The following is a 72089-nucleotide window of genomic DNA, read 5'->3' on the forward strand; positions in this document are numbered from 1 at the left end:
AACACAAAATAATAAAGTTTTTAATAATATGATGATACGGGAGCTAATGCTTGAATAAATTTTGATAGATGACTATGACCAAAAATTATTCTATATATATATATCTGTGGTTCCGGGGCCTGAATTATTAATAAATTAATACAGATACGTAAACTTTTTTTCCGATATGGCAATAGCTATTATGATTACGTTATGTATTAATACATATGATCACTGTGCAGTAGTTAACAAACTTTATACAAATACACATTTATTTTAGCATGTGCAAGAAATAATATCCGCTTGGTCGGAAGACCTGATTGGCTGTTCACTAGTGCTATACCGCGCGGTCGGCTCGACCAATCAGGCGGCGTTATTTGGCAAGAACTCTCCGCTCAATAGAGATGACTTTAGAGTTAGAGCTTTACCATTCCCTACGAGAAAACCTACGTATAAGGAAGTGAAACGGGTGCATGATACATTGGCTAGCATAGAGGTTTATGGTAAGTCTAAATTATAACTAGTCAAATCAAAATCAAATCAAAATAGCCTTTATTACTGATAACATCATTACATTACAATACATTATTCTATCTCTCTTGTAATAAATAATTTTCAATATATTACAATGCCTTTCATATTTATTTTAATACAATCAGTTTCATGCACATTTAGCAATTTCATTTTTAATTTCAATTATGATAAGATTACATGCACTTTTAATCATTAATAACAATATTTAATTGAATTATATAAATATAAATTAGATTCATTTTACATCGGTCATACATCGGTAACTTAATTATCAGTTTGCCTTTTGGCATAGGCCTCCCCTAGGCTTTTCCATCTATCTCTATTTGTGGCTGTGTGTATAAATTATAACTAGTACTATTTCTTTAATTTACTAATTATTGTGTCATGCAACGATAAGCTTATACGGGAAATAAATGGTTTTTTTAATTGATGATTTCTGAATTTTTGTTTTTTGTAGTCTCATGCTTAATCATAACTGGATTGGCTAGCAATTGAAATTTTGAAGTTTATTGTTTATTTTAGTAGTGAACGAAGTCGGTTAAAAAAGTAGTAGTATATAACATACTGTATATTAATTTTAGTACTAAATAAATTGTATGAAAAATTGTATATTAAATTTTGTATCCCGATCCCATTAGACGTTTGTATGTGCTTGAGTATAAATACAATCGAAAAAGTAGTGTAGTAAAATTATTCGAGAGTCAGTCAATATATCGAATAAAAATCCAATATTGGGTACATTTTATGTCATAAATAAATATATTTGCAGAAACAATGGAATTATTCCAAAAAGCTCTTATCGCATCGACTGTGAAAGACGGCAAAGCGGCGGACCCTAATGCTGAAAAAAAGAAAACACAGAAGAGCCCTGGAAAACCTATCGATAGAGCAAAGTCAAGGTAATATTTTATTCATCAGTATTAAGTTCATTGCATATTTAGTATTGTCTTATATTGTAAAATAGTAACTACGACTAGTAATCAATAATGGTTGATATTTTATTTTAATTCTATATTAAATGTACTTGTTACTCGTATACATTACTCGTAGTTAATAATACAGTTAACAAACATTAATCTAACTTCTTATATAAATATTGTGATGAGAAATTTATTTATAGTTTGTCAATAAATAATGCTTCAGTTTTTAATAAGACAATTTTAGGTCACAAAATTATTTTTTAAAGGGAACGTACTCCACGCGAGTTGCCAACTCAAATGCTGTCGAGTGAAGATGAGGGTCCATGCTTTATAGACTCTGAAACTCCTGTAGGTATGTAAATTGTTTTGAAAAAAATCGTGATCATTTTTGCTTAATTGAATATTTGGCACTGCTAAACTTTACTGTTCCATAATAATGTAGTAATGAGTTATGTCATCATATCTGAGAAGTATAATCAGGGCAGCCATAGAGAGCAATATGTCGCTGATTTTCCGTAGTAACTTTCACTTATTCACAGATATTTGAGCAAGCTGAAACAAATGTTTAACATCATAATATACAGTATACATACAAATCTAAAAAAAAGACGTGTGGCATTCAGGGACTGCCGCGGTAAAGCTATTGCATGCTATGCCTTCAAGCCACACCTCCGCCCCAAGGAGTGGGTAGCGTGAGGTTTTTTCGTTACGGAATTTCTCGATTCGGTCCCCGCGCTCAAGGCCCGCGATAGAAGCTATGCAATAGCTTAAAAACAATGTCAACGTAACATATTATTGTACATTTCCAAAGTTAATTAATAATTTTAAACAATTTGTTGGAGTAATTTCTTAAAATCGAAACATGATTCTAACATTTTATTTTCACAGGCTGGATAAAAACTCTTTCCGAACAGAGTTCGAAGGGAGTCATAACAAACTCAAGGAAGGACCTTCTTAACGACCATTCAGCAAGCGCCCATAGTTCTTGCAGCGAACAAGAGATTGTACAAGAGAAGAGAGTTAAGAAGAAAAAAAAGAAGAAAGAAGAGAAGCCGGTGAAGAAGCTGGTGGTGATGCAGAAGATACCGGCTAATGTTAAAAAGGTGTGTAGATTTAGTTATTATTAGTAGATAATACTGAAATTTAGACACTATAGAATTGGTAATAAAGCACATTATTCAACTAGCATTTCCTTTCTGAATTGGATCTTTTTTGACGATAGACCATCAAAATAGGTTAAAAGATTTAAATAGTTTTAAGTTACAGATATAATTGAGTATTTGAATAAAAAATTTTTTTGTGCTAAATGGAAAGATTATACATATATATTAGTTTTATAGCAAAACTATTTTTTTAAATTTTTATTTGCAATAATTCAAAAGTTATTTCCAAATAAAAATTAGTCTTTGAATTCAGTACCGAAAACACACCGACAACTCCCGAAGCGTCACCCGGACGCGTGTGACGTCATAATGTTAGTTTTCACTGCAGTTGATACAAAAACGTATACAACTAAAACATTTTGACGTCACATCTATGGTGACCAGTCGTGGCGCGTTTATAGTCACGTGATTTTAATTTAAATTTCATCAATTTTTAATTGCTTTTATTTAATTGAAAAAAATTTTTTTTGGTGTTTTTTGCATTAAATATCAATATTATTAATAATAAGGTTTTAAAATACATAAAAAAATCAATATTTTTTTTTATTCAAATACTCAATTGGGAGTTGTTATAAAAGAATAATAATTGAAAATAATATACATGTAATGAAAAATATATTTTTCATTAATTTGAATTCCCGCGCAATCTGACCGAAACATCAAAACAGTAATTTATAATTCTATGTTTGAGTCTAATCTGTGGTAAAGAAAACTTGAAGGTAATCTATGGATCTCACAAAAAGCGCTCGTCATTGTGGATAAAATTACTATTGATCCTTTATTGTGATTTAATTAAGAAACGACACAATTATAAACATTAAATGTTGTTTCTTTATTTACAGGTACGATCTTGTGTTAATACTAAATGTGAAATTCAACTAATCTATACATATAATAAAATCGTAGGAAAGTCAAAACTGTACATTGAATATTTTTTTAAAAGAATACCTGGGCCGTGATCTATAATCGATATAGAAGCCAAAAACATAGTTTTTAGAATTTTTGTCTGTTTGTCTGTTTGTCTGTTTGTCTGTTTGTCTGTTTGTCTGTATGTTTGTCCGAGCTAATCTCGAAAAGTACTGCATAGATTTACTTCAAATTTTGTATGAATATTACTAACAGGACGGGTGAGGCTATAGGCTACATATTATTAAGCTATCACCTACGGGGGAGGAGCTGTGAACCTTTATTTTTCTTACGTATTCCGTGTATTACGACAGCGTACAATCTAAAGACTCATGTTTAAATGTTGGTTTCGAGTAAGCCATGCTATTATCTAGCTTTACAAAATAAAAACTATGTCATTTACGTAATTTGGGCAGAGAAACAGTTTAATGAATTTAGTAGTATAAAGACAAATTAGAAACAGCGCCATCTATTAAATGTTATAAAAATCAAATCAATTTACACGTTAACTATTGGAAATTAATAATCAAATGACGCATATATAAATGTTGTTTGACAATATCTAGATTGACACTATAAAAAATTATGCCATTTAAGTAACTTGGGAAGAGAAACATAGCTTAAAGAATGTAAGTTGTATAATGTTAATTTTGTAACAGCGCCATCTATGAGATTTCGTAAAAATCAAATCAATTTACATGTTAACACTACTGAACACAATGTTAAAAATTAATAATTTAAATATAATTATGTTATTTATTTATTTAACTCTTTAACCCATATCTTCCGTTCCCTATAAGATATATTTCGTGTAAATAATAAACTACATTTTTTTTAAAGTGAGGGTAGATGTTTATTATTTTAAGTAAAAATAGACACCATTATCTACAGTTAATCTAATGATTGTGTTCCAAAGAGTATAATAATATATTGTTGTGTTCATTAGTTACAATTTTAAAAATCTTCGTGTTTTATAAATTTACTAGCTTACCGCCCGCGGCTTCGTCCGCTTTGTCTAAAACCTAATAAATTATGTACTAAAACCTTCCTCTTGAATTAGTCTATCTATTAAAAAAACCGCATCAAAATCTGTTGCGAAGTTTTAAAGATTTAAGCATACAAAGGGACATAGGGACAGAGAAAGCGACTTTTTTTATACTATGTAGTGATATTTATAAAGCAATTGAATGCCATAAAACAAAAAATAACAAATGCAATCTTCGTGTTTTGTGAATTTTCACCATCATGCGTTCCCACAAAAGGTAAGTTGTTGTTGTTTGTTGGTAAGTTGTTAAATGAAATGAAATGAATGCTTCTTTTATTATTTTGAGGTGCATTGGGAACAGAAGTTTTTGATAAAATTTTATTTGTAAGTAGCTTTTTTTATAGATTTACAGTTAACTTTTGATTTTTTTATTTACAGATTCAATGCTAATAAAATTATATCGCCTTTGGAAGACGATTTCTGCTGATATTTTTACTACACCACTTGAAAATTGATGATTTGATGATAAAGACAGTAGCAGCGAGGATTAAGTGGAAATTAGTAATCATCCGCTTCGTCAATTTTTGACTGAAGTTAATGTCCAACGTCCAATGGTTCAATCATTGGAAGTATCTCGGGAAATTTTGGAGGATATTTTTCAGGAAGGAGAGGAGGGGCAGCCAACCACATATCAAACTACTACGTTTTAGTACCGAAAAAAATGTTATTGCCAAATGAAACGTAAATTTTGTACTCACAACTTTACAAGTAATGTTTTAAGTTATCAGATAACCGCAAAGTCAAAATTTTATTTTTATTTTGACTTTGCGGTTATCTGATTATAATATTTATCGTTATGGCTATCGACGTACCGACCGTACTGGGATCAGAGTAGGTACATGATATACAGTTCATCATCCAGGATTGCTTAGAGCATTTTCACACTGAAAAAGAAGTTTTCTTTGAATCGTAGTTGCTTCATTTATTTATTTTTAATCATTTTACATAATATGTTTTATATTTTATAAATATATCATTTTCATTATTTAAGTAGATAAAATTAATTATGTAACGGTTTTATAAGAAAACACATTATATTTGTTAGGCGACGGTGATTTCTTCCAGGCAAAAGATATTCATCAGCTCAATAAAATTGAACAGTATGTTGTTAGTTATTCTTTAGATTCACAATTGTAATGAGCATTTCCGCATGCAAGTTGTATCGTAGTTTAGATATATCATAGTTTTTACATATTAAAGTTCCAACAAAACCCTCAAATTTTTTAGTAGAGTTGAGCAAGATAATTTGAAAAATGTGCCGTGTTAAGTATTATAGAATTATAGAAAAGGTTAGTACGTTGGTAATTATTATTTCTTCTTCATTAACATGTTGTTAGTAAAATTAAACTTTAACTTACAGTCAAAGTAGTCAAAGTATATTTTAACTAATACTACTTAATATCTATTATACTTATGTTCAGTATTTATCTGTATTATTATTGCTTGACAATTAATATATTTTCATGTCGTATACCAAATTATAAACATAAGTTTAATGTGTAATTAGCTGGATTTATTTTTACACACTCACAGACTTAGGTATATTTTATGTTAAATGATAAAAGAGTGTTAATATGTAGTGTAAACCATAATACATTTTTTCACAATTAAAAACTTTACTTACTCAATATGAAGACCGTTTGACAAATGATAGGGTGCATCATAATAAGATGAACATGAGCATAAGCAATGACTAGAGTAGGGACGCGAATATTATAATTATATTTTAAGATACAAGGTCAAGTTTACCATTTGATAGGATCCCTTTTGTCTGAAGGCCAACCTAAGTTTGTTTAAATATATTTTGTATTCGACTACAACGAATAGTGGAATACAAGAAATCAATATTTCTCAAATTTAAAACTGAACTCATTTCACAATTTTAGAACAGGTTAATTCGTATGTATGCAGTTTTAAATCGACATTAGAAGCTTTTCCTCAAGATGGTGATATCGGCACTCAGGAACTCCCTGGACGTGTTATAACGCGCAGGCCACAGTATTACAATTTTTCCTACAGTAGGGCGACGAATGTATTTTCACATAGCAACGGAGGGGAACTCACGGGGGGTCAAGTGACGCGGGCCACGTACCACAAACATGCTTAGTTTGTGGTATCGAGCGCGAAAGATAGTCATCGTGTTTTTAGTAAAGTTACTATGTAAACTAACGTAATTTAATACTTAGGTACATATTCTATAATGGTGTGCTCAAACTGTTAATCTACATTTAATTTAGATTATTATTTGATACTAAGTAATGTAGAATTTAAACCACATTCATTCATGTTTTCTTCAGATTTTAAGATTTTCTTATCAGAGTGTTCAATTTTAATGTAGTTAAATTTTATAAGAGACAATAATTAAGAACATTTTAAAATAGTGTCACGTATTTTTTTTAAACGACGAATGACGAAAAACGACCTAATCGCGGACGAAGTCGCGGGCAACAGCTAGTGAATACTAAATGTGAACTATGTAAACTAATTACAATAAAACTTTATTTACAGAGAAACTCAATTGTGTTTTGTGTCGCCCAAAACTTGGGAAAATACCTTATAAAACAACATTTATTGTAAGAAGATGGAAAAATTAAAATTTATGTTCCAAGTAAAACCAACAACAGATGGAAAGTCAAACTTTATTGCCATAACCTTAATTGCCACGCAAGATGACAAAGTCTACTTAATCCCTGAAGAATATCAAACAATATCGTTTCATAAACATATCTTAGCCTCGAAAAGCTTCACCACTGTGAAAAATACATTAAAAAAACGATATCAAACCAGAAATGTTTGGATAAAAACTACAGAGGATATTTTAAAAACATATGTTGATGAGGACGGCAACATGATTTTCCAGGACCAATTTCTAGAGGAAAGTACCCAAGAACAATTATCTTTTGAGAGTAAAAAGTATTCTGAAGATCCTGTAATAAAAATTTTAGAAAAATTAGTTGAAGATCAACAAAACAAAGAAAAACAAAGTGTAAAAAAGTTAGCCGAGAGATTTGTTATTGAAAAGTTTGACGGAAGAAACTCAAGTGCATATGAGTGGATGAATGTATTTGAAAAAGAATGTACAAGGTTTGACATAATAAAAGATGAAGAAAAAATTGAAATCTTCCGACTATTTTTAGAAAAATCATGCACTGATTGGTATTCTTCCATGATGATAAAGTTAAGTCTACACTCCGAATGGTCAAAATGGAAATCAAGTTTCTTGCAAACTTATGCCAATAAAGGTTGGACATCTAGCAAGTATGCTTTATCGTTCAAGTATCAATCAGGATCTTTACTAGAGTATGCAGTGAAAAAGGAAAAACTTTTACTCGAGATAAGGAAAACAATGGATGAAGGCACCCTAATTGATATAATTGCTGCAGGCTTACCAGATTTTATAACAGATAAAATTAACAAAGAAGAAATTTTACATACAAGCAATTTATTCAATGAACTAGGCAAATTAGAACATCTGGTCACAAAGAAAAAAAATATCTTCAAGAAAAAAGAAGATTTAAAGCCAATTAAAGAAAAATGCAGTATATGTGAAAAATTAAAAAAAGGCATACGCTTTCATTCAGAAGATTCCTGTTGGTTTAAACAAAAGACAAATATTGAAAAGGATAAAAAGCAAATAAAACTTATAAACAATTCAGAATTAGAATGTGAATTACAGTGTGAAGACCAAAAAAACTAATAGTGCCGCCATTGATCAAAATAAAATTAGTACTCAATGAAAATATTGAAGTATTCGGAATCTATGACTCGGGGTCTAATGTCTCATTGATAAACTCAAAATTATTAAAGATAAAGAATGAGGATACCGGTCTCTCCAACAAGACAAATTTAAAAACGATTAATGGCGTTAAGAAGGCAAATGGAATAATTACTCTTGATGTTGGCATATTTGATTTGAAAAAAAAAATGAATGTTTTTGTAATAGACAAAGAAAATTTTGATTATGATTTTTTAGTGGGACTAGACTGCATAAAGGAATTTTATCTAGTTCAAAATGAAAACTTGGAAATTAGCCAGAAAATACCAATACAAAGAAATGAAATTGTTTCTAAGGAATCAAATAAAAGAAATACGGATTTTAAGAAAATAAAATCCGAAAATTTAGTAAACTTCAACGAAGACTTCAGTGAAGAAAACTTCAAAATTTGTATTAACCATCTGGACTATCTGGAAAAGGCTTTGATTGATGAATTAATATCCAAAAATAAAACAGTGTTCGCAAAGGACAAATATGACATAGGAAAGGTAACTGATTATGAAGCACACATTGATCTGCTAGTAGAAAAATATTGCAGTAAAAGGCCATACCGTTGCACAATGGAAGACAAAAAAGAAATTGAGAACCAGGTAGCAAAATTATTAGAAAAAAATATTATAGAAGAATCATATAGCCCATTCGCAGCACCAGTCACATTAGCATTTAAAAGAGATGAAAACAAACGATCAAGATTGTGCATAGATTTTCGTGACTTAAATAAAATAGTGGTACCTCAATCACAGCCATTTCCTCTTATTGAGGACCTCATAATAAAAACAAGAGATTGCAATTATTTTTCAACTCTTGACTTTCATTCAGCATTTTGGTCTATACCTTTGCGTGTTTCAGATAGACACAAAACTGCATTTGTGACACAAGAAGGTCACTATCAATGGACCTGCTTACCATTCGGATTGAAAACTTCTCCAGCCATCTTCCAGAGGATAATGTGTAATATAATACGGAAGCACAAGCTCACAGAGTTTACGGTATGTTTCATTGATGATAGTTTGCTATTCTCAAAATCTTTCTCGGATCATGTCAGGCACCTAAAACAACTATTTCAAGCAATTAAAAGTGAAGGTTTAAAACTAAACTTCTCTAAATGCCCGTTTGCAACAGACTCAGTTAAATACTTGGGTCATGTAATACAGAATAACTCAGTCAGGCCACTGAAAGATAACTTAGTATCAATAAAAGATTTTCCAACCCCAAAAACTAAAAAAAATGTGAGGCAATTCTTGGGGAAAATAAATTTCTACCATAAGTATGTGCCAAATATAGCAATAAAATTAGAACCATTACATAACCTTTTGAGAAAAGGACAACCTTTTAACTGGACGAAATCGTGCCAAAAAACATTTGAAGAAATGAAACAAATATTGTGTTCTCAACCAATATTAACAATCTTTGACCCAAACTTACCTATTCACATATACACAGATGCCAGTATACTAGGAGTGGGAGCTGTCCTAAAACAACCACAAGAAAACAGCGAAGAGAAACCAGTAGCATACTTCTCAAAGAAATTGAATCAAGTACAAAAAAGAAAGAAAGCTGTTTATCTGGAATGTCTTGCAATTAAAGAATGTGTAAAATATTGGCAACATCTATTGATAGGTAGGAAATTTATTGTCTTTTCCGATCACAAGCCACTGGAGAATATGAACATAAGGTCAAGAACAGACGAAGAATTAGGTGATCTGTCATACTATTTATCACAATATGATTTCCAAATTAAATATTCTCCTGGAAAATACAACACTAAAGCTGATTGCCTGAGTAGGAATCCAGTCCTCGAACCCCATGAAAACCAAGATGAACAGTTAAAAATAGTTAACACAATAACACTAGAAGACATCTTAAAAGATCAAATAAAAAATGAATATATACAGTGCAGAAAAGATAAGTTACAAATAAGGAACAATATTTACTACAAGAAAGTAAACAAAAAAGAGAAAATAATTATATCGGAGAAATTCAGCTTAGAATTTATGAAAAATGTCCATACAGATCTTGGTCACATAGGAATTAAACAGATGCAAAGAATGATTAGCTCAGTGTATACAGCAGAAAACATGTCAAAAAATATAAAAAGTATCTGTGAAAATTGTATAGTATGTTTAAAAAATAAATCAAGAGGACAAAATAAATATGGATTGATGTCCCACTTGGGTCCTGCTACAAAACCTTTTCAGATATGCTCTATTGATACCATTGGAGGTTTTGGAGGTTCTAGATCAACAAAGAGATACTTACACCTGCTATCAGACCACTTTACTAGGTATGCATATATTTTAACATCAAGCACTCAAAACGCAAATGATTTCATCAAACTGATAAGAAACTGTGCAGAAACAGATGAGATTGAATTGATACTCTCAGACCAGTACCCAGGTATCAATTCAAAGGAGTTCAAGAATTTTTTGGACGAAAAGAATATTTTATTAATTTTTACTGCAGTGAACTCTCCTTTCTCAAATGGCATAAATGAAAGACTAAACCAAACGCTAGTCAATAGAATCAGGTGCCGGATAAATGAACGTGAAACAAAAATAGCTTGGTCAACTATAGCCCACAACTGTGTAAAAAATTACAACGAAACAGAACACACTGTTACAGGGTATGCTCCAAAATACCTACTCTATGGCACAGATGTGAAAATTTTACCAAATGAGCTGAAGCAGGAGAAGACAGAATACAATTTGTTCCAGGCTAGGAAAAAAGCTCTTGAAAATACAATCAGATCACATGATTACAACAAGACAATTTATGATAAAAATCGCAGACATATAGACTTCAAAATTGGTGATACCGTTTTTGTGGAGAATGGAAACAGACTTAATAGGAAGAAGCTTGATGTATTTAAACTTGGGCCCTACAAAATTTTAGAAAAAATATCAAAGTCAATTTACAGGATAAACACGGATCATAGGAAGTCAGAGTCAAATTTTTTTCCACATCTCGAAACTAACGCCAGCCCCTGGCTGCACTTGAAGAGTATGTATGTTAAGCTCATTATTTTCTCTTTGGGAGGGAGATGTAATGAAAAATATATTTTTCATTAATTTGAATTCCCGCGCAATCTGACCGAAACATCAAAACAGTAATTTATAATTCTATGTTTGAGTCTAATCTGTGGTAAAGAAAACTTGAAGGTAATCTATGGATCTCACAAAAAGCGCTCGTCATTGTGGATACAATTACTATTGATCCTTTATTGTGATTTAATTAAGAAACGACACAATTATAAACATTAAATGTTGTTTCTTTATTTACAGGTACGATCTTGTGTTAATACTAAATGTGAAATTCAACTAATGAATACTAAATGTGAACTATGTAAATTAATTACAATAAAACTTTATTTACAGAGAAACTCAATTGTGTTTTGTGTCGCCCAAAACTTGGGAAAATACCTTATATACATTTAGTACTCAACTGTGAATACTGAATATTATATTATACAATTTTTCTGAAGTGACTAAACATCTCTTCCGAACTATCAAGATAGTGCTTACATACACAACACATTAAATTTCTTTTGTTCCAGTGTTGCCCTATTACATATTATAACTTCTCTAAAAATTGTTACAGATGTGGAAAGTGATATCTGGCAACGAGCAAAGCTCCCTAGAGACGATTCTAGAAGCGTGGGAGGGGGATTTGGAAGAGGCGTGCAATATTCAAGACCCGAACGATGGTAACACCGCGCTACATAAAGCGGCTATAGCTGCCAAACCTGAAATGGTTACGTGAGTATATTATATATTTTTTAATATGAACATACAATACAATGGTATATAGTTATTCTGTTTGTAAATAGACCTTGTTGTACTGTTTATAATGTATGTTATAGTCTATAGAAGTTTCAAATTAGATAATGTTACAACCGTGATAACTGTACCATATATTAAGAAGAAAGATCGTTGCGTGTTTTTATAATTTCTTTAATGCTTTAGAGTATTTATGCCCGATTTCACCAATAACCCCTAAACAGTCTCCTAAGTAAGGGTTCGACCTTAGTTTAAGGGTGTGGTAGTTCAAATCACTACCAAACCTAACGATTTAGGTGACACTTATCTGTCGGTGAAAGCAAATTTTACGTTAAGTATCCCCTAAATTGACTTAGGTGACACTTAAATTTTACAGGTTGTTGGTGAAAACGGGCATTAGACCTATAATAATTAATTGTGCACGTAATACACACGTCATCGTCACGTCACGTCTTGCAATCATGAATGCGTACATCTTGCGTAGAAACAATAAGAACGGAGCGGCAACGTCGCATCAGCCGTTCGTTGTGCGGCCGCGGCGACAGTTTTAATTATATTATTATTGTTTGACGAAAATGTGCGTGTACATTACCTAATGTACACGCAATCACTTGATGTTAGTAATAACCTAAGTTATTACTAACACGTCTTGATGTTAGAAATAAACTAAGTTATTACTAACATCAAGTGATTTGTATCGACCTCTGTCAGTGTGCCTAGTGCGAGTTTTCATCGAGTACGAAACGTTACTATCGCGTTTGCGTCACAGCCGAATTAGTATGGGAAATCGAACAGCGCCCCTAGCGGACGTATGGGGAAGCTTTGATTCCCCATACAAATTTCGATGTGACGCAGACGCGATAGTAACGTTTAACTAAAATTATTAGTGATGCTGACCGCGGTCATGTTTGCAAAAAAAAAAGTCATTTTATATGTAAAGTTATTAAATGTTCATATTTCAGTGCACTCCTAACAGCGGGCAGCGATCCCTGTATCCGTAATCACCAATTACAAACTCCATACGCGGCTACTACTTTCTCTCTGGAAGCGCAAGTATTCTAAACAAGGCAAGTCAAAAATTGTTAAATCACTGAATTAAGCACAACTTAAATGTAAAAATATGATTATTTTTATTTAATTGTCAATGAACAATATTCTGTTTTGCTTTTTTTGTCTTTTTATTGCCTACAACATAATCCCACTACGAAATCTTTGCAGCAAAAGAATTCGAAAGAATCCTCATTTTACTGAGATGTACCAACTTTTTGGAAAAGTAAAATGCGATTTATATGAAAAAGAGAAAAAAATGCCTGGGTAACATTTCCCAGCCTCTGAAGGTTCCCGACCTTTCATGTAACTACGGGCGGAATCTGACGAAAATCTCCAGCAAAAATGATAACCTTTCCCCCAAAACTTTTATTAGACTTTGTCAAGTCTTGCAAAGACCTATCTAACAAATGAATGAGGTACTTGTGTACCATCGGCGCTTCGTCGTAAATAATTAAATCGGAGTGTAGTATAAGTTCAGCTCTCTGGGTTCCGTTTGTTACATACCAATAGCCTAAATCGTCAATAGCGCTTAACGGATACTTAAACATACTGTGCGCAGTCATACCGCCGTCATAGTTCTGCGCGGCAATACCTGAACTCGCTGTGCACAAAACTACACCGTTGAGTACGCCCCTCACGTACGCTGCTATCGTATTTAATAGCAACGTTTTACCAGTGCCTGCCGGACCGTCTATATAAATAGCACTTTCGTTACTATTGCGAAAACCGTGATCAGTGAGCAAATTTTGCACATAGGTCTGAGATAGGTCGGAAATCGGAAAAAGAAGAAGGATTAGGTTTTTTTGGGAGAGGAATAATATTAGCCCTTTTCCAGGCCGTGGGGAAGGTACCCGTGGAAATGGAATGGTTTAAAATGTGGGTAATGACAGGAACGACTATGTCGAGGATAGGTAGGATCATGCTACGACCAATACAATCACTCCCAACAGCATTAGATGACAAAGACATGATATTCTTCTTAACATCACAGCTAGTAAATTGATTCAGACAGAACGGAGGAAAATTAGGAGTTGGAATAGAAGAAAGCGTGTTAATAGTCATAACTTTAATAGTGTTATCAAAATGAGGAGTTCCAGCAAAAAATTGGTTGAGTAATTCAATATTAAAATTTTTGAAATCAGCTTTGGGATCTTTACAGCCAACTCCTAAGGTTTTTAAGAACTTCCAAACTTTAGCAGGGTCGCCGTTCTCGACCGACGAGTGAATGTGGCGTCTTTGTGCATCTCTACAACAAGTATTACAACGATTCCGAATCTTAGTGTACTTCTCCCTGTTCGCGTCGTTACATTTTAGTTTGAGTTTGGTTTTGGCTCTAGACTTCTGTTGCAAAAGTGATTTCAGATCATCCGTTAACCAAGGCGCTGGAAGGTGTTTTAGTTTTACCGGCCTAAGTGGCGCATGCTTGTCGTACAGATCGGTAACAAGTGATGAGAATAGTTCAGCCATAGTATCAATATTGTCCTGAGAATAAATGATAGACCAGTCGATATCTTGAGCATCACGACACAAGCGATCAACATCCACTCCGGCAAAGTTGCGTCGCAAGGAGATCTTGGGTTTGTGTTTAGGAGGACGGATATTATAGAAGATATAGATGAGGTCATGATGGGAAAATGCATTGGCAGCATATTGACCATGCTGAAGGACAAGGTTAGGAGAGGAGACAATAATGAGGTCAAGAAGTGAAGGAGTGCAGTTAGGTAAAGTATGAGTTGGATTAAGAGGAAGAAGGTGTAAATGTGCTGACTCAATAATAGTTTTAAGAGTCTTGGCTCGGGAATCGTTTTTGACGATGCAGGTGTTGAAATTACCCATAAATAGGGAGTGTTCATAAATAGGAATTAGTTGATCAAGGATAGATTCAAATGAGTGAAAGTAGTTAACGGAAAGGGAGGGGCTATAGAACACACCAAGCAGGAGCTTGGTGTGGCGTAAGGTAACTTCAATGATAAGATGTTCGGCAGCATCGGGGGGTGGAGGCTGGGGGGAGAGGCTTATAATTTTGTAAGTGAGATGGGACCTTAAATAAATCGCGACACCGCCACCAGCCTTGCCGATCCGATCATTTCGTATCAGGTTATAACCAGGAAGGGAATAGCAGGAAGAAGGAAGACAGGGTTTGAGCCAAGACTCGGATATAAGTAAAGCGTGCATGTTGACGGAATCAAAAGTTGCTAACAAGTCAGGAAAATGTGCTGGGACACTTTGCGCATTGATATGAACCGCATTAAATATTTTGGAATCATTAGAGAAACTGTTTGATAGGAGATTGTTTAGAGGAGTAAAGGAGGAAGTACTGTGGAAGCTGTCCTCACTACCAAGATCTTCAGAGGAGAAAGACAGATAATTAACATTACTAGATGTGCTATCGTTCAACATATTGATTTGCAAGATAATATTATATTCTATGCTATGTGTTTATAAGAATATATATAAACTAGCTGGTGCGTTGTGCGCGGGCTGCAAGCAGCCCGCGAGCCCCTTTTGCCCCTGGGTTGAAGCAATAGGGTAGTCATTTGAAAATATATTCGAATTTTCTGTCCATTTGTTACATCTGCTAACAGCGATTCTACAGTCAGTCGTTAATGCTTATAAATTCCCCATTCAAGTATTTTCCACTCCGGGAGGCTGTCCACCTTCGAGGGAGCGTAGTGCGCGGGCTGCAAGCAGCCCGCGAAGCATCCCAGGGCAGAAATCTTCAGTCATTTGAAAATGCAATAAAATTCCCAGTCAATTTGTTATTATCTGCTAACAGCGATTCCACAGTCAATCGAAGTGCTTATAAATTCCCCATTCAAATATTTTCTATTCCGGGGGGCTGTCCACCTTCGAGGACGCGCGGTGCGCGAGCTGCAAGCAGCTCGCGGCTCATCCCAGAGCAGAAATCTTCAGTCATTTGAAAATGCATTCGAATTTCCTGTCCATTTGTTACATCTGCTAACAGCGATTCTACAGTCAGTCGAAACTGCTTATAAATTACTTATTCAAATATTGGTTAAATTTTTGAAACGTGATCCCGAATTTTATTTTTTTGATGTGTCTAATCAATAGCGGTGACTTTTCATAATAAACTGTTCAAGACAATAAATGTGTGAAGATGTATAAAACATATTGAAAACTTCAAGTCATCATTAGTAGCGTCGTTTAAAATCAAATTCATTATGCTTTCGGCACTAAAAATATCTAAGTGAAAGCCATAGGACTAAAGTCAAAGGGTGTATCGAATAAGATATTGTTACACTATAAAAATAACTACTTTAAAAAAACCGACTTCAAAAACGGAAAAGTAAAAAATAATTAATTAGTTACTACATATTATTTAGTTGTGTTATTCACTATATAGGTTTGAAGTCGGTGCCAAGCATAAGCACTTATTAAACTACGCTATTTTTTGATACAAGAACTACGATTATTTCGATACAAGAACTACCTACTTGCAATTCAATTACATTAATCGCAATACAAAATATTGGCTATTTTCGATACAAAAACTACACTACTCTTGGTGTAAGTCCTACGCTTATAAAGCGTGAACGATTAGCTCATTCACTCAATAAATGTGTGAAGATGAATATATTATTACGTATTGAAAACTTCAGTCTTTTTAGTAGCTTCGTTTAAAATCAAAATCATTATGTTTTCGGCACTAAAAATAAGAACCTACTTTTCCGTTTTTGAAGTCGGTTTTTTTAACGTAGTTTTAATAGTTTTTAACCTACGTAGTTTTTTTGTTTGAGTGGGAATCGCCCTAAAGTCGCTTCTGTTCAAGAGTTTACTTAACACGCTCGACGCTTAATCGCTCCTCGCTACCTATTTGAATATTTACGCCGGCCGCTGACGTGACTTGCTCGCTTCGCTCGCTTGGCTAGTGCAGTAGTTCAAAAGTTAACCTAACTCGCTCGTCGCTTCGCTCCTCGCTACTTCTTTGAATATTTACGCCGGCCGCTGACGTGACTTGCTCGCTTCGCTCGCTTAGCTAGTGCGGTAGTTCAAAAGTTAACCTAACTCGCTCGTCGCTTCGCTCCTCGCTACTTCTTTGAATATTTACGCCGGCCGCTGACGTGACTTGCTCGCTTCGCTCGCTTGGCTAGTGCAGTAGTTCAAAAGTTAACCTAACTCGCTCGTCGCTTCGCTCCTCGCTCTTTCTTTCAATATTTACGCCGGCTGCTGACGTGACTTGCTCGCTTCGCTCGCTTGGCTAGTGCAGTAGTTCAAAAGTTAACCTAATTCGCTCGTCGCTTCGCTCCTCGCTACTTCTTTGAATTTTTACGCCGGCCGCTGACGTGACTTGCTCGCTTCGCTCGCTTGGCTAGTGCAGTAGTTCAAAAGTTAACCTAACACGCTCGTCGCTTCGCTCCTCGCTACCTATTTAAATATTTACGCCAGCCGCTGCCGTGATTCGCTCGCTACGCTCGCTTGGCTCGCTTGGCTCGTGCGGTAGTTCAAAAGTTAATAAATATTTATTACTCCGGGAGGCTGTCGACCTTCGAGAGCGAGAGAGCAAGCAGCCCGCGGCGCCGTCCTTTTCCGTTGCTATTCAATCACCCTTCCTACTATGGAAATTTCCATACAAAATTTTCGAAAAAAAAAATTTCGCTTTTTTAACAAAAAAAATTATATGCCTGGAAGCGGACCAGGTTTTGAAGTATTTTTTACTTTGGCGACCCCGACCTACCTGCCACCGGTTCAGAGAGCCGTTGAATTACGTGATGTATGGAAAATGGAAACCGGGGGTCGGAGAGAAATTCTGAGTATGCAGTTTTGTAAATCTGGCCGATCAGAGCACAAAAGTCAATTTTCAGACCGATCGTAAAGTAACTGGCGCCACCATCTTGCCTCGAAAAATTGGCCATTTTAAAAAAAAAAATTGCGTCCAATTTGAAATTTCTCGATTGCCCTGGTAGCGCCCCATCTTCCTGATCCTTTTTTAGTTCTACACCCCCCACCTATCTCGCGCCGTTTCGGAGAGCCGTCGAATTTCGCGTTGTATGAAACTCGGAAACCAGCGATGGAAACTCGATTATGAGTATGCCACCTCAATTTGCGGCTCGATTAAAGCCCCTGTGCCAAGTTTCAGCGCGATCACACCAGCGATGGCCGTTTTAGAATTTGTATGGCGGCGGCCATTTTTTCCGCCATTTTGAATTTTTTTCACTATCTGTGGTAATTGCTCGAGGTCTACTCCAAGTTTAGTTCGAGCACCCCAGATGTAGCTGCTACCGTTTGCGCGGGCCGTTGACCGTCTTCGAGAGATGAGGGAAAGTTTAAGATTTCGGATTTTTCTGGATATCCTGGGAGCTGGGCGAGTACGAATGCGTCATTGTTGTATTTCTCCATTGCACCACCTCGTCTAAATTTACGTTTTTATGTTTGCGCCAAAAATGGAAAAATTCCAAAATCGAGCGTCCCACTATGGCTCCCTGGTAGCGTCCCAGGGTGGTGATCATTTTTAGTTCCGGGACCCCCCACCCAACTCGCACCGTTTCCGCGGGCCGTTGGAGTTTACGTTGTATGGAAGTTGGAAACGGGGGCCCGGAGCCACTCGAACGGGGCACCGATCGATTCGCCGGCTTGAATAGAGCACGTGTGCCAAATTTGAGACGTAAGGATTCATAAACGGCGATTTTGGCAAAGTACGGCGGCCATCTTGTTTTCGCGAAAATCCCCATTTTCCCACCACCCCTGGTAATCGCCACCAGTTCTGAGCATTTTTTGTTCAGACACCCCCCCTCCAGGTGGCACCGTTTTTGCGCACCTCCAGGGGTCCACTCTCTTGCCCAGGGTGTTGGAGATGTCAATATTTTTCCGGTGGTCACTCGGCGCACCTCTACACGATCACGTCGAAATCCCCCCCACTTTCCACGTAGTTTCCGAGAAACCCGATGTCAGTGAGTCAGTGGTAGTGTAGCTTTATATATTATAACTAGCTGGTGCGTTGTGCGCGGGCTGCAAGCAGCCCGCGAGCCCCTCTTGCCCCTGGGTTGAAGCAATAGGGCAGTCATTAGAAAATGCGTAAGAATTCCCAGTCCATTTGTAATTTTCTGCTAACAGCGATTCCAGAGTCAATCGGAAGTGCTTATAAATTCCCAATTCAAATATTTTATATTCTGGAATGCTGTCGACCTTCGGAGGTGCGTTGTGCGCGGGCTGCAAGCAGCCCGCGAGCCCCTTTTGCCCCTGGGTTGAAGCAATAGGGCAGTCATTTGAAAATAAATTCGAATTTTCTGTCCATTTGTTACATCTGCTAACAGCGATTCTACAGTAAGGCGTTAATGCTTATAAATTCCCCATTCAAGTATTTTCCACTCCGGGAGGCTGTCCACCTTCGAGGGAGCGTAGTGCGCGGGCTGCAAGCAGCCCGCGAAGCATCCCAGGGCAGAAATCTTCAGTCATTTGAAAATGCATTCGAATTTCCTATCCATTTGTTACATCTCCTAACAGTGATTCTACAGTCAGTCGGTAATGCTTATAAATTCCCCATTCAAATATTTTCTATTCCGGGGGGCTGTCCACCTTCAAAGGTGCGTGGTGCGCGAGCTGCAAGCAGCTCGCGGCTCATCCCAGGGCAGAAATCTTTAGTCATTTGAAAATGCATTCGAATTTCCTGTCCATTTCTTACATCTGCTAACAGCGATTCTACAGTCAGTCGAAACTGCTTATAAATTACTTATTCAAATATTGTTAAATTTTTGAAACGTCTTATCGATAGCGGGCAGTGACTTTTCATAATAAACTGTTCAAGAGTTAACCTAACACGCTCGTCACTTCGCTCCTCGCTACCTATTTGAATATTTAGGCCGGCCGCTGCCGTGACTCGCTCGCTTCGCTCGCTTGGCTCGTGCGATAGGTAGTTCAAAAGTTAACCTAACACGCTCGTCGCTTCGCTCCTCGCTACCTATTTGAATATTTAGGTCGGCCGCTGTCGTGACTCGCTCGCTTCGCTCACATGGCTCGTGTGGTAGTTCAAAAGTTAACCTTTCACGCTCGTCGCTTCGCTCCTCGCTACCTAAACTGCTTATAAATTACTTATTCAAATATTGGTAAAATTTTTGAAACGTCTTATCGATAGCGGGCAGTGACTTTTCATAAGAAACTGTTCAAGAGTTAACCTAACACGCTCGTCGCTTCGCTCCTCGCTACCTATTTGAATGTTTAGGCCGGCCGCTGCCGCAACTCGCTCGCTTCGCTCGCTTGGCTCGTGCGGTAGGTAGTTCATAAGTTAACCTAACACGCTCGTCGCTTCGCTCCTCGCTACCTATTTGAATATTTAGGCCGGCCGTTGACGCGACTCGCTCGCTTCGCTCGCTTGGCTCGTGCGGTAAGTAGTTCAAAAGTTAACCTAACACGCTCGTCGCTTCGCTCCTCGCTACCTATTTGAATATTTATGCCGGCCGCTGCCGTGACTCGCTCGCTTCGCTCGCTTGGCTCGTGCGGTAGGTAGTTCAAAAGTTAATAAATATTTTCTACTCCGGGAGGCTGTCGACCTTCGAGGTTGCGCGGTGCGCGGGCAGAAAGCAGCCCGCAGTGCCGTCTTTTGCTGTTGCTATTCAATTACCTTTCCTACTATGGAAATTTCCATACAAAATTTTCGAAAAAAAATTTCGCTTCTTAACAAAAAAATTTATATGCCTGGAAGCGGACCAAGTTTTGAAGTATTTTTTACTTCGGCGACCCCGACCTACCTGTCACCGATTCAGAGAACCGTTGAATTTCGTTATGTATGGAAAATGGAAACCAGGGGTCGGAGTGAGATTCTGAGTATGCAGTTTTGTAAATCTGGCCGATTAGAGCACAGAAGTCAATTTTCAAACCGATCGTCAAGTAACCGGCGCCACCATCTTGCCTCGAAAAATCGGCCATTTTTGAAAAAAAAAATTACGTCCAATTTGAAATTTCTCGATTGCCCTGGTAGCACCCCATCTTCCTGATCATTTTTTAGTTCTACACCCCCCGGCTATCTGGCGCCGTTTCGGAGAGCTGTCGAATTTTGCGTTGTATGAAACTTGGAAACCAGCGGTGGAAACTCGATTATGAGTATGCCAACTTAATGTGCGGCTCGATTGAAGCCCCAGTGCCAAGTTTCAGCGTGATCGGCCCAGCGATGGCCGTTTTAGAATTTGTATGGCGGCGGCCATTTTTTCCGCCATTTTGAATTTTTTTCACTATCTGTGGTAATTGCTCGAGGTCTACTACAAGTTTAGTTTGAGCACCCCAGATGTAGCTGCTACCGTTTGCTCGGGCCGTTGACCGTCTCCGCGGGCTGTGAGAAAGTTCAAGATTTCAGATTTTTCTGGATATCCTGGGAGCTGGGCGAGTACAAACGTGGTGAGAGTGTATTTCCGCGTTGCGCCACCTCGGCTAAATTTACGTTTTTATGTTTGCGCCAAAAATGGAAAAATTCCAAAATCGAGTGTCCCACTACGGCTCCCTGGTAGCGTCCCAGGGCGGTGATCATTTTTAGTTCCGGGACCCCCCACCCAACTCGCATCGTTTCCGCGGGCCGTTGGATTTTCCAATGTATGAAAGTCGGAAACCGGGGCCTGGAGCCACTCGTATGGGGCACCGATCGATTCGCCGGCTCGAACAGAGCACGTGTGCCAAATTTGAGACGTAAGTATTCATAAACGGCGATTTTGGCAAAGTACGGCGGCCATCTTGTTTTCGCGAAAATCCCCATTTTTCCACCTCCCCTGGTAATCGCCACCAGTTCTGAGCATTTTTTGTTCAGACACCCCCCCTCCAGGTATCACCGTTTTTGCGCACCTCCAGGGGTCCACTTGGTTTTCGAAGATGATCGAGATCGCTATATTTTTCCTCTGGTCACTCGGCGCACCTCTACACGATCACGTCCTTATCCCCCCCACTTTCCGCGTAGTTTCCGAGAAACCCGATGTCAGTCAGTCAGTGGTAGTGTAGCTTTATATATTATAACTAGCTGGTGCGTTGTGCGCGGGCTGCAAGCAGCCCGCGAGCCCCTTTTGCCCCTGGGTTGAAGCAATAGGGCAGTCATTAGAAAATGTGTTAAAATTCCCAGTCCATTTGTAATTTTCTGCTAACAGCGATTCCACAGTCAATCGGAAGTGCTTATAAATTTCCAATTCAAAAATTTTCTATTCTGGAATGCTGTCGACCTTCGAGGGTGCGTTGAGCGCGGGCTGCAAGCAGCCCGCGAGCCCTTTTTGCCCCTGAGTTGGAGCAATAGGGCAGTCATTTGAAAATGCATTCGAATTTTCTGTCCATTTGTTACTATCTGCTTACAGCGATTGTACACTCAGTCGGAAATGCTTATAAATTCCCCATTCAAGTATTTTCTACTCTGGGGGGCTGTCCACCTTCGAGAGTGCGTGGTTCGCGAGCTGCAAGCAGCTCGCGGCTCATCCCAGGGCAGAAATCTTCAGTCATTTGAAAATGCGTTGAAATTCCCTGTCAATTTGCTTTTATCTGCTAACAGCGATTCCACAGTCAATCGGAAGAACTTATAAATTTCAAATTCAAATATTTTCTATTCCGGGGGGCGGTTCACCTTCGAGGGTGCGTGGTGCGCGAGCTGCAAGCAGCTCGCGGCTCATCCCAGGGCAGAAATCTTCAGTCATTTGAAAATGCATTCGAATTTCCTTTCCATTTGTAACATCTGCTAACAGCGATTCTACAGTCAGTCGAAACTGCTTATAAATTCCCCATTCAAATATTTTCTATTCCGGGGGTATCCACCATCGAGGGTGCGTGGTGCGCGGGCTGCAAGCAGCCCGCGGTACATCCCAGGGACAAAAATCTTCAGTCATTTGAAAATGCGTTAAAATTCCCTGTCAATTTGCTTTTATCTGCTAACAGCGATTCCACAGTAAATCGAAAGTGCTTATAAATTCCCTATTAAAATATTTTCTATTCCGGGGGGCTGTCCATCTTCGAGGGTGCGTGGTGCGCGAGCTGCAAGCAGCTCGCGGCTCATCCCAGGGAAGAAGTCTTCCTTTCCATTTGTAACATCTGCTAACAGCGATTCTACAGTCAGTCGAAACTGCTTATAAATTACTTATTCAAATATTGTTAAATTTTTGAAACGTCTTATCGATAGCGGGCAGTGACTTTTCATAATAAACTGTTCAAGAGTTAACCTAACACGCTCGTCGCTTCGCTCCTCGCTACCTATTTGAATATTTAGGCCGGCCGCTGCCGCGACTCGCTCGCTTAGCTCGCTTGGCTCGTGCGATAGGTAGTTCAAAAGTTAACCTAACACGCTCGTCGCTTCGCTCCTCGCTACCTATTTGAATATTTACGCCGGCTGCTGCCGTGACTCGCTCGCTTCGCTCGCATGGCTCGTGTGGTAGTTCAAAAGTTAACCTTACACGCTCGTCGCTTCGCTCCTCGCTACCTAAACTGCTTATAAATTACTTATTCAAATATTGGTAAAATTTTTGAAACGTCTTATCGATAGCGGGCAGTGACTTTTCATAATAAACTGTTCAAGAGTTAACCTAACACGCTCGTCGCTTCGCTCCTCGCTACCTATTTGAATATTTAGGCCGGCCGCTGCCGCAACTCGCTCGCTTCGCTCGCTTGGCTCGTGCGGTAGGTAGTTCAAAAGTTAACCTAACACGCTCGTCGCTTCGCTCCTCGCTACCTATTTGAATATTTAGGCCGGCCGCTGTCGTGACTCGCTCGCTTCGCTCGCATGGCTCGTGTGGTAGTTCAAAAGTTAACCTTACACGCTCGTCGCTTCGCTCCTCGCTACCTAAACTGCTTATAAATTACTTATTCAAATATTGGTAAAATTTTTGAAACGTCTTATCGATAGCGGGCAGTGACTTTTCATAATAAACTGTTCAAGAGTTAACCTAACACGCTCGTCGCTTCGCTCCTCGCTACACATTTGAATATTTAGGCCGGCCGTTGACGCGACTCGCTCGCTTCGCTCGCTTGGCTCGTGCGGTAAGTAGTTCAAAAGTTAACCTAACACGCTCGTCGCTTCGCTCCTCGCTACCTATTTGAATATTTACGCTGGCCGCTGCCGTGACTCGCTCGCTTCGCTCGCTTGACTCGTGAGGTAGTTCAAAAGTTAATAAATATTTTCTACTCCGGGAGGCTGTCAACCCTCGAAGTTGCGCGGTGCGCGGGCAGCAAGCAGCCCGCGGCGCCGTATTTGCCGTTGCTATTCCTATTACCCTTTCTACTATGGAAATTTCCATACAAAATTTTCGAAAAAAAAAAATTTCGCTTTTTACCAAAAATTTTTACATGACTGGAAGCGGACCAGGTTTTGAAGCATTTTTTACTTCGGCGACCCCGACCTAAGTGCCACCGGTTCAGAGAGCCGTTGAATTTCGTGATGTATTGAAAATGGAAACCAGGGGTCGGAGAGAGATTCTGAGTATGCAGTTTTGTAAATATGGCCGATTAAAGCACAGAAGTCAATTTTCAGACCGATCGTAAAGTAATCGGCGCCACCATCTTGCCTCAAAAAATCGGCCATTTTTGAAAAAAAAATTGCGTCCAATTTAAAATTTCTCGATTGCCCTGGTAGCGCCCCATCTTCCTGATCATTTTTTAGTTCTACACCCCCCACCTATCTCGCGCCGTTTCAGAGAGCCGTCGAATTTTGCGTTGTATGAAACTCGGAAACCAGCGATGGAAACTCGATTATGAGTATGCCAACTTAATATGCGACTCAATTAAAGCCCCTGTGACAAGTTTCAGCGCGATCGGACCAGCGATGGCCGTTTTAGAATTTGTATGGCGGCGGCCATTTTTTCCGCCATTTTGAATTTTTTTTGCACTCTGTGGTAATTGCTCGAGGTCTACTACAAGTTTAGTTCGAGCACCCCAGATGTAGCTGCTACCGTTTGCGCGGGCCGTTGACCGTCTTCGAGAGATGAGGGAAAGTTTAAGATTTCGGATTTTTCTGGATATCCTGCGAGCTGGGCGAGTACGAATGCATCATTGGTGTATTTCTCCATTGCACCACCTCGTCTAAATTTACGTTTTTATGTTTGCGCCAAAAATGGAAAAAATCCAAAATCGAGCGACCCACTATGGCTCCCTGGTAGCGTCCCAGGGTGGTGATCATTTTTAGTTCCGGCACCCCCCACCCAACTCGCACCGTTTCCGCGGGCCGTTGGATTTTGCGTTGTATGAAAGTTGGAAACTGGGGCCCGGAGCCACTCGAAAGGGGCACCGATCGATTCGCCGGCTCGAACAGAGCACGTGTGCCAAATTTGAGACGTAAGGATTCATAAACGGCGATTTTGGCAAAGTACGGCGGCCATCTTGTTTTTGCGAAAATCCCCATTTTTCCCCCTCCCCTGGTAATCGCCACCAGTTCTGAGCATTTTTTGTTCAGACACCCCCCCTCCAGGTATCACCGTTTTTGCGCACCTCCAGGGGTCCACTCTCTTGTCCAGGGTGTTGGAGTTCGCTATATTTTTCCTCTGGTCACTCGGCGCACCTCTACACGATCACGCCAAAATCCCCCCCACTTTCCACGTAGTTTCCGAGAAAAGCGATGTCAGTCAGTCAGTGAATCAGTGGTAGTGTAGCTTTATATATTATAACTAGCTGGTGCGTTGTGCGCGGGCTGCAAGCAGCCCGCGAGCCCCTTTTGCCCCTGGGTTGAAGCAATAGGGCAGTCATTAGAAAATGTGTTAGAATTCCCAGTCCATTTGTAATTTTCTGCTAACAGCGATTCCACAGTCAATCGGAAGTGCTTATAAATTCCCAATTCAAATATTTTCTATTCTGGAATGCTGTCGACCTTCGAAGGTGCGTTGTGCGCGGGCTGCAAGCAGCCCGCGAGCCCCTTTTGCCCCTGGGTTGAAGCAATAGGGCAGTCATTTGAAAATAAATTCGAATTTTCTGTCCATTTGTTACATCCGCTAACAGCGATTCTACAGTCAGTCGGTAATGCTTATAAATTCCCCATTCAAGTATTTTCCACTCCGGGAGGCTGTCTACCTTCGAGGAAGCGTAGTGCGCGGGCTGCAAGCAGCCCGCGAAGCATCCCAGGGCAGAAATCTTCAGTCATTTGAAAATGCATTAAAATTCCCCGTCAATTTGCTATTATCTGCAAACAGCGATTCCACAGTCAATCGGAAGTGCTTATAAATTTCAAATTCAAATATTTTCTATTCCGGGGGGCGGTTCACCTTCGAGGGTGCGTGGTGCGCGAGCTGCAAGCAGCTCGCGGCTCATCCCAGGGCAGAAATCTTCAGTCATTTGAAAATGCATTCGAATTTCCTTTCCATTTGTAACATCTGCTAACAGCGATTCTACAGTCAGTCGAAACTGCTTATAAATTACTTATTCAAATATTGTTAAATTTTTGAAACGTCTTATCGATAGCGGGCAGTGACTTTTCATAATAAACTCAAGAGTTAACCTAACACGCTCGTCGCTTCGCTCCTCGCTACCTATTTGAATATTTAGGCCGGCCGCTGCCGCGACTCGCTCGCTTCGCTCGCTTGGCTCGTGCGATAGGTAGTTCAAAAGTTAACCTAACATGCTCGTCGCTTCTCTCCTCGCTACCTATTTGAATATTTAGGCCGGCCGCTGTCGTGACTCGCTCGCTTCGCTCGCATGGCTCGTGTGGTAGTTCAAAAGTTAACCTTACACGCTCGTCGCTTCGCTCCTCGCTACCTAAACTGCTTATAAATTACTTATTATTCAAATATTGGTAAAATTTTTGAAACGTCTTATCGATAGCGGGCAGTGACTTTTCATAATAAACTGTTCAAGAGTTAACCTAACACGCTCGTCGCTTCGCTCCTCGCTACCTATTTGAATATTTAGGCCAGCCGCTGCCGCAACTCGCTCGCTTCGCTCGCTTGGCTCGTGCGGTAGGTAGTTCAAAAGTTAACCTAACACGCTCGTCGCTTCGCTCCTCGCTACCTATTTGAATATTTAGGCCGGCCGCTGTCGTGACTCGCTCGCTTCGCTCGCATGGCTCGTGTGGTAGTTCAAAAGTTAACCTTACACGCTCGTCGCTTCGCTCCTCGCTACCTAAACTGCTTATAAATTACTTATTATTCAAATATTGGTAAAATTTTTGAAACGTCTTATCGATAGCGGGCAGTGACTTTTCATAATAAACTGTTCAAGAGTTAACCTAACACGCTCGTCGCTTCGCTCCTCGCTACCTATTTCAATATTTAGGCCGGCCGTTGACGCGAATCGCTCGCTTCGCTCGCTTGGCTCGTGCGGTAAGTAGTTCAAAAGTTAACCTAACACGCTCGTCGCTTCGCTCCTCGCTACCTATTTGAATATTTACGCTGGCCGCTGCCGTGACTCGCTCGCTTCGCTCGCTTGGCTCGTGCGGTAGTTCAAAAGTTAATAAATATTTTCTACTCCGGGAGGCTGTCAACCCTCGAAGTAGCGCGGTGCGCGGGCAGCAAGCTGGTGCGTTGTGCGCGGGCTGCAAGCAGCCCGCGAGCCCCTTTTGCCCCTGAGTTGAAGCAATAGGGCAGTCATTTGAAAATGCATTCGAATTTCCTGTCCATTTGTTACATCTGCTAACAGCGATTCTACAGTCAGTCGGTAATGCTTATAAATTCCCCATTCAAGTATTCTCCACTCCGGGAGGCTGTCCACCTTCGAGGGTGCGTGGTGCGCGGGCTGCAAGCAGCCCGCGAAGCATCCCAGGGCAGAAATCTTCAGTCATTTGAAAATGCGTTAAAATTCCCCGTCAATTTGCTTTTATCTGCTAACAGCGATTCCACAGTCAATCGGAAGTGCTTATACATTCCCCATTCAAATATTTTCCTTTCCATTTGTCACATCTGCTAACAGCGATTCTACAGTCAGTCGAAACTGCTTATAAATTACTTAATCAAATGTTGTTAAATTTTTGAAACGTCTTATCGATAGCGGGCAGTGACTTTTCATAATAAACTGTTCAAGAGTTAACCTAACACGCTCGTCGCTTCGCTCCTCGCTACCTATGTATTTGAATATTTAGGCCGGCCGCTGCCGCGACTCGCTCGCTTCGCTCGCTTGGCTCGTGCGATAGGTAGTTCAAAAGTTAACCAAACACGCTCGTCGCTTCGCTCCTCGCTACCTATTTGAATATTTAGGCCGGCCGCTGCCGTGACTCGCTCGCTTCGCTCGCATGGCTCGTGCGGTAGTTCAAAAGTTAACCTTACACGCTCGTCGCTTCGCTCCTCGCTACCTAAACTGCTTATAAATTACTTATTTAAATATTGGTAAAATTTTTGAAACGTCTTATCGATAGCGGGCAGTGACTTTTCATAATAAACTGTTCAAGAGTTAACCTAACACGCTCGTCGCTTCGCTCCTCGCTACCTATTTGAATATTTAGGCCGGCCGCTGCCGCAACTCGCTCGCTTCGCTCGCTTGGCTCGTGCGATAGGTAGTTCATAAGTTAACCTAACACGCTCGTCGCTTCGCTCCTCGCTACCTATTTGAATATTTAGGCCGGCCGCTGCCGCAACTCGCTCGCTTCGCTCGCTTGGCTCGTGCGATAGGTAGTTCATAAGTTAACCTAACACGCTCGTCGCTTCGCTCCTCGCTACCTATTTGAATATTTAGGCCGGCCGTTGACGCGACTCGCTCGCTTCGCTCGCTTGGCTCGTGCGGTAAGTAGTTCAAAAGTTAACCTAACACGCTCGTCGCTTCGCTCCTCGCTACCTATTTGAATATTTACGCTGGCCGCTGCCGTGACTCGCTCGCTTCGCTCGCTTGGCTCGTGCGGTAGTTCAAAAGTTAATAAATATTTTCTACTCCGGGAGGCTGTCAACCCTCGAAGTAGCGCGGTGCGCGGGCAGCAAGCAGCCCGCGGCGCCGTCTTTTGCCGTTGCTCTTCAATCACCCTTCCTACTATGGAAATTTCCATACAAAATTTTCGAAAAAAAAAAATTCGCTTTTTTACCAAAAATTTTTACATGTCTGGAAGCGGACCAGGTTTTGAAGCATTTTTTACTTCGACGACACCAACCTACCTGCCACCGGTTCAGAGAGCCGTTGAATTTCGTGATGTATGGAAAATGGAAACCAGGGGTCGGAGAGAGATTCTGAGTATGCAGTTTTGTGAATATGGCCGATATGAGCACAAAAGTCAATTTTTAGACCCATCGTAAAGTAACCGGCGCCACCATCTTGCTTTGAAAAATTGGCCATTTTTTGAAAAAAAATTACGTCCAATTTGAAATTTCTCGATTGCCCTGGTAGCACCCCATCTTCCTGATCATTTTTTAGTTCTACACCCCCCACCTATCTCGCGCCGTTTCAGAGAGCCGTCGAATTTTGCGTTGTATGAAACTCGGAAACCAGCTATGGAAACTCGATTATGAGTATGCCAACTTAATATGCGACTCGATTAAAGCCCCTGTGCCAAGTTTCAGCGCGATCGGACCAGCGATGGCCGTTTTAGAATTTGTATGGCGGCGGCCATTTTTTCCGCCATTTTGAATTTTTTTCACTATCTGTGGTAATTGCTCGAGGTCTACTACAATTTTAGTTTGAGCACCCCAGATGTAGCTGCTACCGTTTGCGCGGGCCGTTGACCGTCTTCGAGAGATGAGGGAAAGTTTAAGATTTCGGATTTTTCTGGATATCCTGGGAGCTGGGCGAGTACGAATGCATCATTGGTGTATTTCTCCATTGCACCACCTCGTCTAAATTTACGTTTTTATGTTTGCGCCAAAAATGGAAAAATTCCAAAATCGAGCGTCCCACTATGGCTCCCTAGTAGCGTCCCAGGGTGGTGATCATTTTTAGTTCCGGCACCCCCCACCCAACTCGCACCGTTTCCGCGGGCCGTTGGATTTTATGTTGTATGGAAGTTGGAAACTGGGGCCCGGAGCCACTCGAACGGGGCACCGATCGATTCGCCGGCTCGAACAGAGCACGTGTGCCAAATTTGAGACGTAAGGATTCATAAACGGCGATTTTGGCAAAGTACGGCGGCCATCTTGTTTTCGCGAAAATCCCAATTTTTCCACCACCCCTGGTAATCGCCACCAGTTCCGAGCATTTTTTGTTCAGACACCCCCCCTCCAGGTATCACCGTTTTTGCGCACCTCCAGGGGTCCACTTGGTTTTCGAAGATGATCGAGATCGCTATATTTTTCCTCTGGTCACTCGGCGCACCTCTACACGATCACGTCAAAATCCCCCCCACTTTCCACGTAGTTTCCGAGAAAAGCGATGTCAGTCAGTGAGTGGTAGTGTAGCTTTATATATATATGATAACTAGCTGGTGCGTTGTGCGCGGGCTGCAAGCAGCCCGCGAGCTTCCGTGTGCTCTAAGAGTTTTAACAAACGATGTTGTTTTTTTTTATTTATAATTTTTCTAGCTATCATCAGCTCTTGGACTATAGCAATAGGTATAATTTCTAATAATAAATCATTAATTTTTATTTTGTCAGAAAAAAAAGTCCAAGACAACACTTACTCAATACAAGTACTTGATCGCAATTAATCGTTTCATAATCATAAAAAATATATAGGGTATATTATGACAAAATACGCTAAGAAGAGATCTTTGATGTAAAAAAAATACACTGAAATTGTATGTTTTTTTTTTTTCTATTATAATCATCAATCCATGTTTCAACAACAGAATGTAATTTGCGATGTAATTTGTGTATTTTTGTTGTACATACCTATAGTTGTACCAACTAAAAAGAAAATAGCAAACTGACACATTTTTTAACATAAATATAATAACCTGTATACTTATATTGTGTTACATCAATCTAGATAATATTGTTATTATGATATATATATGTATTATATATTGAAGAATAAATAATTGAAAAATTTATGTTCAAAAATCTTACACCACCATACTTCATAATTTGATCGATATTCATTAATCCTAAACTATATATTCTTCTTATTTAATTAAAAGTATAAAAGAGCGAAATTTATGAAAAAATAAATAAATCAATGCTCAGTTTTCGAGCAGCCCAGTCTCTAAGATCCCAGCCGATAAATTACTTGTCTTTAAATATAGTATTATACATTATAATAATAATACAAAATTTAAATATCACTGATTTCTCTTTCAGTTTTGAACGACTTCGATAATATAGAAAGCGATTGTTTTTAACAGAAGCAATAATGAAAATAGAAGATTGAAATTATATAATGAAAAAATGATCTCGAAATTTGCAAAACGTGTTTTTGAAAGATAAGATACAATACAAAATAAGATATCTAAATAATGGTGTTTTAATTTCATTGAACATATTCATATACCTTAAGATATACCTACTTGAATAATAATGGTTACCTCTTGTCTTGTTTATAAACTAACAAAAAACTGAATTATATAAACAAGTCCCCCTGTCGAGTGTAGCTGATATTAAAATTAAATGTTAAGTTGTTAGTTCGTTATGTAAAACCTCGAAATAATATCTAGTTTGTTACCTATCGTTATTTTTTCTTATCTAGTTACATTAAATTGACTACAACAAGTAGAGAACAAGAAGAACAAGAGAAAACAACTTCAATAAAAAATCAACAAGATTTTTTATTGAAGTTGTTTTCTCAATATTTCTAGTCTCTTAGGTATTTTAGTAATTTAGCTGCAAGCCAACAATTTAAATATGTAATAGTTAGGAGTTAATTAGTTAAAATTTTCATATATGCATTCATCAGCGTTTTTCTTAATTCTATCATTTTATAATCCTCTTTCAAATAATATATTTTTAATTTTTATATGATAAGGTATGTACATATAGTGCCTTTTTTTAATTTATATGTACCTACTGAATTAAGTGTTAGGAAGTTATACCTACGTTTATTATAAAAAAATATAGGTAGTTATAAATATCAGTTCCATCTGTCGGTTTGCAATGATTAATTTGTTAAGTTCTTCATACACTGTGTTTATTGAATCGAACATGTGAAAAATGATTTTAGTAGGTTCATTTCTATGTGTTTCTATGGCATACTTAGATCATAAAGTAAATGGCATAAGAAAAAGCTAATTTTAAGTAGGTAATAAGTACTAAACATTGTCTTGTGTAGTAGATGGTAGGCAATTTATCTAATCAAAACTTTAATTATTTCAATAATAAAACAGCTATCTACATAGATTAATTACATTTATCAAAATAAAGTTTCATAAAATCAATGTTAATAATTATTTTTGAATTGCGAATAAAACAACAATAATTTAAACTAAAATGATTTTATTAACATGACTATATTATTCAACTTATGGTAACAGTAATACATTTTTTCATTTTTAAAGAAAATCTATAGGTATAAATTTATACAAAATCAAAATAACAAAAAAACGAATAACATACAACTTAAATAAAATCTATACATAAAAAAACGTAGGAAAATACACTTGAATATTTTTTGGGTGCAATTTACAAAATAATAATCGAAGCAAAAAATATGCTACCCCACCCCGGGCTAGACGCAAACAATAGTGCATAGATAAACATAAAATTTTGAATATATAATATATTAACCGGTCGGATTAACATCTTATAGGCTAAACATACATATTAGATAACATCGTGCTAAGACCAATAGGAGCCTAGCAATGCGGATAAAGCCACGGAGCACGATGGTGGTCTGTTTAGTGCTTTCACGTGTTTCTTCTTAGTAACGCTGCTTTGAGCACCTGGCGCGTCTGGCTGAAATTGTTTAAAATATGAATATTTTTGCTATCCTTTTTTATATGCATAAGTATGAGTATCAATAAAAAATCAAGAATAGTAGTCAAGAATAGTCGATTGAAATTCAATTTATGAATAGATATACTTAATATGAATTCTTGCAAGTCACAACTTTGGTTTTTATCAGTGATGTTTATTATAAAACTTATTGTTTGTGACGAGAGTTTTATAGTTAGAAATTAAAAATTTTAATGTATTTTACTACAAATATATAGCATAAATTTATAAAAAATTATATTTTGTTCTAATAGTAACAAAGGTCGCATTGAGGAAACTATTTTTTATCAATACTTTATGTAGTTTGATCGTTTCATAAACAAAAATTAGGCCAAAAATATAATTAATATACTTAACTGGTGATTCCATTTTGTACTGATACAAAGCCTGTTTTATATATGTTTAATTATTTTGACTTCAATTATTCCTTTTATTGGTTGTGTCATTCCTCCTCCTGATGAAACTGTCTTTATGTTATAGAGTAATTTGTGGCATTTCTGAAAAAAAAAATCCACATTTAATGAAAACCTTCAATTTGTCAAAACTAAATCAAATAATTGGGACCACCACATTGCAGGCAGCTTTCAAATAAAAAGAAAAAGAATTCTCAAAATCGGTTTTCCCAGTGAAAAATTATGATTTAACAAAGCGAAAAAGAGATTAAGTCCAATTTCGAAGTCGATTAAAATGTAAATTTAATCATGATGTGTTATTTATTATATTTATGCAGTTTAAATGTTTCACAAACAGGAATTAGGTCAATAAATATATTATAAGAAAAGAAAGAAAAAACATTTAATTCAAGGACATCAATAAATAACATCAATAGGTACAAAAAAAAGAAAATCACATAAAATCACATAAAATTTACACACAAGAAAAAAAGTAAAAAAAAGAACATGAGAAAAAAAAATAAAAATAAAGAAAATCAATTATAAAACAGTGTCCTTGAAAAAGGGAAGCCAACTCAGCATAATCTATGCTGCAATTATGCACACACAGAGCTGGTTTTCAGTGGCCCCTAGACATTGTTACGATTAGAGAAACAATAATTATGTAAGAATATATGTAATGTATGTAATAAGAATATTATGTACTTAACTTGATATTTTTTCTCATCAAAATTCTTCATCAAAACTTTATATGTACCTAATATGTAAAATATTTTGCCCTCAAGTCCTTTTATTGGTAAAATAAGTAGTATCTTTCTTCCTATGGATGAAACTGGTCTTTTATATTTTCCTATTTCTACTGGGAATCAATTGTGGCGTTTCTGAAAAAAAAAACATTTATAAAATATTTGATTATCCTCATTTTTTATCACTGGCAATCATTTTAAACGTTTTAATACACTTTTTTAAATTTATTGAGAGTTTTGCATCCATACTTTTGTTATCTAAACTTAATCAGGATATAATGTTTTTTTAATGCTCCTTTTTAGACAAACAGGAATTATGCCAAACAAATATAATATACTTAACTTGTGATTTAATGTTGTCATATTAAACCTATTATTTTGTGTTGTTTGTCCGTCTTCTGCGATCTGGAAAATATGAAATATATAAGTTGTATCATAAATTTAGAAAGATAATAAGAAGATTATAAAAGATAATATAAACCTATGACAAATATCCGCAAAAAGTAACACTGTTTTCAATTTTTTTGACTGGCAGCGAGGTGTTTCACATCATACTGAGCAAATTATATCTGAAACTTTCTGTATTAATGCAAAACTACCACCTCCTCCTTTATCCAGGCTTGGGACTGGCTGCGATGAGGTAGAATAAAATAATCTTATAAAATTTATTCTATTCACCCTCAAACACAGGCGGAGTTACCTAACTACCGTCTAAGTACTCGATATACACTAATTACTACTATTATACTTAACTATAAAAGAAATAAAAATTGTAAAGTGTGTTATGATTGACACGTGTTTAAGTAAAGCGTTATGCGTGTAATAAAATAAAATTAAATAAATATAACCATGATTCTATCAAAAATACATACTTAGGTATACACGTAAATAAAATGTATGAATAAAATATCTACATTCTACATCAATAATTTACACGATCTAAATTAATTTACTCTAGTTTACTCTAGTCTATATACCTATAAACTAAACTTAATTGATTTTATGTACACAAAAATATAGTTTGTGTTGTGCATGTAAGTTTATGTTAAAAAACAAAATTGATTGATCTATATAGAAAATTGAAGCATAGCGAGACAAAATATTTAAATATTACTGTAAAATGCGCTCAGCGAATGTAAAAGTACGATATTAGAAGTAATGATGTAGCGCGTTGTACTGTAAATATACGTCGGACGTGATGCAATTTATAAAAATGAAATGATAGCCCTTCGAATATAGAATAACGATGGATCATGAAAGACGATAGCGGGCGCTTTTAGTCCAACGGAAGGAATGGATCCGCGGACGGTACCGGGCCGGTGTCGGGCGGAGCTGCGCGCGAGCGGCCTCGCTCGGCGGCGAGACGTGGCCGGGCCGGCAGCGCGCCGCGGCGGGCGCAGGAGCGGCTCTGGCGCAGAGGTGAGTGCGGTGCCCCAAGTCGCTTTGCATTGGCGCTGCGTCGCGCCTGCAGTGATGGTGGTGGCTAGATGTAGACAGTGTCGAAACAATAGAATATTACGATTGATAATGCGGGGCGTTTCTCTCAAGTTATAAGTATGTATTAATATTATTTTATATTACATCTCATATAATATGTCATAATAATTATGCTAACCTAACCAAAATATTTGCGTATTTGAAAAAAAAATGGACAGATCACGGATACACAAAATAAAAACAATTTTAAGTTCCTATAAATAATTGTTATTTATTCTAACTATCAAATTTGATAAATGTTGAGTGAATGTTATCACTATCATGTAAACAAAATTTAAATGGATATGATTATTAATATTATTTTATTAATATACCGTGAAATATTCACAAAACGAAAGATGTCGTTTACTTTAAAAGTCAAAGCAATATCATGAAAGGTCGGGAACCTTCAGAGGCTGGGAAATGTTACCCAGGCATTTTTTTTTCTCTTTTTCATATAAATCGCATTTTATTTTTCCAAAAAGCTGGTACATCTCAGTAAAATGAGCATTCTTTCGATTTCTTTTGCTGCAAAGATTTCGTAGTGGGATTATGTTGTAGGCAATAAAAAGACAAAAAAAGCAAAACAGAATATCGTTCATTGACAATTAAATAAAAATAATCATATTTTTCATTTAAGTTGTGCTTAAAATTCAGTGATTTAACTTTATTTACCATGGTTATTTCCGGGATACCAAATTAGGTTTATTTTTCCGAAATTAACCGAATAGAAATAATATTTATTAACTATCAAATTATGTGGTAATATAAAATGTGCTAACCCTAAGCTTCTTTTGATGCTGAGCAATGTTGTAAAATATAGATCGCTACATTATTAGGTAATTTTGCCCACCATTGTAACTTTTGTTTAAAACAACCTTCAGTGGTAGTTATAATATTTCAAACGTTATTTAATAACATATTATGAGTTATATATACTTGAACTTTCACCATTTTTGCCCGCGAAATCACACATGATATTCGACGAGTTACAACAAGTTGCTAATTTAAGTTAGCGACACATACGGCAGTGTTGTCAGACATAGAACCTATTTTACACCAAATACTTTGAATGTTGCGGTATTTTTGCAATTTAAAAATTTACTTATGAATTGATCTTCGGGCAAAGATATCCTTGGTAAAAAAATCACAATAAGACACTATGCATTTTCGAAGTAATTATGATATTGATTAATTGTTTTTGATAATGTAGTTTTTTTTTGCGTTGGAAAATATTCAAGAATATGGTTATCATACTAACAAAAGATGTTTTCAACTCTTAGAGTGTTTCATACATTTTACATTGTCTTACTAAAATATTGTAAATAACAAAAACTTATAGGTGATACGTAAACATAAATGTTCTACTTATGTATCTAGTAAAAACAAAAAATATATTTTATAGATATATTATATATGCATGTGAAAAAAGCAATTGATTGTAGTTAGTATAACAATTCTTCAGTTCTCGATTTAGGTTTGGAGTTTGTACGATAACCGTACTTACTACATAGTCACTTTAATTATTTCAAGCAAGCAAGCAATGAAATGTTTCAAATTACAAAATAAATAACCAGTCGACCAGCTGTATTCCAACATTAGGTACATTAAGATAAAATGTATTTTACATAATGATAGTATGTACTTTATATACAATGAGTTCTTAATATTACAGGTTAACGTTAACTTTTTTTAAATTACATATAGTATAAACTATAACGTATTAAGAAGAATTTAGAGAAGATATAAAGAAGAGAAAGAAGAATAGGCACAGTGGTGTAATTAATTAACACGAAACGAAAAGGGCGAGTTACATAAGAAGGTATAGCGAAAAAATAGAAGAGTTGCCTGATACTTTAATTCAATAAAGTTTCTCTCGAAGAAGAGAAGGCAGAGTAAAAGTAAGGAAGAAAGTTTTTATTTTTGCAATACGAATTACAATATTATAACTTTAATTATTGTAAAATAACTGTTGACAACGTAACGTGTATGTTAATTTTTTTTTTTCATAAGTACATAATAATCGACAACCAACATTTGTTTTAAACTTTAGTTCCATTTAAAACGAGATAAAAGAATAAATTAACCCCTCAGCTGTCGCGGCGCGCCGCCTCAAAAAGGTGCTGTCTGTCGGGCAAATTCGAGCTTTCGGCGCTGATTTGCCGATTTTTTTCGATATTAAAATTTGTGATATAAACTTTAACCTGTGAGACTCTTGTAAATTTTGATGCTAACTAGATAACCAAACTTTATATTAGTTACCTTACTTACTCCCTGGCATGCTTATTTTACTTATTAGAAGCATTTTTTCCCACACATTTTGCATAAATGTTACATTGTAAAGAAAAATACTCATAAAAAAATAATATCAAGGTATTTTAGATTTTTATTTTTGTATTTTCATACTAGAATAGACAATCTTTTGAGTGAATATAACAAAAACATAGGTTTATTTAATAAAAATTCGAGAAAGTTGATTATGAATATCATCGATTTACGCATGAGCATAAGCGGGCGCGATCTCCAATCATGTTCATACAAATACAGACTTTACAGGGTGCTCCAAAATGACAACATTTCAAAATTTTTTGCTACTTGTTTTTATTTTAATTTTAATCAAAACTAGATAAAAACTAACAGTAATTTTTACTTTTTGGAAATATTTAGGTTTTTATTAATGTTTAAAAATCGTCTTATTCCTAAATGACGTTATTCTTATAGTGGGCTTTGTTCTAACGTATGTATGTATAACGTCTCCACATGTCTAATTTATTTTCTCTTAAAATTTGCATTTAAGAAAATATTTTTTGTGGTAACAATAGCATTATGAAGAAATGCTTTTTTTTTTTCATGCTCTTAATTATTATCTATACATATAATAAATCTGTAGAAGGGTCAATTCTGTACATTGAAAATATTGAAAATATAAATAGCAGGGGGTGTTACTGGATCGATACCAAGCCCAAATATGTGATTAAAAAAATTATTGTCTGTCTGTCTGTATGTGAAGGCATCACGTGAAAACTAAGGTTTCGGTTTCGATGAAACTTGGTATAATTATACCTTATTATCCTGGGCGTAAAATAGGATACTTTTTATCCCGGAAAAATACGTAGAAAAAAATCTTAATTTTTTCCGTGCGGACGGAGTCGCGGGCGGAAGCTAGTAATCGTATAATATGAAATGTGTAATATGAAAACTACAAATCGAAAGGCACTGTATCCATTCAGAAAAATGTCTAAGCTGTACAAATGTGAAATCTACATTTAATTATACCATAACTTAATTATAAACCGTTACATTTAATTTATAAATCAAAAATTTACGGAAATTTGAGTTTGAAACATTTTTTATAAAATACAGCTTATGTAAAGGATAAAAATCAATAAACTTAAAGATTCAGAATAAATAAACAATTACATATAAATGATATTATACATCTAAATGTTATACTTATCATTCTAAAAATCAACAAATAATAGGAATCAGAAAACATACGAAATGAAAATCATTATACTATGTCCCTAGTTGTATAGAAGAAAGAATCGTATCATATTATTGTTTTATTAAAAAAATGAACGTTATGCCTTAATAAAATTAACGCTCCCAATCCTATTTATGCATATAACTTAGCCACGCGTTACTCAAATAATTTTGTCCGTGGGCTAAATTAGCTTATAAGTAAATAAATAGTACAGAGATTCTTAAAAAAATATCAATCATCTAACGGATTGAAATAATAGGTAAGTACTTAAATAAATTTTATTTAACTGATAGCACTATAAAAAATTGTTATGAAGCTTTGTGTCTGTACTATTTATATACTCATGTGGTTGTAATGTGTGATGTTGACGACAACATTGGCCAATTAATAGGAATATTTGCAACTTAGCACAAATAACGTCGAACAGAACGAACTTCTGTTCATTATTTCTTGTAATAATATATCGAACACAACGACCGCCTTGAGACGACGATTTATTACCACGAGGTTCCACTTGAATTTGATCAGGAAAGTGATGAAAGCTATCCAATCTAGTTTTTATTTAACTTCAATACATGCAGTATTTCCAAGCATATTGTAATTAAGATATAAACTAATCGGTAAAATTGTATTAAAATCGGTTCAGTAGTTTACCTAGTCCTAACTACTAAGTCCGTAGTACACAAACGGCATGGAACTTAAAAATATTTTGATTGGAATAAAATAAAACGTAATGTGTAGAATTTCATGAAGAATCCTGGTATCAGGAATTAAAAGCTGCAAATTCCCAGACACTGATCGTGTAAGTATTATTATCTGTTCATTTGACAAAGTATACAGAGTTATATTTTCTTGATTTCAAATACTGTTACGTCCTATTGATAAAGTAAGCCTTGGAGTGTCTTGTCTTCCATTGCCACAAGGATCGTTGTTCCATTTGAATTCTCTTTTATTGGTACTCAAATGCTTACGAATCGGAAAAAGGTAATCCTATCAAATAGTTACTTAGATATTTTTATCTTCAAATGAAAATTAAAATATCAAGGTGGAAGTTTATTTAGGGTTACCTAACAAATAAGTAATTATTGATTATGTAGTTTTAGACAGCAATGTGATATCTTCAAATAAAAAAATTGCTTTCTTCTTCTGGGTAATAGCAGCAGTTTTGACACCAAAAATACAATAATTGTTATCGCTAGTCATTTACAAAATGAGAGGATAGATTTATATTTTCAGGCGTACTGCAAATGATGCATTTAATTCGTTTTATTAAATCTGTAATGTTCCAAGGCTATTTAAAGTCATGAATGCAAAAAAATAATCGTCTTCAGAGAGCGATCTAGATCTATAACATTCTGCCTACGAATGTACTACATATAGTACATAAGAATAAAAAACTCGCACACCGAGGGCTCCGAACAAACCAATTTTTTATTATGTTGTAACTCTAAAATTTTATGATTTTCGAAATTATTCCTCAATCTGCGCTATAAGAGCTTATTTTATCCCAATTTCAAAACTCTACGTACACGGGAAGTACCCTGTAGGTGTCGATTCCCTTGCTAATGTCGAAATTTGCGAAAATTTGCAGCATAAACGGCTGTATCTTTTGATTGCGTTGGTTTATAAGTTTGATTTTTTCGCAGCTTCAATCGACTCAAGTAATCAATATAAATTTCAGTTAAATGTCACATTACGCGCTCCTTATAAAATGGGTCTTGACAGACAGACAGATGGGCAGATGGGATGGACAGACGTAATCTTATTAGGGTTCTGGACCCTTAAAAACCAAACCCTTTGGGATGCAGCCGTTAATACTGCAATTTTTAGCAAATTTTGACATTTGCAAGGCAATCAAAACCGACAGGGTACTTCCCAAGTACATAAAATCTTTAAATTTGGTAAAAAGCAACGTTTTATAAAAACAGATATAAGAATAATTGCAAATAACATGATTTTTTAATTGCCATTTACAAATAAAAAAGTACTTAATAATTTCAACTTTCAACTAATATGAACGCCTACGTGTATTAACTTGATATTCACATTTAAAACTCAGATTTACAATTTAAAAGATACCTACAGCATAATAAAAAAAATAAGTATGTACGAAGCCCTCGGTGCGCGAGTCCGACTCGCACTTGGCCGGCTTTTTATTTTTTCTGAAACTTAAGGTTCCCCAATAAATAATAATATGTTGTATTTGTATGAAGGTAAGAATATGTTGTACAATTAAAGTGTTAAATTTCTTTTTGAGTTTGTCCTACACAAATTACATAGTATCACTTTGTCCTATATATAGGTCATAGTGAAAACCATTGTTCCCTTGTTCATTGTTGTTTGTAGGTTTTTTTACTATTTTTCCAGCATATATACAATATTTTAACCATAATATACTAAAACTAAAAGAATTAAGAAAGAAAATGTGTCTCTGGAATTTTTTCGTAAGCAGGTTACGGACTATAATTTTTGTAGTTGATTATGTATATCGTTTTTAACCTGAGGACAATTATAAATACCACAAAAACGATACCTTTCAATATAAACAAAACATATTATCATGTACATTTTATTTTGTATGAAAATGAAAAATTTAATTGAAGACGAAATTTAAAAAATAGTGACGTTGAATTTGTGAACATCCTGTATGCGGATTTTACGGGGAAATTATTGTCGGTTTTGATTTGAAAATGAAATATCTCTAAAATGGAACACAGTATCAAATTTTGAATTATATCATTAAAATCTTCATAAAATTTCTCGTAAAATGATGTAAAGAACAAATACAATATGTAAAAAAAAATATGATTTACCAGGGGTCAAAAACTAAGCAACGTACAGTTAAGTGATAGATACATATTTGAAACCATTATTTATGGTATAATTGTTGGTAATTTTCATTATTTCGGCACATAAACATTAGGTTATATAGTCAATAATAATAAAAAGACCAATAAATAATTACCGTTTTTCAACTTTCCGCAAAATTTTACATTTTGTAAAACTTTAAAAGTTAAAAGTTACTCGACTAAAGTATGACATAATTACTGTTATATTTCGAATATTTATCGGTCAAATTATTATTGGATGGACTTTAAATATTCAGTAATTCATAAGCTATAAACTAAATAGTCGTTTATGCAGATTTGAACTATATTTGCGTTACAATGAGCCAATTTCCGACCGGCGGTGATTTGGCACAGATCTGTGCCCCGACAGACTACGGGTACAAAATTTTTGGCACAGATCTGTGTTCCGACAGACGAGGGTTTAATACGAATACATTTTTTTATACTTAATTATAAAATAAATCTTGATCTTGCTTGATTGAGGTGATTCAAAATACTGGAATTACTAATTATACGCTATTCACATACAATATATCGAACTATTCCACCATACTTCAATACTGAATACAATTAAGTATTTTTATGTAAATTAAAATTCATTAACTCCACTCGCTTGCAGGATCCGTGCGATCAACCCCACCGGGTGAGACCCTTTTGGGAAGCCCAGCGAGTGCGATCAGCAACCGGATAGAATTCATGTTCTTGTTTGGATGTCGTTTCAGAAAATATTATCATACAAATAAATCATAAAAGCATAGCCTTCAGTGTTGTATTTGATGTCGTTAATATTAGGATTTTAGTTTCATGTTCGTTCGGTTATAATTTGCACTTCAGTTTAGTTCCAAAACTTTGTGACCTCACATACGACGGCAACTGGATCATAATGCCATTTTTTTTAATTACATATATTATATTTACCTTGAACTTTCACTGTGATAGTCAATTTTCTTATGTTTTGATTACAATGGCTGTTATCAAGGATTTTGTCCACTTACGACGTTTCCTTTGGTGAACAGAAAATTTCTTTTGTCAGCTTCGAGACATTTTTGGAGTGAGAAAAAGTCATCATGTCACTCATGTTTGTTTGGCTATTGCGTCTGACCAATGTTTTCATTGCTTTCTATAATAGTAAAATGGCTATGACTGTTTATTATAATAGTAAAATGGCTATTTTAATTAGATAACGTATGTAATTCCAGTATTTGTTTCTTGTTTCGTTGATGCGGCAAATATTATATTCTTGATGTTCTATCATTATTATTTTTTCGTTTTTTTTATTGTTATTTTTTTTTTTGGTTTTGTTCTTTTTTGTGTGTTTTTTTTGTCTTTTTTGTATATTTCTTTTTTTCTGATATTTTTTTTGTTTTTGTTCTTTTTGTGTTTTTTTTTGTGTTTTTTTTTTTGTATATTTCTTTTTTTCTGATTTTTTTTTTGTTTTTGTTCTTTTTTGTGTTTTTTTTTGTTTTTTTTTGTATATTTCTTTTTTTCTGATATTTTTTATGTATTTTTTTTGGTAGCTATTAAACAATTTGCTGTTTTAAATAGAATAATTAAAAATATATTTTAATTTATGCAAATTAAAGGCATACGAAATAATCTAAGAAGTGAAACTGCCACCCTTTATATTATTTACGTTAGTAACAAATGCTTGAATTTATTCGATGTGATGAATAACCATATTCTTGTTACAATATTTTTTACATAAAATACTCGTAAATGCATATGCATGCTTTTTGCGCAGGTGTGATTATTATAATACATAATCTGTAATCAAAGTTTCAATTTATGAGGATTCGGGTATAATTTACAATTTAAGTACTGAAAATGTTGTATATTATTATACCCAATCATAAGCTTTGCTTTGAATAGAAAAGAGGAGACAAGATGTACCTCTTATGTTTTATGGTGCTGAGTTTATATTTCGATACTTATAATAAAATAATGTTGATGATTGTTCCTTTATCACCTCGAGAAGCATAGGGCTTCAGTATATAGTTCATTCAGTAGATAAATAATAAATTAATACTAATAAAATATTCATAGATAAATTAATAAAGTGGTTGGGTACTGAAAATGTGATGATTGGCGTACAATGGGTCATCAGCTTTGCTTTGAAGAACACTTCAAGCAAAGAGAGACGAGATGTGCTACCAATCCTTTACGGCATCGAGTTTGCATTTTGATAAATAATTAATAATAATACTAATCAAATATTCATAGGTATGTTAATAAAGTGATTGGGTACTGAAAATGTGATGATTGGCGTACAATGGGTCATCAGCTTTGCTTTGAAGAACACTTCAAGCAAAGAGAGACGAGATGTGCTACCAATGCTTTATGGCATCGAGTTTGTATTTTGATAAATAATAATACTAATAAAATATTCATAGATAAATTAATAAAGTGATTGGGTACTGAAAATGCGATGATTGGCGTACAATGGGTCATCAGCTTTGCTTTGAAGAACACTTCAAGCAAAGAGAGAAAAGATGTGCTACCAATGCTTTATGGTATCGAGTTTGTATTTTGATAAATAGTTAATAAATTAATACTAAAAAAAATATTCATAGGTAAATTAATATAGTGGTTGGGTACTGAAAATGTGATGATTGGCGTACAATGGGTCATCAGCTTTACTTTGAAGAACACTTCAAGCAAAGAGAGACAAGATGTGCTACCAATGCTTTATGGCATCGAGTTTGTATTTTGATAAATAATAAATTAATACTAATAAAATATTCATAGATAAATTAATAAAGTGATTGGGTACTGAAAATGTGATGATTGGCGTACAATGGGTCATCAGCTTTGCTTTGAAGAACACTTCAAGCAAAGAGAGACAAGATGTGCTACCAATGCTTTATGGCATCGAGTTTGTATTTTGATAAATAATAAATTAATACTAATAAAATATTCATAGATAAATTAATAAAGTGATTGGGTACTGAAAATGTGATGATTGGCGTACAATGGGTCATCAGCTTTGCTTTGAAGAACACTTCAAGCAAAGAGAGACGAGAGGTGCTACCAATGCTTTATGGCATCGAGATTGTATTTTGATAAATAATAATACTAAAAAAATATTCATAGGTAAATTAATATAGTGGTTGGGTACTGAAAATTTGATCATTGGCGTACAATGGGTCATCAGCTTTGCTTTGAAGAACACTTCATGCAAATTTTTAAATTGCTAAAATACCTTCATACTTTGGCAACATTCAAAGTATTTGGTGTAAAATAGTTGGTTAATTTGTCTGTCAACACTGCCTATTGTGTGTGTCGCTAATTTAAATCAGCAACTTGTTGTAACTCATTGAATATCATGTGTCATTTCGCGGAAAAAAAAAATGGTGAAAATTCAAGTTGATAGTTTGTGCATGATGGCGAAAACACAGGTTACTTTTACTCATAATATGTTATTAAATAACGTTTGAAATATTATAACTACCACTGAAGGTTGTTTTAAACAAAAGTTACAATGGTGGGCAAAATTACCTAATAATGTAGCGATCTATATTTTACAACATTGCTCAGCATCAAAAGAAGCTTAGGGTTAGCACATTTTATATTACCACATAATTTGATAGTTAATAAATATTATTTCTATTCGGTTAATTTCGGAAAAATAAACCTAATTTGGTATCTCGGAAATAACCATGGTAAATAAAGTTAAATCACTGAATTTTAAGCACAACTTAAATGTAAAAATATGATTATTTTTATTTAATTGTCAATGAACAATATTCTGTTTTGCTTTTTTTGTCTTTTTATTGCCTACAACATAATCCCACTACGAAATCTTTGCAGCAAAAGAAATCGAAAGAATGCTCATTTTACTGAGATGTACCAGCTTTTTGGAAAAGTAAAATGCGATTTATATGAAAAAGAGAAAAAAATGCCTGGGTAACATTTCCCAGCCTCTGAAGGTTCCCGACCTTTCATGATACTGCTTTGACTTTTAAAGTAAATGACATTTTTCGTTTTGTGAATATTTCACGGTATATTAATAAAATAATATTAATAAACATATCCATTTAAATTTTGTTTACATGATAGTGATAAAATTCACTCAACATTTATCAAATTTGATACTTAGAATAAATAACAATTATTTATAGGAACATAAAATTGTTTTTATTTTGTGTATCCGTGATCTGTCCATTTTTTTTCAAATACGCAAATATTTTGGTTAGGTTAGCACAATTATGACATATTATATGAGATGTAATATAAATATTAATACATACAACTTGAGAGAAACGCCCCGCATTATCAATCGTAATATTCTATTGTTTCGACACTGTCTACATCTAGCCACCACCATCACTGCAGGCGCGATGCAGCGCCAATGCAAAGCGACTTAGGGCACCGCACTCACCTCTGCGACAGAGTCGCTCCTGCGCCTCCCACGGCCGGCCGCCGGCTCCGGAACTCACGACCTACCGCCTTGCAGAGGACTCTCGACACGCATTTCCACCTGTCACCGAGCCGATAAGGTCCAATCAAATCCATTTAAATTCCTATGAACCAAGCAACTGCTATGACTTACATATCCATGGCATTATTAAATATAAGAAAAGTTCAGTCAATTTTATAAATTACTGTCACCGCCACTGACATATAAATACTCGACAATGCGCATACAACCTTAAAACCAATAACAAACTTATACATTCGCTCTCGCATTTTACTTTAATACAAATAATTTGTTACACAGTGTTTCAACTTTAACGTAGAATCAATTCGTTTTTTAATATTAGCGTCATGATGATAAGAGTTCATAAAAAAATACGCACAATGTAAACGTTGGCAACATGATTTAATTTTAATAATTGATTTCTGATATAGAACGTTGGTGAACAATTTCATTCCAGGAAGCCGAGTGTGTAATGCTTGCAAGTGTAACTCGTCAATCTACCAAGCAAAATGAATAGTGTAATGCATGGTGGGAAATCCCTAAAGTAACTGTGGAATGACGACGTTATTCACGTAAGGTTTACCATCGATTAATTTTTCCCTATGTACAAGAAGCATTAAATCGTTCCTATCCCGTACGCGACCTAATGCCACGTACAACTGTCCGTGACTAAAGACGTCCGATCTTAAATCTATGCCGACCCTATTAATGGTTTGGCCTTGACTCTTGTGAATAGTCATTGCATAACACACCTGAAGGGGAAATTGCAATCGACACATTTCTATTGGACTATTATGATCAATGGGGGCCTTAAACATGATTCGCGGTATAAAAAACAATTCGGCTATTCCCGGTTTGCGAACTGTTATCAATCGAGGTGAAGTCGCTACGATTATAACTTTTGTACCATTAACTAAATGATCTGAAAAACTAAGGTTACGAATTATCATGCAAATGCATCCTACTTTTAATGTAAGATCGTGTTCTGGTATACCTTTAGGGTGCATACTATTCAACACGTCTACGCCTAAATACAATTCGTCAGTGTCATCCGTAGCCGTTTTATCTACTGAATAGAAATGTAAAAGGTCGCCTGACAAACGGTCTAATACAGTCCTATTTATTTCTCTAATATTAGAATTATGAGTGGAAAGAATGGCCCTACCTATACAAACTTCTGGCTCATTTTCTAAAAGGAAATCCGAAAATACAAAATTAATTAACTCATTTAAATCAGTAGTAAATGATAAAAGTGAAAGGTCTATTAAATTTTGACAAGATCTACCGACCTTTACCGAATGTAAAGGCAAATTATTTGAACCTATTTGAAGTAAAAAATCGGAAAATACACTATCTTCACTACACCTCTGAGGTGTAGTTAGTGAAAACGTCTTTAAACTCTGCCATAAGGGCGATGATTTTACTGAGGCATTAAATATGTCTGAATGACACTTGGCGTTGGTAACTACGGGCGGAATCTGACGAAAGTCTCCAGCAAAAATGATAACCTTTCCCCCGAAACTTTTATTAGACTTTGTCAAGTCTTGCAAAGACCTATCTAACAAATGAATGAGGTACTTGTGTACCATCGGCGCTTCGTCGTAAATAATTAAATCGGAGTGTAGTATGAGTTCAGCTCTCTGGGTTCCGTTTGTTACGTACCAATACCCTAAATCGTCAATAGCGCTTAATGGATACCTAAACATACTATGCGCAGTCATACCGCCGTCATAGTTCTGCGCGGCAATACCGGAACTCGCTGTGCACAAAACTACACCATTGAGTACGCCCCTCACGTACGCTGCTATCGTATTTAATAGCAACGTTTTACCAGTGCCTGCCGGACCGTCTATATAAATAGCACTTTCGTTACTATTGCGAAAACCGTGATCAGTGAGCAAATTTTGCACATATTCGAACACTTGCCGCTGGTCATGAGACAGCTTGGGCGTCCAAACATCCACAAATTCGCGTAATCCGTCTGCATCGTGTAGAGCCTTCTCACGACCTAGTTCGGTGGTGTCATCGTGCGCGTCAGGCAAACCTTGCTCTAACAAACACGAACCATGTTTTCGCAATAGACGGTCAATTTGAACCAAGGCCTGGGTGTACGCTCTATCCGGATCGTTATTTACGCGGTTAAGTATGTCTTCAGCTAGCTCATTTTTAAATTTTTCCCACAGTGTCGCTACTGCTACCCCGTTAACAGCCAATAATACGAAAAAGTTACGCAGGCGTGGTCCGGTCAAAAAACATGAAGCTTCCTGCATAGCTATCTCGTATTCGGCTTCATCGTTGGCGATACCAACGGCTTTAGCGGCCTCCTGGAATGTGTTACAATTTGGACCACCCAAGTTATAAAGATCCCTGTAACTACGGCAGGGGTGTAAAGCTAACAGTAATCTTAAATAAAATTGTTCACCTCTGTTGGGCGCGACCCAAAATAAACGCGTCACTATTTCTCCCCTCTGTCTTTTCGTCAAAAATTTACCGTTGGTCATATTATAAATGGTTGTATTTTTTGTTGAGGGGCGGCTGGAATGAACGATGTACCTCTCGTAAAAATCTAAATATGTTAAACTATCGAATTCTTCACCGAGGGGACGATTAAAGTACGTGACGAGATCCGAACCCGAATTTTGAACGGCACGCGCTTCATTTCCCGCCTTAAAAAAAATAGATTGGTGATTTTCTAAGTGAACGTCTAACATCTTTACAGTGGGCTCACGTCCCGTGACGTCAAACTCAAAAACTCTCCAAGCAGCCTCACCAGAACCGATGTATCGTTTTGTGACGTACTGTTCTATTTCGTTATTTTTTAGTTCTTCCGGAACAATGGCGACTCGAGCCTCGTCTGGACCTTTAGTCATATATTTAAAGAGATATTTAATGACTGTTCGAGTAGACACTGATTCTAAATTTAAATGGCAATCATATCTAAGAAGAAGTGCAGCGTTGTATGGTACTATCCACAAATCACTAATTTCTATATCCCTCCCTCTGTATTTAATAGTGGCTGTATTCTTACTGTTACGCTTTAAGTTAATAAACCCTTTATCATTACAATATGTGACTTCTGTCTCTGGTTTTGGGAAATAGCTTGTACATTTTTTTTTTTCACTATCCCAACATTTTAAATCTGTCCTATGCGGCGGACCGCACGGACCATGTACCATGTAATCTAAAACTGCTTTCCTTAATTTTCCATCAACTTCTGAAGCGTCAGGAATATCTGCTCTAATAAATTTATCTACATCAGTACCGTGAACGGGGCCACCACCCTCGACTGCAAAACAGATATGAGCGTGTGGTAATCCCCGTTTTTGGAACTCTATTACATACCTATAAAATATAAACAATTTTACCAAACCAAACCCCTGTGCGAAGATCCCTCAAAAGTTGCTGTAATTTAATGTTAAAAACTCTAGCACAAATTGAAGGAGTATTATGATGACCTGTTGTTGAATTTTGTATTTCAGGCCATTTGGGATTGCAAGTTAAAGTTAAAAGAAAAGATGGCAATCCTAATCTGTTAACTACTGCCATAGCATCCATATACTTTTGCTTCATATATCTAGGCCCCCCCGTGTAACTACTTGGCAAGTAGACTCTACCAGGCACAACCCCACCCTCTCCTCGAATAGTCTCATCTACACTTATCTGCTGTAAAACTGACTCTACTTCTCTTAATGGAGCGGAACGGAGAGCATTATCCGTGTTACCTTTTTGGATGTTATACAGGTAACGAAGTCTTTCTTCTAAAATCCTACATTGCATATCAACTAACCACTCTTCAGACAAACGATTAAAATCGTTGAAACGGGGTTCGCTCAGAAGGAGACATCTAACATATTTGTTCTGGGTTAGTTTTGCTCCATTATTGTCCGTTTTGTTAGGAAACCATCCAGGGTTACCGTGCGGATACAATAATGGATATTGAAAAGTTTCATATAAGGGGTGCATTATATCTACTGTGTGAGGCTTTTTGTCTCCAATTTTCCAGATTGCAATGGCGCGAGGAATGTAACGTTCCTGCTCATTGCTTATAATGGCAGCAATCTCGTTGCCTAAAGGCATTCTTAAAAACTGTGACATTTGGTGGAAAGGTCCCACGTGGTTAAGAAACAATGAACTACAATTAGAAAGACCAGAATATATACAAACTGATTTAGAAGAAAAGAAGATACCTATTAATACAGTCACACTAACAAACACTATACAAGATAAAATTTCATTAAAGTTTGAAGAATTTGACACATTAAAAGAATTATTGAAAACAATAGCTTATTGTAAGAAATTTTTGAGATTTAAAAAGAATAAAGAAGACATGAAAATAACAATTGAATATTTGACTAGTTTACAACAGCGAACTAGATGGTTGAAGAAGAATGATGAATTTAAAGTAGGTGATGTTATTTTGATTAAACAACCTAATTTGCCACCTGGCAAATGGGCATTAGGGCGTATCACTGCCAAACACCCGGGGCCAGACGGTTTCACTAGGGTTTATAGTGTTAAGAGCGGTGATAGTGTAATAAAAAGAAGTGTATCTAAATTGTGTTATCTTCCTATCAATACAGATATCAATTAATCATTTAAAACAAGCGAGTCAATTCATTTCGCATGTAATTGTTCTTTTGCTATGGTATATGTATGTGTATTTGATTAATTGTATAAGTGTAAAATGTAAACCTATCTGTATTGTTGTTATGTGTATAGGTACATAAATATTTAATATAAAACTGTCATAAAAATGTATAAAGTTGTGTGTAAACTAAAATATAACAAATAACAAAGCTTGCAAAGATGTATTATGATGTGTATTTGATAAATTTATTAAAAATTAAAGTCAAAATTATAGTGTCGTAAACAAATGTTCTATGTAATATGTATGTAATGTATGTAACATTCAAATTTAAGGTATATATTGACTTTTTACGGTGTTATTTGTTAATTCATACAGCATGCCGCATGTTTGTAAGTAAAGGAGGCTAATTTCATTGTTATTTGAAAGGACTAGTGTAGTCCTTTGGTGGGCGGTATGTTCGGTTTTTTCATTAACTACGTTGACGTCTAAGTCACTAGTGTATCAGTCAGTAATAAAACAGATTCAATAGAGGAAAGACGTTTCATTTCAACACGAAAACACGGGTTATGCAAAAACAAGCCTTATTGCCGCAACAGCAACATTTAATACGCTATCATTAAGGTTAGATGAGAGTTTACAAGAATTAATTTTAGCCATCCAACATATTAAGTGGGACATAATAGGCCTTAGTGAAGTACGACGAATGGGTGAGGCTATTGAAGAACACAGCGAATTTCTTTTGTACTACAAAGGAGAAACACCTGGAAGACACGGAGTAGGTTTTTTAATAAAAAAAGAACTTAAAAGCTTTATCAAGGAATTTGTTGGCGTTTCAGAAAGAATTGCGATATTAAAAGAACTAGGAATAAGACTTCCGCCAAAGAAAGAAATTTGGTCTATTATTCAGATTTATTCCCCGACTGAGCAATCGTCTAATTCTGAAATTGACTCCTTCTACTTATCTCTAAACAATACCATCAATGAATACACATACAAAAATTGCATAGTCATGGGAGATTTCAACGCTCAAGTTGGAGATTCAAGAACAGGAGAAGACATCATCCTAGGTCCTCACAGCAAAGGTAAAAGATCAAGAAACGGGCAAAAGTTATTGGAGTTTGCTTTTGAAAATAACTTAAAAATACTGAATAGTCTATACAAGAAAAGAATATCAAAGAGATGGACGTGGGTATCGCCGGATGGACGTTATAAGAACGAAATCGATTATATTCTCTCAAACAAAACGAAATCCTTCGAAGACTGTAGTACTATCGCAAATCTTAATTTCAATAGCAACCACAGAATGATACGGGCACGTCTAAATACATCGTCAGGTTCAGACAACAGTCGCCCCTTTAAAGTCAAAACTCGAACGCCAATTAACGCAACATCAACGGCTACGATTAGTGATAAATTAAATTCTTTGAAAGGAGCGCTTAAGGTGGACTTCCGACCAGCGCGGCTCTATCGCAACGGCCGCAGCGTCTAAGCCGCTGCGTCACTGTCGCAGCGGCTTAGACGCAGATTGGCTTCCGAGCAGCGCGACTCCGGCGTCAGTCACAGTTATTAGTCCATACCTGACGGTTGTGCGGTACAGTAGGTATGAACCGAAAAATTAAAAAAATATTATTAGAATCATATAGATAGAATAAATAATATAGATATATAGAAATAAATAATATAGAATCCTTTTTAGGCTGGTTTTTGTAGCCCGTTTCACTTAAATCGTACAAAATTGCATGTAATGTGCGTAATGTGCGTAAGTATGTTACTAACGTCCATTTTTTAGATATTCTTTCGAAAATAACTCGATAATATCCTAAAAACAACGTGCTTTTGCAGCCTGCCACGCGACAGTGCTTGCGCGAGCATAGCACGGCCGCTACGGCCGCGCGACACTGACGCAGCGTTACTGTCGCTGCGACAGTGACGCTGCGCTCGAACGTTCCATCATACATTTCCGTACTGTATAATACTATCGCTCTGTCGCCGCGTCACTGTCGCTGCGTTAGTGACGCCGGAGCCGCGGTGGTCGGAAGTCCACCTTTATTCAAGACCTAAATATAATACTCAACAAAAATATGATATGCTCTATGAAATATTAATAACAAAATCTGGAAACAAAAAAACAATTAAAACGAAATCGACAATATCTGAAAAAACTAACGAACTTCTGGAAAAACGGTTAAATCTAATAAAAATACCTAATAAATCTAGAAGCATAAGAATGGAAATAGGTAAATTAAGTAAAGAGATCAAAACACAAATGAAAAAAGATCGTAAGAGTTTTAGACTAAAAATATTTGAGAAACATATTGTCAAGACAGGGGGAATTAAAAAAGCTGTTAAGTTTATAACAGATAAAACAAATTGGATACCAAAGATGAAAGACCGAACGGACACGACGAAGACCAAAAGATACGATATATTAAACATCGCCACCAAATTCTACGAAGATCTGTATTCCAAAAAAATTAAAACCGACGAAACTGACTTACAGAGCAACGAAACTGTTCCACCAATACTAAAAGAAGAAATAATCAAAGCTATAGAAACACAAAAAATTGACACAGCTCCCGGACCAGACTCTATCAGCAATGCACTATTAATGGAGTGTAAAAGCGCTCTTGCACCAATACTGCAATATATCTTTAATGACATACTGGACACGGAAACCATACCAACCCAGTGGGCAAACTCGTCAATAACCCTTCTCCACAAAAAGGGAGATAAGAGTGAAATCAACAACTATAGGCCCATTAGCCTGATGTCTAATATATATAAAGTATTCGCAAAGATCATCCTCCGTCGAATAACCAGGAATCTAGACGAGAATCAGCCTAGAGAACAGGCTGGTTTCAGTGCAGGATATTCGACGCTGGACCACATACACGCAGTGAGACAGATTTTTGAAAAGAATACAATATACAGTTCTACTGTTGTTTTATTGATTTCAACAAGGCATTTGATTCAATCGACCACGAATGCATCTGGCGAAGTTTAAAAAATCAAGGAGTTCAATTAAAATACATCAGAATTCTAAAAAATATTTACACAATTAGTACAGCGAAAATAAAATTAGAAAAACACGGAAAAGAAATAAAAATAAACAGAGGCGTACGACAGGGAGATCCTATTTCCCCTAAATTATTTACCGCGGTCTTAGAAGAGATCTTTCGAAAACTCGATTGGGATCAATATGGCTTAAATATACATGGACAAAACCTAAACAATCTGCGCTTCGCCGATGATATTGTTATATTCGCGGAATCAAGTACTCATCTCCAAAGCATGCTAGAGGACCTAGAGAGGGAAAGTCGTAAAGTCGGCCTCACAATGAATATAACAAAAACTAAAATCATGACGAACGCTACGGAATCTCCTATTATATTAAACAGTAAACCCATTGAATATGTAAAAGAATACACTTATTTAGGCCAACAGATATCCATAAATAATGTTATGTCGAAAGAAATAGATACAAGAATTGGTCTTGCTTGGAAAAGTTATTGGAGACTGAAAGAAATAATGAAAAATGAGGAAACAAATGTACACATTAAGAAGAAGCTTTTTAACACATGTGTATTACCAGTTCTTACATATGGTTGCCAAACATGGTCACTCACCAAAGCGCAAAACTCAAAAATAAGGACATGCCAGACGTCTATGGAAAGGAGCATGTTAAATATTAGGAAAATCGACAGAGTAAGGAATAAAACAATCAGAAAGCGTACGAAAGTAGAAGATGTGATATGTTAAACACGGAAGCTTAAATGGGAATGGACTGGCCATATATTAAGAGGATGTGAAAAATGGAATAGAACATTGATTTTCTGGTATCCCAAAAATGGAAAAAGGAAACGGGGGAGACAGATTAGAAGGTGGGAAGACGAAATCGTAGCAACAGCGGTAAAAACATGGACGAGGACAGCACTGAACAGAAAAGAGTGGAAAGGAATAGAGGAGGCCTTTGCCAAATTAAACAGACCAATCTGCCGATGTCGACTCATCAGAGTCTTAATTAAGTTTTTTTTTTATATGCACATATTGTTTACCATTGTTGTGTCTGATTAAGGCTAATAAATAAAATAAATAAAATAAAAAACGGTGGTTGCATAATATAATAGTTCTTTCTCATAATTATTTTTCAATAGGTATGTAAAATTATAGGTAGGTAAATTGCTTTCCAAATCGGTAGGTATATCAATTTTTATTACGAATGACAATGCATTCTAAAGTCTAATTCAATTAAGTGTTCGAGTTACAAAGCTTGATTTGATTTCATTGATATTACGCTAATAAATTAGGATACCTAGCTTCCATTTTTCGCAATATTGGTCTGGCCGCGGAATGTACCTACTATGTTAGCAGGGAGCCCGCGGCTGCAGACCCATAACACAATAAAAAACTCTAAAGTGTTCCCCCTCGTGTCTCGTCGTGTATGACCTGTGTAAGCCGCCCGGCCCCTTTGCTTGATACATAAAATTACCACTGGCATAGTTTCTGCCAATCAATAAACATCTGATTGAGTTGCATATGTAAATATTTGGCGGTATTGTGAATATCGCTCGTAAGAATGAGCGAGCGCGTAAATTAACGAATTTATTAATACCACATATTATTATCTAATACGTATAAAAATTAATAATTAATGTTAAATGTTTACTGGACACTGCTGGTTCAAATGAATCAATTTCTAAATGTCTATACTAATATTATAAAGCTGAAGAGTTTGTTTGTGTGTTTGTTTTAACGTGCTAATCTCGGGAACTGCTGGTCTGATTTGAAAAATTATTTCGGTGTAAGATAGCCCATTTATCGAGGAAGGTTATAAGGTTTAAATCATCACGCTACGACCAACAGGAGTGGAGCCATAGGGGTGAAACCGCGCGGAGCAGCTAGTCTACAATAAAACTAAAGAAAAATTATCTATATATTTTCACAATGCATTGCAAACAATAAGAATACACGAGAAAACGTGTAACACGTGTTACAGAATTCTACGTAGTTCTTGTATTCTTTCTTCAACTTTCCAGTATTAGACGGGACTTTTTAAAAATCTTTCTCTTACACATGTCAACAAAAGTCACTGATGTGCGAGGATTCATTGTATAAGATGTTATAACTTCATAGTTTATTTCTAAGAAGTCTACGTACAGTAAAATGTATTCAAGTGGCTTTTATCAGCTTACGTCATTCGCGTAGAATAAGACGCTTTCCCAGCAACAAGTTTAACTCGTAATATATTTTAGCAAAACTAAATTTTAATGCGTTTAAAAGCTCATAAAATATGTGAGTGGATGAATTATGTTATTGCGCTATTATTTTAATATGAGGTGAATCTAAAATACATAATGTGGGTTTAAATCGGTAAAAATAATTATCTATTCTACGCTAGATTTTCCTTTCAGTAGATTATTGATTTTTAGAAATAAGGTAGGTTAAACAAACCTTGGACATTATTGCGGATAACTATTTTATTGATAAAACTACCTACGCTGATAAAGTAAATTTAATTAAGTAGTGATATCTAGACACGCGGCAGCGTGTCAAGCCGAGTTCAAGCGAAGAGAACTGGCGAGCAGCAGCCGTGTGTATATTTACACGAACCATTTCGAGCCACTTTTCACCCCCTTATAACTCGAAAACTATTTAAGTTATATAAACCAAATTTGGTACATATCAAGAAGACCTCAAGATAAACAAGAACCTTAAATTTCATAAATACAGATGAAACAGTTGCGTAGGTATTAATATCCAAAAATCGCAATTTTTAAGACTGACTGACTTATAGACATATACAAAACCTAACCCACTTCCAGATGACCTAGAAAGTTCAAATTTTGTAATCAACTAGGTAATAGTGAGTGTACAAAGGAAAAAATCAGAAAATACTGAATTTATTTGTATTTAATTTTTTTTTCAATGACATAAATTTTGTTTGTATGGAAAAATGGAAAAGTTTAAAAAAAAAGAAAATAGTATATTTACCTTACTAGTCTTAAATAAAAATAACTGCGTTAAAAACAACCGACTTCAAAAACGGAAAAGTAAGAAATAAAAAAGATTTGATATTATTAATTACTACATATTATTTTTATGTGCTATTTACTAAAAAGGTTTGATGTCGGTGCATGGGCTTAATACTAAGTGCTTAGTGTTTGGCACCGACTTCAAACCTATTTAATAAATAGCACATAAAAATAATATGTAGTAATTAATAATATCAAATCTTTTTTATTTCTTACTTTTCCGTTTTTGAAGTCGGTTGTTTTTAACGCAGTTATTTTTATTTAATACTTTTTAGTGTATTTTTCAACACGAATCAAACGAGCCCAAACTCGATAAAGTTGAGTCAATATATTACTGAGTTCCTATGGCCACCTTCCGATTCCATCATCAGATCAGCTCCATGTCATGATAATGTTTCATCGCTATCCAATTTACATTCGTATACAAAATTTCAGCTCAATCGGTTACCGGGAAGTGAATCAAAGTTACTTGCTACATTGAAATTAAGTCATCGAGTACAGACAAAAATGCTCATAAAATAAAAACTACTAGGCCTAGCCGAATAAAATTTTTATGGGACCAATTCGACACCATCCCGCATCGAACAAAAAAAGAATCACGTAAATCGGTTCAGAAACCTCGGAGTAATCGGTGTACATACATAAAAAAAAAAAAAAAAAAAAAAATATACCGGCCGAATTGATAACCTCCTCCTTTTTTTTTGAAGTCGTTTTTATGTGCTATTTACTAAAAAGGTTTGATGTCGGTGCATGGGCTTAATACTAAGTGCTTAGTGTTTGGCACCGACTTCAAACCTATTTAATAAATAGCACATAAAAATAATATGTAGTAATTAATAATATCAAATCTTTTTTATTTCTTACTTTTCCGTTTTTGAAGTCGGTTGTTTTTAACGCAGTTATTTTTATTTAATACTTTTTAGTGTATTTTTCAACACGAATCAAACGAGCCCAAACTCGATAAAGTTGAGTCAATATATTACTGAGTTCCTATGGCCACCTTCCGATTCCATCATCAGATCAGCTCCATGTCATGATAATGTTTCATCGCTATCCAATTTACATTCGTATACAAAATTTCAGCTCAATCGGTTACCGGGAAGTGAATCAAAGTTACTTGCTACATTGAAATTAAGTCATCGAGTACAGACAAAAATGCTCATAAAATAAAAACTACTAGGCCTAGCCGAATAAAATTTTTATGGGACCAATTCGACACCATCCCGCATCGAACAAAAAAAGAATCACGTAAATCGGTTCAGAAACCTCGGAGTAATCGGTGTACATACATAAAAAAAAAAAAAAAAAAAAAAAAAAATATACCGGCCGAATTGATAACCTCCTCCTTTTTTTTTGAAGTCGGTTAAAAATAGATCAAAACTAATCAGTGGCCGAAAAAAATTTTGAAATCCATCAATAAATGACTGAGATATAGATTATTGAAGTTTACATATTTTAGGACGAAACATCTGTAGATTCGAAGCGCCTCTGACATCACACTCACTCGCGCTAGTATCGCTAGGGCGGATTACTTCGATTGCATGATTTCTTTATTCAAAACTGTTATTAAACGTAAAATAAAAGAAAATTGTAATAAAAATATTGCCTTTATTGCTCGTACAGTTAAAAATAATATTATATTTTACATATTCACATTTATTTATTCTTTATTTATGAGTGTTTAGTTTAGTTTTAATTTCAGTGTAAATAAATAAATAAATAAATAAAACCTTTATTTTGCTTTAAACATGGTATTCAATGGTGATACAATTATATTAATAAAGCACAAACATGTTTAGCCAATACAAGCATGCAAAAATAATTACCATAAATGGTGTAATGGAAGAAGGCTTCGTCGAAGGTCGAAATGATTTAATTTGCGTAATATTAATATGAGTGAAACATCTTTAGGCGCGTTTAGAGTAAAATTTCAAGATCGCGTCATGGCAATACCGTAACGTCATGGAGTAAGGCGACGATTCTTCTACAACGATCTTTGCATCTTGGTAATAGTGTGTGTACAAATTCACGCTGGATGTTTAGAAAATCATGTAATCTTTTAAACAGAAAACGAGTTTAAAAAATTGCAGATAATGACGGGGCAATGTGCGCTGACATTCATAACATACAAGAAAATATAGAAAATAATACTAAACAAACCATACAGAGAAACCGCAAGAAAAAAAAATCGTATATAAAAAGTATTATATTTATAAAGTAAATCAAATTTGCAGAGTAATTTTCTGTACAAAAAGTAATGATATCCCACCAAAAACATAAATGTAAAAATTGGAGCCGAGTTCAATCGTTGACTTAATTTGCCAAAAAAAGAAATGAGATCTAAATGTGTGCCAAGTTCTGCAGACAGTCCAGAAATTTATTTACAAAGATGTATTAAGTTCTTAGGTTGACTGAAAACTCAATTGTTTTATTCCCTTAGAGAACAATGTTTATTCCAAAATATAACTTTTTTAATTTGAATAATATAATTATTTTCACAAAGCAAACAACTAATGACCTATTGAACCCCATAATTTGATGAGGCTAGTTTTACATACTGTTTATATTTTGTGAGGTTCTAAAAACTAGCCTCATCAAATTATGGGGTTCAATAGGTCATTAGTTGTTTGCTTTGTGAAAATAATTATATTATTCAAATTAAGAAAGTTATATTTTGGAATAAACATTGTTCTCTAAGGGAATAAAACAATTGAGTTTTCAGTCAACCTAAGAACTTAATACATCTTTGTAAATAAATTTCTGGACTGTCTGCAGAACTTGGCACACATTTAGATCTCATTTCTTTTTTTGGCAAATTAAGTCAACGATTGAACTCGGCTCCAATTTTTACATTTATGTTTTTGGTGGGATCACAATTTACTTTAGTATCTAGTTATTTCATTTGATTGTTAATGTTCAATCTACTCAAACATTTGAATAACAACTAAAAGCGTTGTTCAAATAAACCACACTCCGATGGAGCGTAAATCCAATGTACCAACTCAATAAAATATAAAAGCCTATTTTGTATAGACGAAATATATCGATTTCACATATTGTTCTGAACCTAACACTTAAACTATATTATTGCATTTTTATTTTATATTGTTTATACATTAAAAAGTATCTAAATTATATTGAGCAAAAAGGATCAGACATAACCAGGTGCTATTATTCAAATAATAACTGTTTTTCATTCGAGTAAAACGCTTTTCCAAAACTGCAAAACACAATAAGAAAAAAGTCATAACACGAATTAAGACCCTTGTCCATGCAAAAACAACCTAAAACAAAAACCTTTTAGTCTCCATTAGGATTTATTAAAGCCAGACGGATTAAATCTACTTACACCAAATATCGAAATTAAATTAGCTATGACAAAATTGAAGCGCATGATGCATATTGCTTATATTACCTAAATAGAGCCATGATGAAAACATAGACCTTTAGAAATTAAAGATTTTAACGGATTTTAAATGCGATTTATTCATTATATTATTATCCCGACGTTTCGCACTATATTGTATACTAAAACCTTCCTCTTGAATCACTCTATCTATTAAAAAACCCGCATCAAAATCCGTTGCGAAGTTTGAAAGATTTAAGCATACAAAGGGACATAGGGACAGAGAAAGTGACTTTGTTTTATACTATGTACCTAGTGATGATACTCGCGTAAAATCAAACACTAGATAAAATAACATGAATATTATGTTTTAAAAAGAGATGATGAAATCACTGATTTGATTCTGATTAAAAATAAATGAAATTGTAAACTTGTAAAGTGATTTAGTATAAAGTAGGTATATATAATTGTTGATTTTCTTTGCAAAAACATTTTTTTTTTCAACTTTTAAAAATCCATTTCCATCTACATATAAAGATAAAAAATCTTTAAAAAACTAAACACAAAGACTAGGTTTCAATAATGACGTAGAGTCGTTACCTATAGTTATTATAGATAAAGTGTTTATTAAAGTAACCGTCAATATTATAACATTAATATTATTTAAAAGTGCGTAAATTTAACTATAGACAACTTTTGTCCGTAACATGAACCTTTAAAACAAAATTTATTGTATTTAATACAGTTTTAATCATTCTTTTGATGTCCCGTCCCACGTAAAATAATCTCTTTTCATATTTTATAATAATATGAGAATTTGGAAAATGTTCAAGTCTGGTAAATATTCTGCGCCGAATACTGCAAGTTTCATTGAAATATCAGCGCTTTTGTTACCGCTACGTTTTTGGGATTAATTTTCAGTTAAAATAATATTAAATTTTCGATTCCTTTTAAATTTCATCCGCTTTATTCTTATTTCAGCTTACGGAATAATCAATATGGAATATTGTAATGAAGCTTTTCCGAATGAAAACAGGACCAATAATGTTAAAAAATTAAATGGCAGTATTATGGATAGACTTGAAAATAATTGTGTAACTCATGATTGTAATAATACTGAAAACAAAGAAGTATGTGGTATACGACAAGACGGGCCGGGATATAGAATAAGATTATTTCGCAATAAATGTGAACTATACGAAGTAAATTGTAAAGAACGCACAGATTTCTTTCTAACAGATTTATTTATTTGTAAGTCAGCACTAAATTATAGTGAAACCACTCATGTACAAGAATTAAATTATATTAATAGAAACATCAAAGATCAAATTAATGGTATAAGAAATTTGGTTATTATAAATGGCGCAATGCTTGGGAAAAATACTGATATTAATGATACGATTGATAATTTCTTTGCCGCGACTCATGTTTTCGATTTACCGATGAAAGAAATGAATCCTCTCAACACAAGGCGTAGGTTGATAAAGAACGCTGGGCCAATCAAGATATTTGTACCTTTGATTGATATACCCAAAGAAAAGAAAAATGATACTTATCACCAGCCTACGCTATCGTCATGCTACCACAAGTGCCCAACGGTATGTTGCTCATTATAAATCTATTAATATAAATATGATCTTTGTGATGTGATCTTTAAGATGTAAAAGATGAAGTAGGAGGTAAGCTTACCAATTAATGTTATTTCAATAGGGAAAAAGCGCGTAATTTCTTTTTTTTTTCCAACATGATTACAATATTTACTGTAGGTACTTTAATATTTAACTTAATCATACTAATTTTATCTTTACTACGGGGACAAAGACGTTCCATGTGAGTTTAAGGTAATGGCCCACAATGGTAGTCACGTGATGATGTCATCTAACTTTAAAATTCTAGGACTTTTGGACGATATTTTCATTTTATTTCGATTCACGTACAAGTTCAATTTGGGTTGAACATTCGATTTTCTGATTAAAGTACGTGTATAATGTGTATTGTAAACCTATATTCGATACGATATACCTATACGTACAGAAAGTTACAACACAAGTTAGTTACAATAATTAAAAAAGTTAGTTTTCCAAAATTTTTTTAAAATCATTCAAAAAATTGAAATTATTCTTTCCATCTCTAGCCGTCATAGCGGTCACGTACAGTCGTGAATGTTTTTTGTTCTTCTATGGATTGTGGCAAAAATGGGTTTTTTGTTTCGCATGTACATCATAGATAGGGAGGCGAGGTAGCTAAATGGCGTAATTCAACGGCGTCGTCGAGACTTATCAAAATCGAAAGAGAAAATAATTTCGAAAAGAAAAGCTTCTATAAAAACCATTTTAGCGGTGGGTTTGGCGTGTACGGATTTTCAAAAATGTAAAAAAAAACAGTTACTTGGGCATTCTCGAGCGCGTCAGATATTCATACTACGTATGCCCCAAGTGCCTCTGATAACAACGGTATACTAATCTGCCGGTTTGCGTGGTGGGGCTAGGCATATAAATTCGTCAAAAATGCACAAAAAAAAAAATTACTCGAGCGCGTCAGATTTTTGGAAGGGGTGCTAAGTAGGCCCCAAGGAAGCTCCCCTTAAAAAAACTGACGATTACGGCATGACGATAAGCTACGATGAATTTTTGAAAATGCAGAAAAAAAAAGTCCTTTTGAAATACTCGAGCGCGTCAGATTTTCATAGGGGAGGTTTATCTCGGTACCCTGAAAGCATATGTTCTTAATCTGACAAAAATGTTGGTGGGTTCTCTTAATCTGACCGAAAAAGGTTTGTGGGTTTCTTTTTTTTAATCATCGTTATTTCATATCAATTTTTCTTACCACCCTCAGTTTTCGAGATATACTCAAAAAACCGAGAGTTTGAGTTTTTATGATGCTTCAAGTAAAAAAAGTTTTAACTTTGGACAAAAATGAAAAGAGACCTTTTTTTGTAAAATAAAATTACCTTTTTTGTTTAATTAAACTTTTTTTTTGGAAAAAGTAAAGTTCGCAACTTATATGCTGCAACGCGTTTTTTAGAAGACGAAACGGCTCCTCCAGACTTCCGGTCATGCGGAAACCGGCAGATTTTGTGTTTTTAGTAAGTTTTAGATTATATTCTTCAAAATAAAAATAAAAAAAATCGCGCTCGAGAATGCCGGATTAACGTTTTTTTTTTACAAATTCGCGACCCTATAACTCGGCGGCGTCAAGAACTTATGGTCAGATTAGTTAAATTTAGTCTTAAAACACTAAAATCAACCCCCAATATCTAATAAAACCACAGCATGACATGAACGAACTGACTTTAATTTTTTATAACACATTACATACAGCAGGTGGCGCTAGTGAAAACACTGATTTTGTTACCATATTTAATTATTACCGCCACTTAACAAAATCAAAAAATGATATAGGATAAGATATTTTAATTAACAGGTAAAATGCCAAGCTTCTTCATAAAATAATAATGTTTAACAGAATTTAAACTTTTTGTAAGAATGTCTGCTGGCATTTCAGTTGTCTGTAAATAGCTTAATTTTATATAATTATTGGCTACAGCCTCTCTTACAAAGTTGTATCTAATATCAATATGTTTTGATCTCCGGTGGAAAATAGGATTCATTGCTAGTTTTTGAGCACTTTGACAATCATTAAATAAAACAATTGGATCCAATTCTCCAACGATTTCAAACAATAAATTTCTTAAATAAATCCCTTCTTTACATGCTTCAGACATGGATATATATTCAGCCTCAGTGCTGGATAATGCTACATTTCTTTGTTTTCGACATTCAAAAGATATAACAGTATTTGACAACATAAAACAGAAACCAGAATATGACCTTCTGTCAGTAATATCTGAACCCCAGTCAGCATCTACAAAACCTTCTATAGAAAGATTATTTTTACAAAAGACAAGGCCATAGCTTTTAGTCTTTTTTAAATATTTTAGAATTCTCTTTGCATGCTTCCAGTGGGTTTCATTATATGCATTATTAAACTGACTTAAGTAAGTAACACTAAATGCAATATCTGGCCTAGTAAGAACCGCTAAATACATAAGTCCACCTATCAACTGCTGAAATGGATAATTATTATTACAAATAAAAGATTTCTCTAATTTTAAATTTGCCTCCATAGGAGTTTCTGCAGTTTTACAATGTATCATATTAAACCTTTTCAACAATTGATCAACATATTCTTCCTGATCTAATGTTATCTTAGTTTCATCAATTTTAACTCTTATACCTAAGCATTTTCTAATTTGACCAAGATTTTTAATTTTAAATTTACTACTTAATTCTTGAACCAGCTGTTCAGTAGCTTTCTTACAATTTGAAAATACAAAGAAGTCGTCAACAAATAGTGCAATTACAATTTTTACATTATCTTTAAATTTTGAAAATAAACATGGTTCATACTCTGACTTTTTGTAACCTAAACTAATCAAGTAATCATTGACTCTCTCATACCAAGCTCTAGATGATTGCTTTAAGCCATATATAGCTCTTTTCAATTTTAACACTTTATTTTCACCATCATTACACTCAAAAGTTACAGGTTTTTTCATATACACAGTTTCATTCAGAAAACCATTAAGAAAAGCGGTGGTTACATCGAGATGGGTGACATCTAAATTTAATTTAGCTGCTAATGCAAACAGTAATCTTAGTGTGGAATATCTAAGCACAGGGGAAAAAGTTTCATGATAGTCCACTCCAGCCTTTTGAGAGAAACCTTTTGCCACTAATCTAGATCTATACCGCACATTATTATCACTGTCATATTTCTTTTTGAACACCCACTTGCACTGAATTACCGAACTATTTTGAGGATGGTCCACGAGCTCCCAGGCTTCATTCTGTTTGAAAGAGTCCAATTCTTCCTTCATGCTAGCTCTCCAGAAAACACTCTCCGGGCCATTCAAAGCTTCATCAAGCGTGACTTCTCTGTCAATATTTTCACATTCTGCAATACACAGATTTGTATACCAGTCTGGTTGCCTTCTTGTACGTTTTGGTAGTTTTTCTTGTTCAACCAAGGTAATGTCTGAGTCTATAGTGGCATCAAAGAAGCTGTCACTAGAATCACTTACTGAAGAAGCTTCTGCATCTGGAATATATGTCTTATCTTGATCATTATCTTCTTCTGAGATTGTACTTTTATTTTCTTTTGTTGTGCTTTCCTCCACTGAAGACTTACAGACGACTGGTATCTGTATAGTATCTTTTACTGACTCATTTGAAGACTCCATGATAACTATGTCTCTGCTGGTAGTCACGGTATTGCTTGTTTCATCATAAACTCTGTAGCCCTTAATATTTTCAGCATAGCCAACCAATATCAACTGTTTGGCCTTTTCATCCCATTTCAAACGTTTTTGTTTTGGAACATGTGCCATTACTTTGCTGCCAAATATTCTCAAATGGCTCAAATTTGGCTTCTGGCCTGTCCAGACTTCATATGGTGTCCTGTTGTTCAGTCCCGTAACCACAGATCTATTTCTTAGATATACAGAAGTATTTACCGCCTCTGACCAGAACTTCTTGTCTAAATCAGCATCGAAAATCAAACATCTGGCCTTTTCTACGATGGACCTGTTCATTCTTTCGCATAGACCGTTCTGCTCCGGGGTGTAAGCATTTGTCTTTTGGTGGACAATTCCTTGCTTTTTCAAGTATTTCTCAAATTCCTGACTACAGAATTCACCTCCGTTATCTGTCCTTAGTATTTTTATCTTTCTGTCTTTCTGTTTTTCAACCATGGACTGAAACTCAACAAAATATTTGAAAACTTCACTTTTTGCTTTCATAAAGTTGTGTCTTCTGAATTTTATGAATTCCGTTCTTTTGTGATGACCTCGCTGAAGACTTTGCACGCACAAGTTGAGTTACTTTTTAAAATATCCGACCAGCAGGAAACTCGATCTCGCCGCAAAATGCTACTTGTGCATGGAGTTACTGAGGAGAGAAAAGAAGATACCGCTGCACTGGTCGCTAAAGTGCTCGCTGACCGGCTTCAAAAACCTGATGTTGTACCCGAAAGCTTTAGTCGCTGTCATCGTTTGGGTCGTGGCAATACCGATAAGCCCCGGCCTATTGTAGTCAAATTTAAAAGTCTGCCAATGAGGGATCATGTTTGGTTCTCTAAAACTTGCTTCAAGAACACGGGTATTACCATATCTGAGTATCTCACAAAAGCCAGGCATGACACTTTTATGGCTGCACGCAAGAAGTTTGGTATTCCAAGGTGTTGGACGCTTGAGGGGAGTATTATCATCCGGACCTCTGATGGAGTTCGCCACAGAGTTGTTTCATCCGAGGACCTTGATCTTATCGCTTGTGATAGCACTGAGCTATCTGCTGCAACATCCAACAACACTAAAGATACCAAGGGGACAACCGGCTCTCGAACGAGGCGTCCTAAAAAGTAAAAGTAAATTTCAAATCTATGAGGTTATACCACCCATTAGGTACTTATTATATTTCTTTTTAATTTCACTCTTGCTTCTTTTGTTCATGATCTGTTTATTTCGTTCACTTCATAATTATTTTATCTGTGGTATTTTACCTCTTAGCTTTTTACCCTCTTTACTTTAATTACTTTCATGTTTACTTTTGTATCTCTCTTAATTCAAACTAACTTGTCAAAATATGTCAATTGTCATTTCATTGTTGTGATTGTGAGCTGTCACCTGTCAGATATAGACTAGATGTTAGTAGTTGTCAACTCAATTATTGTTGCCATATTTTGTGAATTATTATTATTTTTTATTTTTTTTTAACGTTCCATTAATATGTTTTATGTGATTTAAGTATGTATTACTTTCAAATGCTGCTGGCGGGTATAGGAAAATTTCTTATTTATATTTTATTTTCTCTTTATTCAAATTTACTTTTATATTTTTCTCTTTCTGTATATTATACATAATATATTTATTTATTATACTTACTTAAATATAATTTACAAATATTGCTCTATTAAATGATACAGATTGCAGTGATTCCTACCATACTTTATCCAGCTCAAATAACAGCTTCAATGATAGTTTCCATAGCACAGAGTATTTACCACTCGACAAAACGCTTGCTTCCACTTTTTCCAATGTTCCTAACAACCTTAATCTTATCCATATAAATGCGCAAAGTATTCCGGCCCACTTCAATGATTTGCTTGCATCTTTTTCCAATGCTCCCATCCATGCCCTTCTTATTTCTGAAACATGGCTTAAACCCTGCCTTTCTTCCGTTGCCTATTCCCTTCCTGGTTTTAATTTGATACGTAACGACCGCACCGGCCGTGGAGGGGGTGGAGTTGCTATTTACTTACGCAACGAAATACCGTTTTCTATCGTCAGCACTTCTCCTCAGCCACCGCCAGATGACGCGGCCGAGTATATCCTATTGGAATTAAATATTTCGAGTAAAAAAATCCTTTTAGGTGTTTTCTATGTTCCCTCTCTCCTTGTCAATTATTTCCATAACTTTGAAACTATCCTTGAAAACCTACGCCCTCTCTATGAACACGTACTGATTATGGGTGATTTCAATACTTGTCTCTTGAAAAATGATGCCCGTAGTCATAAACTTTCCTCTGTTGTTTCCTCTTGTGATTTAAACATACTTCCTCTTAATCCTACCCACTCTGCTCCTGGCTGTAATCCTTCTTTCCTAGATTTAATTATTGTTTCTTCCACTAGCCATGTTTCGAAACACGGGCAATGTTCCGCCGACGCCTTTTCCTTTCATGACCTAATCTTCCTGTCATACCTCCTACGTCCTCCTAAAAAGAAGCACAAGGTTCTGCTGCAGCGTAATTTTCGTGATATGAACTTAGAACGTCTATGTGAAGATGCACAAAAAATAGATTGGTCTCCCGTTTTCTCTGCCGACACAGTGACAACTAAAGTTGATGTCTTCAACACTATTATTGTAAAATTGTACGACGTCCATGCACCCATTAGAGCTATTAAAATGAAACATGCTCCGGCTCCTTGGCTTACTGATGAGCTGAAATCGCTTGTTCACAAGAAGAATTTAGCTAAATCAAGGTTCAAGCAGAACAACTCAGACTTCAACCGGGAGAAATATAAAACTCTTCGTAATCGCTGCAATACGATGTGTAGAGATGCGCAACGACGCCACTTCCATAAATCTGTTGAGAACGGCAACACAAGTAGTACCTGGAAATTTCTTAAATCCCTTGGAGTTGGCAAATCTAATACTAATATTCCTCTCAATACCAACCTGAACCAATTAAATAAACACTTTACTTCTTCGGTTGCTCCTCTAGAGAGCAACACTAAGTTTGATACTATTAACTTTCTTTCATCTTTGCCGACCCCTAGTTTTCCTCCGTTCAATTTCTCATCGATCACTGACAGTGATATTAAAAAGAACATATTGTCCATTGCTTCGAATGCTTTGGGCTGTGATGGCATTGGCCGTACTATGATCCTACCTATCCTTGACATAGTCACTCCTATCATATCACATATCCTCAATTTCTCCATTTCAACCGCTAGCTTCCCCGATAGTTGGAAGGACGCTCATGTAGTTCCTCTCCCGAAAAAGATTAACCCTTCCAGCTTTTCCGATTATCGTCCCATTTCAATCCTGCCCTTCCTTTCAAAAATCCTCGAGAAACTAGTACAGCAACAGCTGTGCCTTTTTCTAACGAAACACTCCTTATTAGATCCTTTACAATCCGGTTTCAGAGCCGGTCATAGTACGGTCACTGCGCTTGTCAAGGTTACAGATGATATTCGTCTGGCAATGGATAATAAACAGCTAACAATTCTTACTCTTATAGACTTTTCCAATGCTTTCAACACCGTTGATTTCGATATATTGTTGGCATTGCTGAGTTCTCTTAATATATCTCCTGCAGTGATCGACTGGTTTCGTAGTTATCTACATGGTCGCCGGCAGTGTATCCGTGTTGATAATAATTTTTCAACTTGGTGCGATATCACTGCTGGCGTACCTCAAGGCGGCGTGTTGTCACCACTCCTTTTTAGCGTATTTATTAATTCAATAACTTGTAAATTATCTTCTCTCTACCATCTATACGCAGACGATTTACAAATTTACACCCATGCAAGTCTTGAGCATCTTGAACAAGCTGTTGAGTGTATCAATAAAGATCTGCGTGCTATTGTGACATGGGCTCATCAGTATGGACTCAAAATTAACCCAACGAAAACGCAAGTTATAGTAATAGGCAGTCCTCACTTCATATCTAGGGTTTCTTTTGAAGACCTGCCTGCAATTACTATCGATGGTGTTGATGTTGACTACAGTCCGACGGTTAAAAATCTCGGCATATGGTTTGACCAAACTCTATCGTGGACAGAACACGTACAACAGGTAAGCCGTAAGATCTTTGGGGTTGGTTCGATGTTAAGACGACTGCGCAATTTTCTACCAAAACCCACGAAAATTTTGCTCGCGCAGTCTTTGCTTCTTTCTATCCTTGACTACGCTGATGCAAGCTATTTAGACCTTACTGAGGAGCACCTTAACAAGTTGGAACGTCTTCAAAATTTTGCAATTAGATTTATCTTTGGTTTACGTAAATTCGACCATATCTCCGATTTCCGCTCACAGCTCAGATGGCTTCCTATCCGTCTTCGCCGGAATTTGCATATCCTTTCCTTATTATACTCCATCCTTTTTGATCCTAGAACTCCTTCCTACTTGAAAAAAAGATTTGTGTTTATGGGGTCTTCTCATGAACTCAATCTCCGTTCCTCCAACAATCTAACGCTTCGTATGCCTGTTCACACTTCCAAATTCTACGATTGCTCTTTTACCGTACAAGCCGTAAGATTGTGGAACTCTCTCCCGACAACGATCAGGCAAGCCCAATCTTTATATAGTTTTAAAACTCTTGTTAAGAACTACTATCTATCTCTTTAATGCTGTTTGTCTATGTTCTTTGCTGATTTAGTTATATTCTATTTATGTAAATTTATTTTCCTCTCTTCTAATATTTGTATTCCTATACTGCTCATTTCTCCTTTGTTTTTGTATAATATTATTTGATTCTTAAGTTATCTATCTATGTATAATTACAGTTTCTTGTATATGTATGTATTTATGCACTATCTACCTTTTTACTGATTTATTTTTCCTATATCCCAAGGTTGCCTGGAAGAAATCGCTTTTAAGCGATAAGGCCGCCAAATTGTACATTTATTATAATAATATCGTTTCTGTAAATTTTGTTTTTGTGTGCAATAAAGTGTTTTCTATCTATCTATCTATCTAAAGTACACAAAAGCCATTTTACTGAAGTCGTCCACAAACAAAACATAATATCTCGATCCCCCTATCGATAAGTTTTCCATAGGGCCTGCTACATCTGAATTTATCAATTCTAGCAAATCCTTAGTCTTGGATGAACTTTGCTGGAATGGTAATCTGGTTTGTTTGCCTTTACAACATATAACACATGATGTTTTATTTATTTCTGCCATGTCTGGATATAATATTCCATCTACAGCTCCATTTCTCATTTTGTTTAAGCTGTTACTGTTAATATGTCCCATGCGCCGGTGCCAAGTCTCACTCGATGCAATCGCTGTTGCTGCTAGTATCTGTTCTGTTTGTAATGTACACAACTTATACACACCATCAATTAATTCTGCCTGGCCAACTAGTTCTCTCTGTCGATTATATATATAGCAAACATTTTCTTCGAAAATTACACTGTTGCCACTTCTAATCAACTGACTGACGGATAGCAAATTGGTGGTTAAATCTGGTATACACAAAACATCTTTCACTGTGATGTCATATTCTACATCTTTCACAACTGTGACAATATTGACATCACCAGAACACAGCACTGGAACTCTAGTCTGGTTTGCAATAATAATTTCTTTAATTTCGTATTGATGTGACGAATTCACGAGGTTATGTTTACATGCCGTCATGTGTTTACTTGCACCACTATCAATATACCAGCTGTCTTTATTGAATTTTCCAGTCAGGAAAATAGCATTAAATGCGTGAGTTTGTTTCCTTTTCGTTGTTTCTTCTTGCGGACACTGATTTTTATAGTGACCGGGTTTTTTACATCTGTAGCATTTAATAACCTTATTTTCTGACTTTGACTTCTCTGACAGTTTATGGCTACTTTTAGGGTTGCCATTTCTCATTTTATGCGTTCCTCTAGCAATAAATGCACTATCGGAAGCGGAAACAGAACCAATTTCAGACGACATATCCATCAACTTGGTTTTTATTATGTCAGCACTAACCTCACAACCTGAATGTTCGATCGCCATTATCATAGGCGCATACTTTTCGGGCAATCCCGCCAACATTAATGCACCAACCCACTCATCGGTTATTTTAAATCCTGTTCCTTGCAATCGCTGGCTAGTTTCTATGATCTGCGTCACATACTGCGTCATTGACTCACAATTTTCAAGTCGAATGTTGATGAGATTTCGTAACAAACCAATCTTCCTTGTATAGCCGGAATCATCAAACATCTTCTTGAGTGTAGTCCATAAATCATATGTTGTGACCGCCTGCTTAATGTGAACATAAATCGATGGGTCGATTGACAATATTAGCTTCGCCTTGGCTTTCGCATCTTCCACTTTTTGCTCTGCAGTAGCGGTTGATTTCAACTGGCTTTGGATGCTCGCCGCCATGCCTTCCAACACTAACAAATTTTGAGCCGCAAAACACCAATCATCATAGTTCTCGCGTCCTCGCAACTTTGGAACACTTGCTAAGTAGTTCGTCGTCATTATTATCGCAAACCTAGCAGTAACTTTAAACTTCAAACTATAAAAAGCAAAAAAAATACGTAGCTGGGCCCATAACCTAATAAAACCACAGCATGACATGAACGAACTGACTTTAATTTTTTATAACACATTATATACAGCAGGTGGCGCTAGTGAAAACACTGATTTTGTTACCATATTTAATTATTACAA

The 72089-nt window shown here is 35.7% G+C and overlaps 1 protein-coding gene and 1 long non-coding RNA gene across 4 annotated transcripts; one reads left to right on the top strand and one right to left on the bottom strand.

Moving 5' to 3' along the window:
* Positions 1–3203: 3203 nt before the first annotated feature.
* On the top strand, positions 3204–9156 carry LOC123704889. The gene is made up of 2 exons (XM_045653385.1): positions 3204–3438; positions 7056–9156. The coding sequence occupies exon 2, from the start codon at positions 7129–7131 to the stop codon at positions 8242–8244; it is 1116 nt and encodes a 371-aa protein (XP_045509341.1). The 5' UTR covers positions 3204–3438; positions 7056–7128; the 3' UTR covers positions 8245–9156.
* Positions 9157–32297: 23141 nt separating this feature from the next.
* On the bottom strand, positions 32298–34753 carry LOC123704891. Of its 3 annotated transcripts, XR_006753204.1 has the most exons (4): positions 34432–34753; positions 33915–34355; positions 33170–33309; positions 32298–32773 (listed from the first exon to the last, which is right to left on the bottom strand). It is a non-coding gene; the product is annotated as an uncharacterized LOC123704891 (long non-coding RNA). The 3 variants fall into 3 exon arrangements; XR_006753202.1 differs by having other exon boundaries at positions 33915–34737; XR_006753203.1 differs by having other exon boundaries at positions 33962–34732.
* Between the last annotated feature and the right edge of the window lie 37336 nt (positions 34754–72089).

This window comes from Colias croceus, chromosome W (assembly GCF_905220415.1).
Source record: "Colias croceus chromosome W, ilColCroc2.1".
NCBI classification, from domain to species: Eukaryota; Metazoa; Arthropoda; class Insecta; order Lepidoptera; family Pieridae; genus Colias; species Colias croceus.

What these genes read in the sequence shown, in the direction of transcription:
- LOC123704889 (XM_045653385.1), top strand. Translation starts at nt 7,129, where the DNA reads ATGGAAAAATTAAAATTTATGTTCCAAGTAAAACCAACAACAGATGGA.